Here is a 72,089-nt window from a genome sequence, read left to right as displayed (position 1 = left end):
ATAAAACAATGGTTTTTGGTTTGGGGATATTCATGAATATTATTAGAGCTGTTCAGTTTGATTTGTGGTTTGATGATTTTCGACTTGGTGAATACTGGTGGTGGAAGGAAGAACATGGTAGTGATGTAGCATGCTGACGAAGAAGATACGAGTAAAATAGTTATTTTACAATTTTTTTATCTTGTACCTAATATTATTACCAAACAAAATACACAGACAATCTTTTTTTACTGTCTCTAATTTTCTATCTCCATCCCTTTGTCTCTGTATTTCCATTGATAAAATCCAAATGGAGCCTAAAACATATACCAAATATTTCAAAATGACTAGAAATTAAACTGATGAATTTACATTCCTTAGAATTCTAAATTAAATTCCCTGAAATTTGAGAATATCTCCTTCAAATGCAATCTATAGAGGAAACTACCTTCTATTCTATCTAAGGCATGCTTATAAAATATTGTGTCCATCCTATAACTTTCAAAATAACCCATGATCTGTTAAAGAAATCAGCATGGCAAGAAGGCTGTAATAGACTCGCACAATAGGAAACACTGATCGTCAATTTACATGAACGATCCTGTATTTAGGACGTCTCCATGTCAGATAACAATACAATACCTATGGAAACATCCTACTCCCATTTCTGTTGAATTTATTTTTAAATTTATTATATTTGTAATTATATACATCAAGGATTTTTTTTTTCTTTCCTAGACACTCACAAAACATGGGTTTCTTTTTGCTTGTAAATGGTTTTGAGAAGCTTAGTGATTTATGTTTATTTAACACACTTTTTATCTCTATAATTTGTAGTAACTTGCTCTCTTGTTTTTCATGTGTTGCTTTGCTCATCTTCAAATAATATACATACCTCAAAGAACAATCTTAACATATATAATCATATTGGTATCTTGTATCTTTCAAATTATGCTTATTTCGGTATCAATATCCTATTTTTTCTTATGTGCTTTATAGTTTGCAACCTTGTGCACGGTCGGAAGTTGCATATCATTTATCACATAGAAACAATAAAAAAAAAAATTCTGAGATATGAAAAAACAAGACACATACTATATCCTTGGTATGAATGCTTACCGAGGATCAGTTCCAGACAATGAGAGATAAACCCAACCAGTAGGCTTCACAAGTTCCACAGTTTTTATCTCCTAAAATTGTTCAAAACATCATTACCAGATTAACAACAGTGACCATCAAGATGACAACAACAACCACAATAAAATTATCATAAGGCCTACAAAAATTCCGGAATTTTTTTTTATTTTTGTGTCTTCCTGAAAAGTTAATTAACTAAAAGAATCTAATGCTTAAGTTCATAGAAAGGGGGGGGGGGGGGGAATATATTAATGGCGCTAAGTCACCAAATATGTTCATACCTTTTGGAAAACATTATCTGTATCTTAGAAAACTTTTATTGCCAACACTTAAAATTCTGAGGAAGTATCAGCCCCCAACCCTCTATCTTTTATTTGTTGATAGTAGTAAAAGAAATAAAAAGCTGAATAAACGGCACTCTGAATAAAATCCAAATTGGGAAAAGTACCTTCAGGTTGTGAAAGCCATCACCAGCACGGATGGAAACCTTGCTTGGCGTGTAACTCTCATCGAGCTTGAAATCCACATAGAGAATAATTAACTAAAAACAAGCCAAAACAAATTCAGCAAAATTAGAATCTTTTAGAAGTGGCTTTTAGTTTCTTTGTTTCTAGGTTGATGTACATACTTGTAATCTAACTTTCTTTTGAAACTGAATGTTAACCAAATGGGGTTGAGCACCATCAGATCTGAAACCAAACATAGCAAACAACACCTTCATAATTTAAGAATACTAAATATGCGGTATGACAATGTTACAGTGTGACAAAGAGAGAGAGTGACTCACTGCCAATAGGTTTCCAGATTGTCATCACGGAGACATGAAACTCCATTACCAGGCTTGCAGGAGCTAACACTCCAGGCAGCCTTCTTGCCCATCTCTCTGAGGTCATCATCCACAACCAAGAGTTGATTCCCTCCAGTGAGCTTTGCTTCTTCTTCACCCTCCGATGACTCTGCTGCCATAATGAATGAAAGCTGCAAAATTGGTTTGTGGTATATGGAATGAGGAACTTGTAATAAGGAACTTCGATATTTGAAAATGAATAAGGAATTGTAAGAACCTGACATCTAGTGTAAGTAGAAGAATGAACAGTAATAGAAGGGCGAGATGCAGTGATATCAGTGAGAACCTATCCACTATCCAACAATATAAATTCACAGAATATAAAAAACAGCATAACAATATAAAAACAGCAGCTCAATTCACCATAATCATATAAAAACAGCAACAAATCAACAGATTATAATCCAATAACTGAATAACTAAAAAAATTAACAAGCTTACCTGATGATGTGAAGGCAGAATGCGGGGGGAGAAGAGGAAGACCAAGCACGACGAGGCAAAGACCGGCGAGGGGAGGCAGCAGCGACGCGAGCCCCGCCGGATGAGGATGCCACGACGACTACGAGAGACGCACAGCGGCACAAGAGCAAGGAGACGCGACGACACAATGAAGGAGAGCCACGGAAGGAGGCAACGACGCAGTGCCGGAGGTGCACAGGAGCCGGGACGAGACGCAGAGGATCCGGCGACGTGGAAGCAACCGCGTGGTGGCAGATTTGTGAGTGTGAGAGAGTGAGAGGGAGGCTCTGCCTTTGGAGTGAGCTTCAAAGAGAGTGAGCTTCAATGTATTTGGGGTTTTTTTAGTACAAAACCACGTCGTTTTAGGGTGTGGGTTTTAAAAACAATTCTTGAACCGATCTGAGTTTGTCAAACATGCCGGTTTTTACCAAAACCGGTCGGGTCAACCAACTTTTATCAATTCTTTTCCTTGTCTAATACCCTGTTTTGCCCGAACCAGTCCTATGGCCAATTCGCCCATTTTTAATCCGACCGGCTGGGTTAATCCGGTGCTGATAACTATGGCAGTCTTGCACACCCGTCCTTTCTTTTAATTTTAGATCAATTTTTGCTACATTTTCATATAGAGTTGATGATTAAAAACTATAAGATGATTTAAATAATTTGATTAAATTATTATCTAACAATTTTCAAATATCAATTTTATATTAAGATAACTGTATATAAATTTTCACTTTAAAATAAATTAGTGGTTCAACAGGTTTACCCGCTTTTATATTATTTTTAAGAGATTAATTTTTATATTTTTATTTTTAAAATTATAAATTTGATAAAATAATTTAAAACTTAAAAATAAAAAATATTTAAATATGTTATAAATTTTATAAATTATTTAACTTTTAGAACATATAAAAATTTTAAATTTAAATTAAATAAGATATTAAAAAAATATTATGTTGTTATTGGTTCCCTATGTTTGGGCATAATATTATTTTGGTCCTAAAGGTTTAAAGAGTCTTATTTAAATCTAAAAAAGTTTCATTTAGTTTCAATGTAGTCCTATCATGAGGTCAAAGTTAAATAATTAATAGAATGTCTTGCAAAACAGCAGTACAAGAATAAGGTCGATAATTTGGAAAACAAGTACAAGCTCTAGAGGCTCAAAATTAACCTTGAATGCATCAATACATTTATTTAACCTTGAATGTCTTACAATTTAAATGAAATATTTCTATAAAACTAAAGAGAATGATAAATAAATGTATTGATGCATCCACGGTTGATTTTGTGCCTCTGGAACTTGTACTTGTTCTCCAGATTATCGATCTTGTTCTTGTACTGCTGTCATGTAAGACATTCTATTAATTATTTAATTTTGACCTCATGATGGGACTACATTGAAGCTAAATAAAACTATTTTGGATTCAAATAGGACACTTTAAACCTTAAGAACCAAAACAAGATTACGCTCAAACGTAGGGGACCAATTTAGTACTTTACCCTATCTATAAAAATTATATAAGTTTATTTTTTTAACAGTATTTAATTTAAAGCAAAGATAAGAATTTATATTCAAAGCATTCTTTATACTCTCTCAGTAACGAGCACGCCTCCTCGCCAAGTATTGCTGCCTCTGTTCTTCGCTCATGTTTTGTCTTTGTTATCTGTCATAGTCTTGCCAAGTCAGTCGACGAGTTCCATGTGAATCTTTCATTGATATGTTGTCACTGTAATTAACCAAAACAACCATATAAGTGAAGTGAGAAAGATGCAAGAAAAGATGGATAAGAAAAGAAGAAAATTTTTCTATTCTGCCAGTAACAATAATGTGAGGTGAGAGATAGTAAAGTAGAAAAGAGTTAATTATAAAAATTATGTGAACGTGAATGTATGAGGTAAGAGAGAACGTGAATATATGTGATAAGAGAAGATGTGGTAGTGAAAATTTTTTAACGTGGAATAACTAACATATAGTGGGGTAAATTATTAAGAAGGAGAAATTTGGAAAAGAATTTTGGACACTTACCAAAATAGGTTTGGCCGTTATATATTGTTATAGATATTGTTTTGAGTTTAATTTTGATGCAATAATAGTGTAAAGTGTTTTACAGAGACGTGCAATTACATCCGTTTAATTTGGATGACCATTCACATGATCAATGTGAAAGGTAGTTACTTTTACTAGCGTGACATTGCGTAATTGAATGCATATGTAAAATTACTTTACACTCTAAGTGCATCAAAATTAACCCGTATTGTTTTAACCTAAATATTTTTTAACAATTAAATACATTATTTTTATATTTTACTAATTAAAATATTGTTAGATTTTTTTTGCTCCTTCCTATGTGGAGAAAAGCTCAAATGTTGACATCCAAGCCTTTAAGTAGTTGAAGTTGGTGAGGTGAGTTAGGGTTGAGTGAGAAAAGTTTCATTTGTAAGAGAACACCAAACACTAGAGAGGAGAGAAGAGAGAAAGTTATTTTTGTACATATATGAAATTGTTTCTGTAAATTGGTTGATGCAAATTTTTTAACCGTTGTATCGAGCTCAAATTTGAACGGTCTATTCTAGGCACCTGGTTCTTCATTCTTACCGTTAGGATCTTTAATTTGATATCTGTAGCTGAAGATATTGACCACACACAACAGCTCTATTTTTGTAGTATTTTCATCTTCTAGTTCTTGTTTTGTAAACTTTGAAACTTGGGTTGTTTGGCTTGTTATATGCATGTTTTGTGTAGTAATTTGTGACTCTCTTGTATTCTATTTCTCATCATAGTGAAGTTATTTCTTAATCTTGGTGACTCATGGTTTTTACTTCTCACATTGAGGAGATTTTTTACGTTAAAAATCTTGGTGTGTTAGTTTGGCTCTAATTTTTTATTTATGTGATTTTTTGCTGCTATTGGGTATTATTGTGCTGTTGTTATTACTTGTTATGAGTGGGTATTGTTGCTCCTCTTATTCTTGCATGTAGAAAATTGTGTGTTTTATTCCCATCATTTGGTATCAGAGCTCAGTTTTATGCATTTAATTATAACTTACTTGAAAGATGGAGACAAATAATTCTACTAGGATAATAAGTTTGAATGGCACTAATTATCATTTATGGAAGGGAAAAATGAAGAATTTGTTATTTTTTAAAAATCTACATTTATCCGTATCTTCTATACAGAAACCAGAGTCTAAAACAGATAACGAATGAGAGTTTGAATACCAATAATTTTGTGATTTTATTAGGCAATGGGTGGATGATAATATTTACAATCACATTGCTAATGAGGCTCATGCTAGGGCTTTATGGAATCAAATTGAATCCTTGTATGCTTCCAAATCTGGTAATAATAAATTATCCTTGTTGAATATGTTGATGAATTTGAGATACAATGAGGGATCACAAATATTAGATCACTTGAATGAATTTCAAGGGGTTCTTGATTAGTTCTCAAGCATGAGAATCAAGTTTGAAGATGAGATTCAAGAATTGTGATTGGTAAATACTCCATCGAATTCTTGGGAAATATTTCATATCTCTCTTACTAATTCTGCTTCGAATGGTATAGTGAGCATGCGACTTATTAAAGGTGAAATTTTAAATGAAGAGATGAGAAGGAAGACACATGATTTTTCGTCACAGTCTAAAATGTTACTCATTGACAGGGGCGGAGCTAGAAAAAATATTACAAGGGGGCTAAAATTATTTACACAATAAAATAATATTAAAATAAATTTTTGGGAGGGGCTAAACTGAAATTTACATATAATTTACATGTAAAAAATTAAAATTAGGGGGGCCGTTGCCCCCCTTTCCCAGTATGTAGCTCCGCCCCTGGTCATTGAAAATAGGAAGAGAAATTAGAGTAAAGGTCAAAAGGGTGGAGGTAAAAGTAAGAGCAAATCTAAGTTAAGATACAAAAAATGTTGAGAGAGGAAAAGGAAATAATAGAGAGAAAACACATGGGCAAGAAATAGAGAGAGAAAAAGAGAATAATAGGATAATTTTGTCATTTCAAGTCTTATTTATTGGTCTTTTTTAATATAATATATATTTGGTTGTTATTAATAATTTTGATATAATTGATATTTTTTGTTAATTAAAATCTCTTGACAATCCTAGGAAAATTTAGTGGCATCATGCTTTTTATGTGAGGAGTACGTACTCCTTCAACTTGCTTTGCTAGGATTTCTCCTAAAACAGAATTTTTGTGCTATCTAGGACAATGTTTGACTTTTGTCAATTCCTTTATTTATTCCTCTCGTTGTTCCCTTCTTTATTTCTTCTCTTTAATTCGCCATGAGAATTTTTTCATAGAATTGTCGCAGTTTGGAGAGATCTCTGACAATCTATAACCTTAAAGGGATGTGCCAATCCCACTCTTCCGAGATTGTATTTTTATGTGAAACAAAAAACCAATCTCGTCTGGTGAAAAATAAGTTGAGATCTTGTCATTTTACGGATACAGCGTGTGAATTGGCTTTAGCATGGAAGGAGGGCACAATGGTTGAAATTCTGGCTGAAAAAGAGTTTTTCCGTGGTTCTGAAAACCGAACCGGACCGGTCGGTTCAACCGGAAAAACCGAGAACCGGTCACCTAACCGGTCCGGGTAAGGTAAGAAACCGGCTTGCAAAAAACCGGTCGAACCGGCAGTTAACTGGTGAACCAGGAGAACCGTCCGGTTTTTTCACGGTTTATTGGCTTGAAAATTAAACTTCAAAACGGCGTCGTTTTGAAGAAAAAAAAAAAAAGAAAAGGTAGCTTCATCACCCACGAACCCTAATGGCCTAATCCTCCCTGAATCGCACAACTGCACAAGCCACAGCCTCTCACCCTCTTCAGCCTCTTCATCACCGTCTCACCCTCTCACCCTCTCACCCTCTTCAGCCACTCAGTTTCTCTCACCCTCTCACCCTCCGACAGGCCACAGCCACTCATCGCCGTCGCACCTCTCCTCCATCGCCGTCGCAGAGCTCCGGTCCTCCATCGCCGTCGCCCAGCTTCCCACCTCCACCGTCGTCGCCCAGGTCTCCACCTCCACTGTCGTCGCCGAGCCCTCTTCCATCACCGTCGCCCAGCTCCCCACCTCCACTGTCATCGCCGAGCCCTCCTCCATCACCGTCGCCCAGCTCCCCACCTCCACCGTCGTCGCCCAGCTCTCCACCTCGCCCAGCTCGCCGGTAATACTCTTCCTTCCACCTCCGTTCATGGTTCTGTTCTTGTTCCTGTTCTTCTCTATCACAGAAAACATGTTGCTCTCTGTTCATGTTCATTGGTGTATTCTGTTTATTCATGGTATTTGGTTGATCATGTTCTGATTCTGATTCTGTTCATATTCCTGTGTATTCTGTTTACTCTGTTCATGTTCTGATTCTGTTCATGGTTTATTTCTGTATGCACAAAGTGGTGTACTCTGTTTATTCATGGTATTTGGTTGATCATGTTCTGATTCTGATTCTGTTCATGTTCCTGTGAATTTTGTTTACTCTGTTCATGTTCTGATTTTGTTCATGTTCTGATTCTGTAAAGAGTTTCTGCTTGAAATTAGATCAGTGGTTTGGTTAATAGTGGAGGACATGGTCCTGGAATTAGAACTTACACTAATGCTGATTTCTCTCAAAGGCTTGATGATCACAAGAAAGCCAGGAAATAAGAGACTCAGAAGCCATACTGCAGATGTTGAGGAAAACTATTTAGTAGAATGAAAGCTCTTTAATGTGCAGACCTATTGTGAAAAGTGACCTTTCAAGACTGTTAAAGTAGAATTTAACTAAAAATTATGCAAAAAAATCCAATATAGACTTATTGTATATTAGTAGATATTGAACTTTTGATTGATTAAAGCTCCAAATCTGATTGACATGTCTCCTTAGTGGCTGTCCATTGTCCAAGAATAAATTGTCATAATTTATATAACTACACTCGCCGATGATTCATAATCCAAGTACTCTAGATTGGTAATTATGATTTTTGATGAGTTGCACCTTTGATTAGTTGAAAATTTGCTAGTAATTGTATCTTTTGAATGTAGAACATTATGGGTTTGTCATTATGTACGTTTTATTTTTTGTTTAGTTATAAACTTTGATGTTTGAAGTTGTTTGTGAACCTCTAATCTTAAGTAATGGATAATTTATTATGTGAAATATTAAATTTTATTAAGTTATAAATTATTGAATTTTATTAAGTTTAATAATTTTATTTAATATTTAATTAAACCGGTTGAACCCCGGTTCGACCCCGGTCGAACCAGTGAACCATTAAACCAGTGACCTCACCGGTTTATTGACCAGTCCGGTTCTCGCAACCTTGAGTTTTTCATAGCTGCCAAGGTAACTGATACTGCTTTGAACTGTTCTTGGGCACTGATTGGGGCACATTTAAATAGCTTGTATGGGATTCGGTCTACCCAATACACAGAACTTTCCTCTTTTGTACAATATTTCTTTGGAAAGGTTGTAATTATGGGTGATTTTAATGCTATAGTGAGCTTCGATGAGATGGAAGGAGGGGAGGTTAAAATTAGCTTCATCTATTTCTGAATTTGTAAATTTTATTGATGGTGGTGGACTGAAGGACTTGGGTATGATTAGGAGAAGGTTCACCTGGACTAATAGGCGACGAAGGTAGGATCAGATCAGAGAACGGCTTGACCGTGCACTTGCAAACGGTGAGCGAATGGATCGTTTTTCATCAGTCTCGCGGTCTCGGCTCGAAGAAAATGGTTCAGATCATGCGCCTATCATCCTTGATACAAATCCGGTCATGAAAAAATCTAAATGGAGGTTTAAGTTTCAAGAGAGATTGTGTGATTTAGAAGAAATTTAGGTAATTATCACTGAAGCTTGGAAGGAATGGGTGAATGGTTCAGCAATGTTTGTTTTCGCTCAAAGATTAAAGCATTGTAGGCACCGTATTATTCAATGGCAGCAACAGAACAGATCTAATTCTAAGAAGGACATTGGTGAACTCACATTTAAGCTTGAAATTCTCAGAGAGGAGGGTATTACAGGGGGAGAATAGGTTGAAACCTTGGAAAATAAACTTGAGAATGCTTACTTTAGGGAGGAAAGCTATTGGAGGGAGAAATCTCGTGTAAAGTGGCTTAAAGAAGGGGACAGAAATATAAGTTTTTTTCACCAATTATTCCAATCTAGAATTCGGAGAAATAAAATTTGAAAATTGAAAAAGAATGATGGTAGGTATGCTACTACTCGTGAGGAAAATGCACAAGTAGCTGAAACATACTTCAAGGATATCTTCACATCGATAAACCAAGCTAATTCGGCACATGCATTCGAAGATTTTGAAGCTAAAATTTCAGCAACCATGAACAGAAAATTAACTAGACCGGTCAGTTTTGATGAGGTAAAGCGGGCGGTCTTTAGTGTTCACCCCTAGAGTGCCCCTAGTGATGATGGATTTACGGCTAAATTCTTTCAATTCAACTGAAGTTTAGTAGGGGAGAATATTTTGAAGGTTGTCTGTAGTTTTTTTGTCAATGGTAGACTATTAAAGAGCTTCAACCATACACAAATCTGTTTCATTCCTAAGATTTCTTATCAAAGGATATGACGCAGGTTAGACCCATCAGTCTTTCCTTGGTTGTGTATAAGATTATTTCTAAAGTACTAGTCCATTGACTATAGAAATTTATGACTTCGCTGATCAACCCTAATCAGAGCACCTTCATTAAGGGTAGATTGATTTCAGACAGTGTCCTAGTCGCTCATGAATGTATGCACTATCTAAAGACAAAGAAGAGGGGCCTATCAAGTGAAATGACTGTTAAATTGGATATTAACAAAGCCTATGATTATGTTGAGTGGCATTTTCTTTGGTTCATTTTGGAGAAACTGGGATCTGAATCTAGGTGGATTGGTTGGATACAGGATGTGGTGACTACGGTTTCTTATTCTGTCATTGTTGAAGGTCAACCTTTTGTTTTTTTAAACCAAATAGATGTATCTGTCAAGGAGACCCTCTATCTCCCTACTTTTTTCTTTTTTTATGCAGAATGATTATCTTTTTTGCTAAACAAGGCAGAGCAAAATGGTCTTATTGAAGGTATTCAGATCAATCGAAGATGTCCTACTATTAATTATTTATTGTTTGTGGATGACTCAATCTTTTTTTGCAAAGTGTCAGAAAATAGTTGTGAAAATATTCTCATTATTCTCCAGTCATACGAGGGGTTCAGTGGAAAAAAAATTAATTTGCATAAATCAGCTCTATTTTTTAGTAATAATACTCCTCCCACTGTTCGATTACTACATGCTCGAAAATTGGAAATTATTCATATTGGTGCATAGGATAAATATTTGGGTCTTCTATCTACAGTTCAAAAATAAAAAAAAGGCCACCTTCGGAGAAATCAAGGACAAGGTGAGGAAGCAAGTTCAAGGGTGGAAAAGAAAACTTCTCTCCTCTGCAGGCAGACATGTTTTAATCAAAGTTGTTGGGGAGGCTATCCCAGTTTATTCATTATCATGTTTTCGCCTTCCTGAAACTTTAATTAGGGAGATTCACAACATACTCTCCCAATTTTGGTGGGGTAAAAAAGTACAGAGCAAAAAATGGCATGGGTTAGTTGGGATGCTATGACAAGACCGAAATTAGATGATAGACTAGGTTTTAAGGACCTAGGAGCTCCGAATTTGGCGCTACTAGCAAAACAATGTTGAAAAGTTGTCTCTCAGCCACAATCACTCATATCTAAACTCCTCACAGGTAAATATTTTTGATACAGTTTTATAATGAATGTAGAAATCGAAATAATACCTTCGTGGGGTTGGCGTAGCATATTGAAAGGGCTTAAGGTTGTTGAAAAAGGGCTGGTTTGACGAGTTGGTGATGGGTCTAGTATCCGAATATTCAGCGATCCTTGGCTTGCTCCTCCACATCCTTGTGTTATTCCTTCATCTGAAGCTTCCAATCTGCAAAATCAACCACTATTGATGGTCAAAGACTTAATACTTTCTAATGGTCAGTGGAATCAGACTTTAGTTGGAAGTATTTTTTCTGAGGGCACTAGTCAGCGTGTGCTAGCAACAACGATTGGGGGTGGAGAAGATAAAATTTATTGGGCCCTTAATAAAAGTGGTTTGTATGAAGTGAGTACTAGATACTGTATGGCTTGTGGGTTCTCGCATCCTCCCATTGAATTTTGCCCAGAGATTATGAGATAACGAAATTTGTGACGAGAATTGTGGAAGATGAAAATCCCAACAAAAATTAAGATTTTTCTCTGGAGGGACTTCCAAGAAAAGCTTCCAGTGTTGCAAAAGCTTCATCATCGCATCCCATCGATTCAACTCACCTGCCGAAAATACCTACAATTTCCAGAAACAATCAATCATTGCCTCTTCTATTGTGAGAAATCAAAGGAAATTTGGTCAAAAATGGGCTTACTAGCTACTAGAAAGGGCACCGAAGACTTTGATTTCTATGTTGAGTGGAACTTGAGAATGGGGTCTTGCGTACCCAATTTAATAGCTCCTCTCAAAGGATGATGATGGTGATTTTAAGCTGGTCCTTATGGAAGGTTAGGAACAGATTCATCTTTGATAATGTATCAACTAGTATGGAAGAGATAATGGCGTCGATTTTGAAGATGCAGAAGGAACTTCAACATCACTAACCGACCTTGATTAATATACATAATTTTAAATTGTGTGATACTTAAATATCTATTCAAATCAATTAGTTGATATAATTAATTCATCATAATGAATTGACTTTAATGAGTTAAACAAAATAATACAGAAGCATGCTACGTTGATTCTATCATTAAAGGTAAAAATTCAATTTTTATATGATGATAGGATAGATAATATAGTAGACGGCGAGAAAGAGAAAGATAAATATTTTAGATCCTAAGTTGTTTCATTTGAATGTTACAATGTGGGTATCACATTATTTTACTTATTCTACCTTATGGACTCTTTTGTAACTTTATTTCAGTATCAATAGAATTTCACTACCTTTGAGTACTAAATTAAAATTCAAAATGAAACTAAAAAAAAAAAGTAAAGAGTATAAAATTATTGATTGAAAAATACTCTAAATAATAAAAAGCCAAATTAACTTTAATATTAAATTCATTAATATGATTTTAATTTTATATAATAGTTAGAAAATATATTAGTAAAAGCAAATGGAAGAATAACTTTAATTAGTATTTGATAAAATATTCATTTAGAATAATTAAAAAATATAAAATTATGATATTATTAAAAATAATACATTTTAATGTTAAAAAAATTATATTTAAATAAAATATTTATAAAATATAAAATTTAGAGTAACATAGCTTTATAAACATTAGTCATTAATCAATTATGAACTAACATAAAATTATAATATAATTTATTTATGAAAAAATAATTAATAATTAATATTAATAAATATAAAAATCATCCAAACACTTTAATTAAAAGTATGAATGGTTAATTATTATTCATTATTAATAATATTTTGTTAATAAAAAAACTGAAAATATAATTATTCAGATTTAGATTTTAGAAAAATAAACGTATAAGTAACAAATGATCTATTTTATCATATATATTATAAATTAATGAATTAAACTAACTGATATAATGAATTATAATAAATTAATTGGTATAAATTATATGATATTTAAAAAAATAAATAAAAGAATAAAAAAAATAGAAGAATAGAAGACTACAATAAAATAAATTGAATGTAAGTTTTTTTTCTTTTTACAAATTTTATATCACATCTGCTTCAATAATAATAAATAAAAATACATCAACTTAATATCTAAGAAAAAAGGATGAGATAAAATCATAACACAATTCTAAAATAAAAGCTTAAATTAAACCATAATATCATTGCACAACACAAATTAAAAGTAATTTCACACTACAATATACCACACAAATAGATAAATGACTTAAGCTTAATTATGAATTTTTTATTTATTTATGTAAACATGATAACACCATGGTCTATAAATGCTTAATGGATAACATATCATATATTGCTCTAAATGATGAGCACGGGAGTTGAAGAGTGTGTGCTGATTTGTGTTCATGATAGTTGCCTTCTTGTGACGGCGCCTCATAGGAAGAAAAAGAATTGTTATAAAAGCTACCCAATGAAAGAGTAATTGGTAAATAAATGATATTTTCTTCTAGCATATATGGTCTTTTATAGTGGTAAAATAAAAATAGAATGAATAAAATTTTGTATTTTTATATTAGAAATAGAATTTGATATTTATCTTAATAAAATTAAATAATTAATTAGTTATATTTAAATAAATAAAATAAATTAAATAAAAATATTTTTAAGAATTAATCAAATCAATTAGTCAATACAAATAATTAGTATAATTAATTTTATTTGATTTATTGAATTCAAAAAATAAATTAAAAAATCATTGATTGAATTAATTAGTTACTATAATTAATTTATTATAATTGATTGGATTTAATGAATTAAAAAAAATAAATAAAAAAACATAGGAGACAGTGATTTTTTTAACTAAATTAATATGTATTTGTTGTATTTAATCAATATAAGTAACAAATCATCTATGTTATTATATATCTTATTTAATCTTGCATTGGCATGGGTAATTATAAGTTATATTTTGATTTCTAATTATTTACGTACATAAATGATTAAAATATATAACATAAATATCGTAATTATTATAATTCTATGATATAATTATAATTAACATATTTTATCATAATTAAATATTGATTTGATATAATTATAATGAAAATACTTTCCCAAAATAATATAATCTACTATTATTCATCCACTAATTATTTGGCAATAAACCTTAATATGATTTTTTACATCTCCGCTATGAAAAATAACTACTTAGATATACCAAATAATATGTAACATATTACTACCTGTATAAGTTAAGGCACAAACACATAATTTAATTAAGGTGATTGAAACTTTCACCAAACAGAATATGACATCAATCAAATAAAAAAAAGTACTCGATTTTGCATTAATTAGCTAGTCGAAGAAATAACATACTCATTCATTATTCATGTTTTATTATATTTTTTAAATAATATATAGAAAATATATATCCTGTGTTGTGACTATTAGTAATTTTATTAATAAACCTTTTTTTAAACTATTACTAATTTCAATTTTAATAGAAAATCTGAGGAAATAATTTCGCTTGCCATAAATAATATACTAAAACTGTTAGTATATTATTTTCTATATGATTAATTGAATTTATCAATGAATTTTCCGTGTAAATCGTTATTACCCAGTTTTTAATAACTACTTAATATACAAAATTTGAAATTGAAAATTGTTATTACTAATTCAATTAACTGGTTAATTGAGTAATAATTGTCAAATTATTAAGGTGCAAAATCATTTATTTACTCAATAGATTTCCATGTATTATTTATATTTCAAGTAATAATTTGAAATTATATTATTTACCCAATTAATAATATTATTATTAATAATTATTTTTTGCATTGATTTTTAAATCAATTATTAAATAATTATTTTTGTTAAGATAATTGTTTATAAATTATTTCAAATTATATTTTGTTAAGATATAATTATTTAGATTATTACTCATGGCACGGATATAATTTCATTTTATACCAATTAATCAATTATAATTATATGACATGGGTGTAATTTCAATTTTATCCACCGATTATTGGCAAATAAATTTTATTCTAATTATAAATAAAATTTGTTTTTATTGGCAAATAAATTGTCTTTAGGTCAACAATTTAATATATGTGTAGGTTCATTTTTTGTCAAATATAATAAAAATATAAATAAAGAAATAAAAGATAAAAATAAACTTAATAATATCTGACACTACTTCATTTTATTAAATTATTTAAAAATAGCAAATTCACAAAAAATAATCGTAATATATAAATTGAGGCAATAATTTAAAATTTTATAATTATAATTTAATCAAATACTAATAGAAAAACCAAATTACCTAAACAATATTGAACCTATTCTAGTCCTTAGTCACGTATAGTATAGAATCATTCTTGTAATGACAACCAACTGAAATAACATCGTAAGTTTTAATATTTAGAATTCGTGCAAAATCAGATCATCCTCTTGTTAGATAAGCTTCATCATCCGCTATCCATGCAATGCGGTAAGATATAGAATTGTCACATCGAGAAACCAAACTAACTTTTATTCCCCTCAATGGCATTGCATGCATGCCAAAGAAAGCTGATAATTTCTGAAAAAAATCAAAATATGTTAAAAAAATTATTCTAATAATGAACAACTTAAACTAAGAAAATTTAAATATATTACCAATCGTTGAAATTGCATATCCGAATTTGTCACGAATTTAGCAAAACTGAACTGAAACTGAGGGAACTCAATTTCATTATGTGCTCCACTTCGAAAATTTTCGGACAGACGTAAAAAACATGGAGGGGATGAAACTTGAACTTGCCCTATAAAGTTCCGTGGATGCAATTCCTCAATAAAAACTCGAGCTCCTCCTAAGAAATCCAACTTTAACCACATTCCATTGGGTTGGTCATAATAGGTGAGTAGATCCAACAATCCTTTGGTAAAGTAGAGACTATTGCCTCTTCTTTGAACGCTTACATCCATGTAGTTGGAACCCGAATCAGTGAAGACAACTCGATGAGGTATTTCATGGATGTGATGCATTGTAAATGATTGTGGCAAAAGACAATCGAACTGGAACATTAGACGATAAGAATAACTTAGAGTAACAACAAATAAAAAATCATCAAAAGAATAATATAATAGAATGGGTATATAAAAAATATTAGAAAAATTTATAAATTGTACCTTAAAAGGATCAACTTCAATAAAAAACAAAGAATACATTTTTATTCTATGAAGTAGTAAAAAAAATACTAAATATAAAATTATGAATTGACTCTCAAATTTAGATTAATGTACCACAGAAAAACACTATATATAGACTTTAGTAAAACAAAAATAAATATGTAAATTACCTACTATTAAGGTAATTTTTTAATAATGTATTAAATTTTGATTTGATACAATTATAATGAAGATATGTTTCTAAATTAGTATAATTATATATTATTCATTAAATATTAATTACAATATAATTATATTAAAGATATTTTTATAAAATAATTTAGAAAAATTATTTGATATACGTGAATCGAGTAACAAAGATTTTTTTTATTATTATTACTATTATTGATATTATTATTATCATTAAAATTATTAAAAATATTTTTAATTGATAATTGATAAGTAGTTTAATAATGCATTAAATATTGATTTGATATAATTATAATGAAGATATGTTGCTAAATTAGTATAATTATATATTATTCATTTAGTATTAATTATAATATAATTACAACAAAATAATTCAAAATAGAAAAAAAAAATTATTCGTTTTAAAGGGAAAACGGAGACATGAGAGATCGACACGTCACCTTTAGTAGCCGGGAGAAAACCCTGTTTTAGTATATTAAGTAGATATGTTTAACTTAATATCTAATTTTAAATTGGTTGGATGAGATAGATTGAAATCCAACCCGTTAAAGTGATTTCTTTGTGTCAGCCCAAAATTCTTCAAGTTTCTTTATATAAACTTTGAAAAAAAAAAAGGTTAAATTCTATTAGAAAAAAGGCACTATCTTGATATTAGATTGGCTATGCACACTACCCAAACCACTTTTCCGTTGGAGTGGTTTATTGTGGAAATTGTTAATTGCTTTGAACATTTAATGTATTTTAGCGACAATAAATATTTTTTTATTATTTTAAGTTGAACATCATAAGAACTTAGACATAGAGACAAGACATTGAGATAGGAACATTGAGACACAAAATTATATTTGGCAGAAGAAATATAGACAGAGACAATGTATCCAGAGACATTGAATTAGTGTATTTTGTGTCCATTCTAATAGAAAAGACACAAAAATACTAACAAGGGACACAACTTATTTTTTATTTTTTCTTTTATTATTCTTGTTAATTTTTCATAATTATATTTTTTATTATTATATTTTTCATCTCAAATTTTTTGAATGAAAAAAATAAGAATAAATTAAATTTTTATAATTTATTCTAGTTTATCGCCAAATAGAATAGAAGAATACAAAATTTTATGTCTCTCTCCATCAATATCTTGTCATGTTCTATTCTTAATGTGTAGTCCTGTTCTTAGAAATAAACGCACCCTCAGAAATTAGAATCTAATCAATCTATATGACATAGAAAATCTTGAATCATTATATTGTATATATTAATTTGTTTAACTTTGACCCAAAATTACTTTCATGATGCGATTTTATCAAATAAATTTTTTTGAAACAGATTTTATCAAATAAAATTAAAACATTAGTATATTTATTTTGGGAGTCACTTAAATAAAGATGTTAACAATATTTTTTAATAATATTTTTTAATAATTAAAATTTAATCGATTAAATTATATTCTTTTTATTAAAATTAAATTGAATAAATCAGTTTAATTAAAAAATAAATAAATTAAATTTTGAACTAGTCTAAATTAATTTTATAATTTTTTTATAAAGAATAATTATATATATTATGACGGCAAAGAAAAAAAAAACTAAAATTTAAAATTTTTGAAATTAATATATATAATAAGAATATTTTAGTTATTTTTTATAATAAAAAGATTGTAGTTATTTTTTATAAAAAATAATATTAATTTAGATAAATTCAAGATTTAATTTATTATTTTTTGATTAAATTAATTTATTTGATTTTATTTTAATAAAAATAATACAATTTAATTAATTGTATGTGTTAAATTTTAATTATTAAAATATCTTAAAAAGACGTTTTAAATCTCTTTACGAAATGACTCTGATTTATTCTATTGCATGCTGCTCTTAGGAGTGACTCGCGAGGAACGAGGTAGCTTTCTTTATTAAGAATGGTGGCTTTTCCACATTGTTTTGTGATATATAAAACTAATTATAAAATTGATTATCCAATTATTGTTCTTTATGTTTTTGTTAGTAGCTTGCCAACTTGTTTGACACAAACACTGCGGCAGGTATACCTTTCATTCTTTTATATTATTTATGAGACTAACAATAGAAATGACGAAGAAATCGAAGAAGGGAATCAAGAACACACAGAATGCAGAGTTTTCTGCATTCTTCTTTGTCATAGCGGCAGAGGCAACAGAGAACTATATATAGCTCTGAAAACATAAATAAGACAGATAACAATAATATCCTTGTAACAGAAGCATAGTTATCAAATCCGGACCGGACCGGTCGGTTCGACCGAAAAACTGGTGAACCGGATCTTTAACCGATCCGGATTAACAATCAAACTGTATAAGCAGACGAACCGGTCAAATTCGGAAGATTCGGTGAAAACCGAACTGAACCGTGGATCGAACCGGACCGATCAGACCGCAAATGACGTCAGCACGTGCGTTTTAAAAAATGTAAAACAGTGTCACCTGCTGGGTTCGAACCTGGCACTCCTAGAGAAGAAAAAAATTTGTAACCACCAGGCCACTATGCATTTTAAAATTATTGATACCTTTTTATAAATATATTATAACTTATAAGACATATCCTAATTAATAACTTTATCTTATTAACTCTTTTACTCATGTAAAATTTAAAATCTCCTTACACTTTTATCTTTTATTCTAATGAGTAATTTTATATTTAATTTAATTAATTTTTTATTTTATATTTACTAACTTAAATTAATTATTTTTTAATTTTACATAGTTATTAAAAATATTAAATGTTGTTAAATATTCTTTAAATTAAAAGATAAACAAAAATAGTTTTATTAATCATACCATATCTTTGTTATTGATAATTATATAATATTTATTAATATTAACTCTTTTTCAACATATATTTGATTAATATAATTAATTAATAAATTATTGAAATATTAAAATAATTTAATTTTATATAAAAAAAATCTTATTATAAAAAAAATAAATTTTATATAATTATTTAATTATAACCGAATCAACCGGTTGAACTAGTGACCCAACGGTTGAACCAGTAACCCAGTGACCCAATAGTCTCACCGGATTGATTACCGGTTCGGTTCTGATAACTATGAACAGAAGTAACTAATAAACAGCCATAACTGATTCTAGCTCAAACCGGCAACTAATCAATTCATCCATTTTCTGTACTAATTAATTGTTGTTGCTGATTTTCTACATAATCTGAATCGTGATTTTGATTGCTTGACTACAAAATTACTTTATGTTTGGCATGTTACAAAGGTAACCAACAACATTAATAAACAATATGAACAATGAATTTATTCAGGGGCGGAGCTAGAAAAAATATTACAAGGGGGTTAAAATTATTTACACAATAAAATAATATTAAAATAAATTTTTGGAAGGGGCTAAACTGAAATTTACATATAATTTACATGTAAAAAATTAAAATTAGGGGGGCCGTTGCCCTCCTTTCCCAGTATGTAGCTCCGCCCCTGAATTTATCAGATGCTTATTTTATTAGATATATAATTATTTTAGTATTAAAATTTAAATAAATAATTTAAAAATACAGTATATTTTTATTTTATTAATAATTATTCATATTGTTAAAAAAATCATTAATTATCTAACATGACCCTATTACAAAATATACGGACATGATATCATAAGTTATGAATGCTGGGACCATAAATTAATGGTTAATGATCACCGTCTTTTACTTTAATCCAACATGAATATAGTTTTATGATCACAATTTTTTAATAAAAAATTAGAATTTTTTTCTATTAGTCATCAGTTTTTTCACTTTTTCTATTGAATATTTTAGGTGACGGTTATAAACCGTAACCATAGTCTAAAGACCTCTTATTTTTCATTATTACATTAAAAAAAAGTTAAATAGTTTTTTTAAATAAAATATTACATAAAATAACAAAGTTACATCATGCTAGAAAATTTGATAAAAGAATAATGAAAAAGTCCAGAAGATCAACTAGTGATCAGTCATCTATAGTCAACTAGGAAAAAAAATTTAATTTAAAATAAAAAAATTTAAAATTTTAAACAACACTAAAAAAAGATAAGTACTTTTTTCGTCTCTAAAGTTTGAAGTTAAAATCAAAATCATTCTCGATCTTTTTTTTTATTAAAATCATCCTCAACATTACAAAACGTTATAAAATCGTCCTTTTCTACTTCAATTCTATTTTTTTACCAAATTACCCTTATTAAATAATAAAAATAATTAAAAAATTAAAAAATTAAAACAAAACCTAACCCCCGCCCCCACCTCTCACCATACTCCCGTAACTGCCCACCCCTCACCCCACTCCCTCACCCCCTCACCGTAACCCCCTACCCCGCATTCACTTTTTCTCCCACTCATTCACAGTTAAAAAACAACTTCACAAATTCTTGTCACTCTTCCTTGCAATATAGTTGCAATCGTCAAGCCGCCGAAGACGTGCCATCTACGTCGTTGCACTGGCCGCCAGCCAACCTTCCACCACCAACCACCAAGACTCTCCTACCCGCTGAGCCGCAACGCGTATCGCGAAAAAAGATGCAGCCGCGAAGACACGCCACCGCGGCGATGCTGCCGCCCATCGTGCGCTCCGACACACCGTCCTCTGCGCCACCAACCGCCGTAGATCATCCACCGTGAAGACGAGATGTGACACTGTAGTCATGCATCACACTGACGAGGTTGTGCACCACGCCATGGAGACCCTGTCTTATACAAGCGTCAGAGACCACCATGCCTCGTCTGCGACATGCATACTGTGTCATTTTGGATGATTATTTTTACTAGTTTTGGATGTTTCTGTCACTTAAGTTTCGGATGTTTCTTTTTCTTATATTTTGGATGCTTTATTTTAACAATAACACTTAAATAATACCCAAATTTTTTAATAATAACACATAAATTTCTTAGTTTTTACACCGAAATTATTTAACTACAGAATCATAAACTACTAACGAACCACATTAACTAGATTCGAACCACATTTCAGCCATTTGATTCGATTCAAAATAATAATCCAATTTGCTCTGGTTTAATTGACAGTCTGAACTTAAATTACTCATTGTTTTCGAAAACGAAATACCTGTTTAAAGCTGATTTCACTGTTTGATTTCAAAAAATTTGATCCAAATCTTCAAATCAGATAAAAGAGCATTGATTTGAACGAAGAGAACGTAGGAAATGAAGAGAACACAGAGAAAGAAGAGAACATAGAAAATGCAGAAAATATAAAAAAATTAGAAAAAGAAAACGAAATTCGAATAAAAAATAATTATATATATATATATTTACATGTTAAATTAAAAATTTGTTAGAAATAGTGGCCGGTTAAAATTATTTGGTTGGATTTAGTCATAAAATAATTTAGATGTAGAGATTAATTATTTTATTAAATACTTTTTAAAAATGACAAGTGCGGGGACTAGTAATGTTTGTTTCCGACGCTACTTTTTGTTAGGTATATGAGTCTGACAAGAGATTAAGGAATAGGAGCACGTGAAAAATGGAATGATCGCGGAAGAACCATAAGTCACATGGAACTGGCTCAATCAACTATTTCTCATGTCACCATGACACCATCGCCTGTGTTTACTTTTCCAATTAATTTATCCAAATAAATAACTTTAATTTGTTTCCGTACTAATAATAACTAATAAGATCTCTATACTATATTTCGCGCTAACATGGTTGAAGAAACATTTTGTTTATTAAATTAGTAATTATAAGTAACAAATTGATTATACTATTATGTTATATATACAAGTGTCTTTAATTTGTCAATCAAATTTAAAAAAATTGATTTAAATTCAACAAAAATTATTCACGTAACGTTCATATAAATTATGTACTTATTTTTTTTTATGTTCATTCTTCTTTCTTGCATGTTTCTTTCATATCGCCGTCTCTTTATTGTTACTGTGGTTTTTTTATTTCTCCTCCTTCTTTTCTTTTTCCTTATTGTAGTAGTTTTTATTTTTTTATTTGATTTTATTTTTGTTTTTATTCTTATTAAGAAAGTGAAATAAGAAGAATTATGAGAATGTGAAATAAAAAAAGAAAAAAAGAAGAAAATAATAATGAATTGAAGAAGAAAAAAAATAGGAGTTTCATTACAAGAAATTCGTCGAACACCGTCGGATTTACCGACGGATTTAGCGTTGAACATTACCGTCGAATTTATGGACGGTTGTAACGCAGAAGTCATTGCATCAAAGTTTTACCGGTGAATTAGATTTTTCGATGGTAAATTCGTGAGTAATAATTGGAAGAAAAAAGTGTGAAATAGGCGCGAATATTTGCATGGGTTTTACCGTCGGATTTATCTGACGGTAAACCAGTTTAGTTAAATGCCACGTTTTGGTGACACGATATGATGTGCCGTTGGATTTATCCCACGGTAAATCCGACGATAATGTGCCCTAAAATTGAAAGCACAAACCCTCTCCCCCTTCAATTCAAAAATACCTTCTCTCTCTAAACTCTTTTCTTCCTTTCTCTTTCTAGCCTCCACCACCAGCCCCGCTGCCCCAACCCGGCCGCCGCTGGCCCTAGTCAGTTGCCGTCGCGTCTCCCTCTCCCAGTGCCATCCCCAACGTCCTCCCCCCGCGTTGTACCAGCCGCGGCACTGATAAGCATTCGCCGCCCGCTGCCGCCATTGCCCAAGCGCATCGCACCGCCGCCGTCACCAGCCAAGCACCGCCACTGCTTCTCTGTTTTGCACTCCCTTCCCCACTAAGTTACAGGTTCGATTTTAATTTTCTTTTAATTTTTCTAGGTTTTAATTAAGTTAGGTTAGTTATATGTTAATGTTTTGTTAGTAAATGGATTAGTTTGTATTATATGGCTGAAAGTGTTGGAAATTGAACTGGATTGCTAGAAATTACTGTTAAGATTGGTTGAAACTTGTTTGATTATGAGGAGATTCATTGTTTCACTGCTGATTTTGATGAATTGTGATGCTGGAATTGTCTGGATGATGTTTAATTCTTACCTGTTTAATTGTTGGAAGTGTTTTGATTATTTGGATAATTGTGAACTCATTAAATGTGTTCTATGAAAATCCATATAAATGGTCCTTTCCTCTAAGGTAGAACACTCCCCTACCAATTCATTTTTACATTTCACAGCTTCAATAGATCGCTTAGTCCTATTCATCTTTGGCGCAAGAGCGCTCGATTAGTGAGCTATTATGCACTCTTTCAAGGGTGGCTGCTTCTAGGTAAACCTCCTGGCTGTTTCTGCACCCCTACCTTCTTTATCACTGAGCGGTCATTTAGGGGGCCTTAGTTGGTGATCCGGGCTATTTTTCTTTCGACGATGAAACTTATCCCCAATCGTCTCACTGGCCGACCTTGACCCTTGTTATTTTGAAGCCATATCTAGTATTCAGAATTTGCCTCGATTTGGTATCGCTCTCGCGGCCCGCACTGAAACAGTACTTTACCCCTAGATGTCCAGTCAACTGCTGCACCTCAACGCATTTCGGGGAGAACCAGCTAGCTCTGGGTTCAAGTGGCATTTCTTCCCTAACTACAACTCATCCACTGATTCTTTAACATCAGTCGGTTCGGACCTTCAATTAGTTTCACCCACGCTTCATTCTGGTCATAGATAGATCACCCATATTTGGGTCCATAAGTAGTGACAATTGCCCTATGAAGACTCGCTTTCGCTACGACTCTTGTGGTTTTCCTTAACCAGGCCACTGCTTATGAGTCACCAACTCAATCTTCAATAGGCACGCGGTTAGAGCCCTGAGCTGGGCTCCTCCCACTTCTTGGGAGCTTATGGTTTCATGTTCTATTTCACTCCTTGGTGGAGGTTCTTTTCATCCTTCCCTCACGGTACTACTTCACTATCAGTCACCCAAGAGTATTTAGCCTTGCAAGGTGGTTTATGCTGATTCACACGGGATTCCACGTGCCCCATGCTACTTGGGTCAGAGCATAGGCTAGTGATGCTTTCGACTACTGGACTTTCGCCATCTAGGGTGCAACACTCCACTGCTTCGCCTAGTAGCACAACGCTTATATAGCTCTCCCACAACTCCATTTTCACGGTTTAGGCTGGTCCCATTTCACTCGCCGCTACTATGGGAATCGCTTTTGCTTTCTTTTCTCTGACTACTAAGATGTTTCAGTCGGCAAAGTTATCTCTTGCCTGCCCATGGATTTAGTAGCAGTTCGTAAGATTGACCTATTCGGAAATCTCTGGATCTACGCTTATTTTTACCTCCCCAAAGTAGTCGTCGCTTACTACACCCTTCCTCATCTCTGGGTGCCTAAGTATCCACCATAAGCCTTTCCTCGTTTGAACCTCCCCCTTAACTTGAAGGCTATGCCATCCTAAGGTGCTGCTAGATAGAACGATATGATCAACGTCCATGAATAATAAATCATAGCATAGATCAAACTATCGAATTGAAAAATTTGGGTGCTATCATGTAGCATAGCTTTGTATCGACTAAGTTCAGGAGTTGGAGATAAGCGGACTCGAACTGCTGACATCCTCCATGGGGTAAACCACTGCCTCTTAGGCCCCAACTGATTCTACCATAGATGTCAACGATAGACAACAACTCCCCCTGAGCACAACTTACAACTTTCATCGTACTATGCTCTCCAAAGAGCAACTCTTCTCAAAATCTCAAAAGGTGCTGAGTTGGAGTCCCATTCTAACTAAGAATTCTTATGGTTCCGAAGGATCTAGCTACAGAAGAACTGGGAACAGAGAGCCCCCATTTCTGCCTGACTCTTTGGTCTTAAGAATGCTTGTTTTGAGAATGAGTGATTGTCCTTCTCCAACCCTTACTGCCCTTCTCCGAACCTTAAGAATGCTGGCTTTAAGAATCCAGCTAATGTGTTCTGCTTTTTGAACAAGGTTCTATGGTCGGTCCTCGACCCCTGGATGCCGAAGAAGTCCTTGGGGTGATCTCGTAGTTCCTACGGGATGGAGACGATGGGGTCAGTCCATGGATTTTCTTTCCTTTTGCTGCATTTCATTCAAATGGTTGAAAGGCGATAGTACATTAAGCTGTTCGCAAAGGGCAACTTGATCCTCTTCCCCAGGATCCCAAGTAAGGAAACCCTAGGAGAGCCGCCGACTCCAACTACCGTCCATGTAAGATTCCTACTAAATCTGATCAACTATCCATCCTACCTCCTCTACGTTCTTGACAGCCCATCTTTATCTCAGTAGAGTCTTTCAGTGTCATGTTTCTCTTTCCTATTACTTAGAAAAAGTGAGTCACCAGTTCAAGTAGAAGAAACTATCATTACTGCTTGGACAATTAGACATCCAACCCGTAATCACAACGACCCAATTGCAAGAACGGAGTTCTACCAACTGAGCTACAATTGGTCACTAGTTAATAAGTTCCATCAAAATCCATATAAATAATTTGTGAAATTGTGAATCAAAATTAGACAATTAGTTAACAATTGTCCATGAATCTCAAAATTGATTGCTTTTTTATACAAAAAATTACAATATCATAATTAGTTATTAACTTATTATTGAGTCTCTATAGTAAGTTTCTAGATTGAAATTATTTTTATTTAACTTGTCATTTTTGTATAGCAATTAGTTTTAAACTATTTTTCAAATAAGTATTTAACCTCACCTTTTTATAGACCAACATACAACTATACATTGATATTAGATTAGTGATGGGATTAATATTCTGTGCACAAAATACTTATATAAATGTATGTTCTTAGGGTAATGAAACCCAACTTTTTGAAGTTAACGCTAATTACTTTACAATTAAACATTAAGTTTCACATAATCATTTTTTTAGGGTAATGCATTATTTAGTTAAGCAAAAGTTTTGATACAAGAAGATAAAACAAGATTAACTTCATACACAACAAATGTTGGAACGATGAAAGTTTGTTAGCTAGTTGATGTGCTGCTAAATTTTTGATGTTCTTGCTGAAATTACTGTATTGATGTGAAATGTTGCTGATTTTATGTTGAATATACTGAATTTGTAGAAATTGATATCAAAAGAATGCTTTTTTTTGTTGCAAGTTTGCTAAAAATTGAATTAAATGGCGTTGATTTGAAAACTAATTTTTTATTTTACAAAGTTAGAATGCTTTTAAAGTTTAGTAAATGTGTGCATTTGAGTTGATTAGTAAAAATAATTGAAGCCTCTTGGTGGATAGATTAGGATTTCAACCATTGTATATTGCCTTAATAAGATTTTGGATGGAACCCTTGTAGGGTAGAGAAATCCGAATTTTAGGAGAGATTTTGTCGAATTTTTTATAAGTTTTTGAGTGAAATTGAGCCATTAAACTTAAATATGTTTAGTAGAGTTGGTGAAATTAATTGTGTTTTTGTCAGTTTTAGTAATATATTCTTTTTGCAGACATGGCGATAGGTAGCAGAAGTCGATCGAGTGGATTACGTGGGCGTGGTTGGGGTGGGTTCCACCGAATTCCCGATGACTGCCCAGTCATCGTCCTCTATCCCGACCACTCTGTCGACCCCTGTGACATCACAGGCGGCACCATTGGACCTGCAGTAGTTCATGATGGCCCCAAACCTTAATTATGTATCTCTCATAAACCCATATTTTATGATAATTTTTGGATAGAAAACGTGGAGTTTATCAACCTATTCGTATTTATTCACCAAAAATGCATGCTTTTATTATTTTTTTCTAAATTATGCTTAAGAGTTAAAATATGCTTTTTGGATAATTAAATTGACAATTTTAACTCAATGATATTCCATTTGATGCCGTGATGTGTTTGTTGAGTTATCTCAGGTTAATAGGACAAGAGTGGCTTGGAAGATGGAGCAAAAGCATGCAAGAGTAAAGAAATCATGAAGAATTGGAGATTTGAAGATCTAACTGTCGTGTGTATGTATGACCCATGCGTACGCATCTTCTGCAGCTATCTCAACTTGCGCGTATACATGACACATGTGTACGCACGACCTGTAGCGCATGCATCATTAATGGAAGCACGTGACCGCGATTTGGGGCTGATTTTTAGGCCTAAATCATCTTTATTCTGAAGGAAGAAAAGGCCAAGGGAATGGGAAGCAAAGGGGAAAACACTTAGTCATAGTTTAGGAAGCTTTTGTTCATAGTTTTTAGAGAGAGAAGCTCCTTCTTCTCTCTAAGTTTATGGTTCTTGAATTATTTTTTGTTCTAGTTTTTGAATTGGATCTTGGTTATAGTTAGTTTTGTTAATTGAATGTTTGTGTTTCCATTTTATTTTTGCTTAGAATTCACTAGCTAGTCTATTTCCTTTATCTTGTTACTTTGTGGATTTTGTCAATTTTAAATTTTCATTAATGCATTGGTGTTTTCATATTTTATTTACGTTAATTGAGTTACTATTTTTGATATTTGGTAGTGATTAGATTCAATTTTGGCTAATTTCTACAATTCTATGATGTTTTCTCTTATTGCCTACCAAGTGTTTGATGAAATATTTACTTTAGTTATGGAGTAGATTTTTGAATTCTTGGCTTGAGGTTGAGTAATTAGGCATCCTTGAGTTATAAATGTCCGATATTGATTGGTAATTTAGGGTTGTTAGTTGATTTAGTTTCCACTAACAGTAGTATTTCACTAAGTTTAATTAGTGAGTTAGCTAGAATTTGTAGATAGAAATCAATTATGCCTACTTGACTTTTTCTCCCGTGTTTCGGGGAGAACGAAGTGGGAATACTCTTCATAATTACCATGTTTGTAGTAAGTGACAAGGATAGGAAGCCTAGTTTCCCACCCCTAGCCAATGCCATTTTAAACATTAAATTACTATCTCGTTTATTGACTTAATTCTCTTAGTCTTTTTAGTCTAGTTCCGTTACTTTCTACTATAGTTATCTTTTAATTGTTGGCATTTCAATTGCATGCTTACTAGATAGTTGTTTACTTGCTCATTGATTTTACTTCTTGCAATTTTATTGTTAGTTGCTCCTTAATTTCTAGTTGTTTTACCTTTTCGCATTCATAATTAAAAACCTCATTCTATAACCAATGATGTACATTCTATTGCAAGTCCAATGGAGAACAACCCGGAATTGATTTGATTTGTGACAACTTTTTAAACTCTGATTGAGAGTTATTTGTTAGTTTGGACTATACTGACGACGAACTTATTGTGAATTTTTTAAGCCGACATTTAGCTCTCGTCAGCCTCCTACTGCTACGCTCCCCTACAGGTCCATCAGCGACGACAGATGCTGCGGTGGGTGATTCCTCTGGTGCCCCCCAAGAGGATGCCCTGCTACCACCACCCACGCACCGAATGAGGATTTTGCCCAATATTATGTAGGCATGAGTACTCGTTTATTTTAATTGTTTTAATTTGTAATCTATTTTGAAATTGTTAAGGTTGTATGTATTTGCGAATTTAAGGGTTTTAACTGATAGGTTTACCCCGAACAAGAATGCCTACATGCAGGAGATCACGGAGGTCATCAAGTCTATGTACGATGACATGTGGCCGAGCTACACTCAAGTCCCTACAGACGTCATAGACCACTGGTTCTAGAAGTGGGGGGTATTATTTTGAATTTTTCAATTAATTAACTGTATGTAAACTGTATTTTAATTTGATTATGTAATGTTACATTAAATCACTATGTGCAGTTGAAATTTGTTTGGGATCAAAAGCACTCTATCTTGATCCGCAAGATTTTCGACCACCAGGCAGCCAAGCGCCTTCAGCAGATGATGAACAACCTTTATCACTGGCGCATGCACCTAGTGATCTAGATTTGTGTAGACATCAAGAGGAAGCTGGACAACCATTTTACTAGAAATGAGAGCATTGCCGTCTAACAAACATCGCCAACCGGACTTCACCGAGGTCGTCCAGGTATCCAATGGGTCGGCGACCTTCATGAAATGAAGACCAGACTTGTAAGTAGTTTAAGTTAATAATACTTGTCTGTTATTATTAATTTGGATGAATAATATTTGCTGATTAGTTGTTTGATTGCTTGAATTGAATTGGTGCAGTCTAAATCCTTGAATCGTGAGGCCACACTTGCAGAGACCTTCAAGTATACACATACCTTGAAGGCGAACAAGGAGAGATTCGTTGACAAATAGTATATGACCAATTATTTGAGTATCAATTAATTTGAAATTAATTTGTTTTGCTTTAAAGTCAATTACGCGTTATTCTAATCACAACGTGTGCGACGACACAGGAACAATACACGCAAGCTTTGGAGGCCGCAACATAGCAATCTTAGTAGGCTACTGGGGATGACAGAGCCGGCTCAGAGACCTCAACAGTTTATCCATAACTTGGTCAGAGGCTGGAGTAGGTAGAGAGATTGCGGGGGGAGATGGAGGTGTATGCTGCTCAGATGCGACCTGGAGGTAGCGCCGCTGGAGGTAGCGGCACTGGAGGCAGCGGCGCTGGTGAGGCCGGTGGCCATGCTGCTGGTAAGGAACTGATTTCAGCACTCACTCTGCCGCCCCAACAATGGGAGCGGGACGACGACGTCTACCGGTAGTCTGTAGGGTGCAGGGATGTTGTTTATTTTTTTCAGTTCTAATTTTCTATTTTTTTTAGTTTTGTGACATTTTTGTGGATTCATTCATGCTGTTTTTTTAAATAAATAAATTATTTATTTCTAGTAATTAATTTTAAAATTTTATATATTAATATGGTTAACTAGAGTCTTATAACAAAATAAGTTGTTCATTTTTATTAGGTGTGGCTTCATTGAGAAAAAATTAAATTAAAAAAAAAGACCGTCGAATTTATCAATGAAAATTTCTGACAATAAATTGACGTCAAAAACCATTAAAGGGTGCCAAAGTTACCGTCGAATTAATACAACGGTAATAACGTTCTCAAATTAGACGGCTACATGGAATACACCAACGATAAGTCTGACACTAAGTTACCGTTGGACGAAATAATCTGCCGATAAATGGTTTTAAGCACCATTTATACCGTCAGATATTATCCGATGAAAACATTATTACCCACGGATTTAACAACCATATCCGACAGTAAATTCGACGGTAATCAGTGATTTTTTTATAGTGTTTTGAATTGTGTAAAATTTTAACCATGATAATATGACATAGAAAGTTTCTTAATTTTGACATAGTAAATTCGACGGTAATCAGTGATTTTTTTTTATAGTGTTTTAAATTGTGTAAAGTTTTAACCATGATAATATTACATAGAAAGTTTTTTAATTTTGACACAAAAATTTTTTAGCCGTGATACTGGTTCTTATTAAGAGGGTGAGACAAGAAGAATGATAAGAAAGTGAAATAAGAAGGAGAAAATGAAGAAGAAGAAGATCAGAAGATGATGATGATAAAAAGGAGGAGCATGAAATTTTTGAATTGTGTAAAATTTATTAGAAAAATAAAACTAAAATTGTTTAACCGTAATACATGAGATTTCTTAATTTTGACACAGAAATTTATTAACTGTGATACGAGTTCTTTAAAATTTTTTGTATCATTTATAAAAAATTCATGTTATTTACAACTAAAAAAAGATATACTTTTATTATCGTTAAACTAATAATTATGCGACATTGAACTAATTAAGAAAAAGATAATGATGATATTGAAGGAGAAAGAAAAAAAAAAAATCAAACGAGAGAAGAAGGAAAATGACTAATGCAAGAAGAAATGATGATGATGATAATGGTGAAAGAAGACATACGAAGGCATTGAAGAAGCACGAGTACGTAAATTTGACTTGGTTAAAAAAAATTAATTCTTTAACATTTCTTTTGTCAATAAAGATTAAAATTAAATATTATAATTTTCATTTTTTGACCAAAATAAAAATAAGAAACTACGAGGACTAAAATAAAATATTAAAAAATTTTAGGACCACAATTTTTCTAACCTTTAATCAATGACTTACATTGAATGGCTTCAAAGTACAATTCATGTTGCATGTTTAAAATAGGGACCGATATTTTTAACGATGAAAAATGAAAAGTTGGTTAGTATTCATACAAAGAAAAAAAATATTGATTACCTATTATTTCTAAAAAAAAATCAACCTTTATATACTCAAATTGTTTTTATATTTATAATCAATTTTTTATATATAGTATAATTAAAGTAGGTTTACATTTATAATAAAATACAAGAACACAATTATATTGTGGTTACATTTTTTATTCATAGAAAATTTTAATTATTTTTGTTGTGAAAATGTTTAATAATTATGGTACACGAATAATTTAATTATTTTATGATGATTGATTACTATGTTAAAAAGAGAACATATATATATATATATATATATATATATATATATATATATATATATATATATATATATATATATATATATATATATATATATATATATATATATATATATATATATATATATGATACGTACGTGGTTATAGGTTTTCATGTTTATAATATTTTTATTGAAAATAATAGATAATCTAATAACTTTTAACGTATAACAATACATAATATAACTAAGGGAAAGTATAGATTAAATATAAACTAATATTCTTTTCTACTATTCTTAATATATTCCGTACATGAGACACTTTCAAAAGGTTTTTTTATTCTAAGTTGATTCAATAATGTTAGAGAATTAATATAATTTATTATTTTTAATTAATAGTTAATAAATAATGTTTAAAATATTAACTAAAAATATAATGTTAGACTGTTAGATTTTTTTTGGTGACTTAAAAAAAATAAACAACAAAAAAAATTGTTAACTAAAAGTATTAGTCCATATAAATATAGGGAGCCAATGACCTAAGCGTACAATGTGTACAATGAAGGTTTAGAAAGTATTAGAGATATGATTATTAGTGTTACATTGTTTTATCAAGTTACATTTTTGGGATGAGTGGTTTCAGGACATAGTATTAGAGTTTTAGATCCGGAAGGTCAAGAATTCGAACTTTGGTGAATCTAAAATGGTTATTCTGGATAGTATAGGTGATGTTCATTTTATTCATAAATTGTTAACTCTTATGTCTATCATACAACAGCTTTCAAATATCAATTTCAGGTGAAGTCGACCTGAGTTTCCACCGTAATAAAACTTCCTTCTTCCACTTTGGACCACGGCTTAAATGCTCCTATAAATAATTGCAGTAGTGTTCTAAATTCACATGCATATATCATGTCAATAACTACAAGGCTAAACCATATCTAGTTATCTACCATTATATTCTTTCCAATTTTCACTCAGCATCAACACTAACTATGTCTATGGAGGATGAGGAAGCCATTGAGGGTGAGCATTTGCTAAGCCAAGAGTGCAAGAACATGATTATCTCCCTGCCAAGAGAGAGAGGATGGAGAACACGTTATCTCTATTTTTTCCAAGATTTTTGGTGCCAATCAGCAGAAATCCAATCCATAACCAAATTCCAGAACCATTTTCAAGCAAAGGACACTGATATCATTATTGCTACCATTCCGAAATCAGGGACAACGTGGTTGAAAGCCCTAGCCTTCGCCATCGCCAACCGCGGCCGATTCGCCCCCTCGGAGAAGAATCATCCTTTGCTCACTTCCAATTCTCATGCCCTTGTGCCATTCCTTGAGTACACAGTTTATGGTGGTAGATTTGACCACGTTCCTGACTTATCCAACATGGTTGAGCCAAGACTATTTGGTACTTAATTTATTTTTGTTCATGGTTGCTATATATATTATATGCTTAGTTATTATGTCAAATAATGCTACCCTAAACTTAGGCTTGTGTGAAGTGTGACCACTGTTTATCTGTAGGTTGTGGTTGCAATGTGTTAATGTTGTGATTGTGGCCTTTGCAACGGGTATTATAGCTGTTGGTATATGATTCTTGTCTTTCTATATTTACCATTATTTGAATTTGAGTATGTGGGCATTGCAATCCAGTTTCAATGTGATTATTTTATGTTCACATTATGTGTGTCAGTATATCATACTCAATTATAATTTAATATAATTGTAATAGTGAATGGACTAATAATATTAGGTAGTGTTTGGTAAAGGTATTGGGATTTCGAGCATTGTGTTTGGTAGTTAGAGACTAAAACTAAAATCTCAGTTTTCTCCTCTAAAATTTCAGTTTTTTTAGAATTATAGGAGATTGAAATTTTTGAAAATGAGGATTAAAATTTAAATAATTTCTAACAAAAATACCACTCATCCAACCTTAGTTTCCGTCTTTAAAGCTCTACTCTCTCTTATTATCGTTTCCTGTCCCTGCACTGTTTGAAGAAGAAAAGGGAGAAAGAAAAAGAGAGAATGAGAAAATGAATATTCAAGTAATTTTGTTTGTTTCAGTGTCTGTCTATTAATTTTTGTTTTTCGATCTCTATCTTTTAATTTTAGTCTCTCTTTCACACGCTGCTTAAGACTGTTTTTGAGATAGAGACTGAGACTAAAAAACAGAGACGACTGAAAGATTGAAATTAAAATTGAGACTGAATTAAATATCTGTATTATATTTGATGTAAAATGTATTGGACTGAATTATGACTTAGTATTATATTTAATTTAAAATAAATATAGAAATTGGGAAATAGATTTAAAATTTGAAATTTGAAATTAAGATATTTTTAAGAAAAAATATTATTAAAGTTTTCGTCTTCATCTATAAAATTTCAGTTCCTTATGTCTCAATTTTCTAAAGATATTGAAGAGATTAAAATTTTGAAAACAAAGACTAAAATTTTAATTTTAATCTTTGATTATCACACACAATACTAAATTTCAATTCTTTTGAGCAAACGCTACCTCAGTATCTAAGAAAATTAGTCTGGCTCAAAGTAAAAATATATAGAAAATATAACAAAGAGTAGAAGTGATAAATCTATCATGACACATGTGGTGGATTTCATGATATAAAGGTATTTAAATAAAAGAGTATTATAGGTCTAATATGTATTTTTTTTATATTGTTATTTTGTATCCAAATTTTCACTATAATATAAAAGTGATAAGATACTAATGCTACTATTTTTCTTTACACTTTTTTATAGTATAAAAGATATTTTTGTTTTTTATAAACTAATTTTTAACATTATAAATAAAAGACATATAATGGATGTGCATAAAAGTGGTAGATATAACAGTTCTGATAATGCGATCACAATAGTGATCTTAGAGTATAATTTAAAACACCCATTTTTGTTAAGCATGTATTTTGTTATATTTAATAGTCTTATTTGCATTTTGGAAACATAGTTACTCATATTCCATACCATTCATTGGCCAAGTCAATTAAGGACTCCAATTGCAAGATAATCTACATTTGCAGGAACCCTTTGGACACAGTTGTCTCAACTTGGATTTTCATCAACAAAATCAAGCCGGAATATTTGCCTACATTGACGTTAGAGGAAGCTTTTGAAATGTATTGTGAAGGAAAAATTGGGTATGGTCCTTCTTGGAACCATATGTTAGGTTATTGGAATGAGAGCACAGCTAGGCCAGAAAAGATACTCTTCTTGAAGTATGAAGATCTCAAAAAAGATACAATTTTTCATGCCAAAAAATTGGGGGAGTTTTTGGGGTGCCCTTTCACAATTGAGGAGGAGAATAATGGTTTGATTGAGAGTATAATCAAGCTGTGTAGCTTTGAAAATATGAGGGAATTGGAAGTGAATAAGTCTGGAACATTTGCAAGTAACTTTGAGAATAAGTACTTGTTTAGGAAGGCTCAAATTGGGGATTGGATTAACTATTTTTCCCCATCAATGGTTGAGAAATTGTCCAAGATTCTACAAGAAAAGTTGAATGGATCTGGCCTCTCATTTGAAGTATTGCACTCTTAATTATATATATGTACAAGTTGGCTATATTATTGGTAACACAAGAACTATATGTTGAAATATTGTACTCTTAATTATATATGTACAAGTTGGCTATATTATTGGTAACACAAGAACTATATGTTTAAAGTATTGCACTCTTAATTAATATGTACAAGTTGGCTATATTATTGGTAGCATAAGAACTATATGTTTATATAGTTTGCTTGCTCATCTATCCGGTATTAATTAATTTTTTACCTTAAAAATTAAGTATATTAAAAAACTAGTATATTAAGTAATTTAATACAATTTTATTATGAAACTAATTTTTTTAATTATTAATCAATAAAAAATAATAAATGAATAAAAGTATGAAATAAAAATATTGACTGATTATTGATTAAAAAAATATTTCAATCTTTTTTCTTTCTCATATGTCAAATTTTTAAAATGATTAATTAACTGATACCGAAAGAACATAATGTGGTACAAATAATGTTGTCTGCCTTAGTTTTTCTACTTGACTGGATAATTAATTTATTCGTCTTATTTTTTAGTTATAAAATGAACATTTTCATACGGGTTCACCAAGAATCAAACTCTTAATCTTTCAGATTTAGTGTTCTAATACCATGTCATATCATTCATCCCAAAATTTTCAACTGATAGAAAATTTAGAATCACATGTCTATTTTAGTCATTTTGCATAATATCTTAATTTTGTCTATATCTATCCAAACATAACATAAGACATTATATTAGTATCTTGTCTATCGTATTCAAACACAATATACAAAAATTAATTTTTAGTGTCTCCTTTCTATTGTTTTTGTCTTAGTGTCATATACTGCCCTGTTTCCAAAAACAAAGGCAACCTTAAAGCTTCCATCCGGTGCATACCATCTCTCTCAAACAAAGTACATCAGTGATTTGTTACAACGCACTGGCATGCATGAATCCAAAGGTGTCCCTGCTCCAATGGTTACAAATTTAAAACTGTCCAAGCATGGCACTGACTTATTTGATAGTTCTACTTTGTACAAGTCTATAGTGGGCTCCTTGCAATATGCAACTCTTACAAGACCTCCTATAGTGTTAATAAAGTCAGCCAATATCTTCACCAACCTCTGATCACTTATTGGAATTGTGTTGAATGAATACTCAGAGATATCTCCGGTACCATCGATCAGGGGCTTGTTTTTCAATCCAGCACTGATCTTCGATTATATTGTTTGCTTTTGTAGATTCTGAATGGGTTATGATCTTGATGATCGAAGGAGCACATCTAGTTATGGCGTTTATTTTGGAGGCAACATTGTCTCATGGTCCAGCCACAAGCAATCTTTTGTTAGTCGTTCGAGTACAGAAGCAGAATACCGTGCCTTGGCCGCTGCTGCTACTAAACTTGTGTGGATCCAGAACCTCCTTAGTGAGCTACAAGTCCGAATTCATGGTGTTCCAACTCTTTACGGTGACAATGTTAGCGCGGTTCTCTTTGTTGCCAATCCTATACTCCACAGTAGCACTAAGCATTTTGAGTTTGACCTTCATTTTGTTCGAAAACATGTCACTCAAAATCAGCTTCATGTTATTCACATATGGTCTGAAGAACAAGTTGCTAATATGTTTACCAAAGCGCTCTCCTTTGATCCCTTCTCTTGGTTCCGTGTCAAACTTAAAGTTACTCGTGTAAAGTTACTCGCAAGAGTAACGTTAAGTTTGAGGGGGCTAATATAGTAGTGTTACTCATATGACAGTTATGATAGTTGCAAAAATCAGATTCTGTTATACTATGTCAGTCTTAATTTCTTGGGTTCTTGGACAGCAAGACATTACTGATTCATTGCTATATATATCCCTTGTTTGCTACTATAATGTAACAACACTTCATTCAGATTACAATTCAATAATTCTCTGTTTTGGTCCTTTACTTTCTCTAGCTTTCTCTACCTATTTCATTTTTGTATTTTTCTGCAAATCTATTACCATATAACAATTAAGGGAATACTCACATGACATTTTTATATTAAGATGACATTGTAAACCCTTAGATGATTAATCAAAAAAAAAGTTTAAAGGTGACCAGCACTTAACCATTAAAAGAAAAGTGAGTGATTACTTATTATTAGATGTAATCTCACATAATTAAAAATACTATTAATAATCAATTAATAATTACAAAATACAAAAATTATTGGCTCCTAATACTCCTATTAATCAAATATATTTAGTCAAACTAAATCAACTAATCCACAATACTATGAAGATGTCATCATGGGAATATTACCTAATAATTAAACCCATACTTATAAAAATTGGCTCGACCTGCTTGGATTAAAAAATCGGTTACCCAGTCAAAATCGGGCCGAGTCACCAATCAGATCGAAGGTGCATCAGAAAACGAATGTAAAACCACTTTCAGTGTTATGGATTTGATCAAAACCAGTGAACAGACCAGTTTTGGAAACCGGACCGAGTCAATGTTTTTTTTTTTGAAAACCGCTAAAATGGCGCCGTTTTGAATTTCTGGAAGAGGATAAAACAAAACCCCGAAATCCGATATTACCCGAACCCAAAACCAGAGCCCGGCCCAGCCCAGGTCCCCAGCCAGAAACGGCGCCCCCTCCCCATCCCCAAGACCCCAACTCACTCTCCAGTCTCCATCTCCCCGCTCGGCTCTCACCTCCCTACCTCACTCACCGGACACCGCCGAACATAACGGCAGCCAACGGAGGTCAGTCCCCGCGCCTCGCCGTCACCGTAGGCTCCTCTGCTGGTGCCTCCTCCGTGACTGTGCTCTGCTCGTTGAGTTTACTGGTGGAAGTGAGAGGTTACTGCTGGTTATTGCGTAAACCCAAAACCCGCCACACTTCACCTCTATCTCTTCTCTGTTAGCGTTCGTCATCTGCATCTCTCTGCCGCTGCTTCTTCTCTTGCCACCGCTCTGCTATTCTTCGCTGCCAGGTGCAATGCTTTTTCTATTCTCCGCTGCAATTCTTCTCTTTTTTTTTTGTTTCTTTTTATTTTTATTATTTTAAAATTTGATAGTTAGCTTTCTAACTTATGTGTCTAGTACCCTTACTTCCTGGTAAATTTTATTATTTAATTCCATTATAGCTTTTTAGTTTTTATTGATGTCAAATGTGTTGCTGCTGCTTAAGTTTGAGTTTGCTGCTCAAATTTTGTTACTTTATCAGAATGATGTTAGGTGAATTTCATGTTACTCAGTTTGGAAATGAAAGCTTAACTTAGATTGGTGCCGATGAGTTTTTGCAAATCAAGGAAAAAGGCTCACATATGAATTGAATTCATTTCCATGTGCCGATGAGTTTTGAATGGATGGCAATTTCTTAGTATACTTCTCCGGCGAAGAAATGAAATACGGAAGAATTGCATAAACAAAATGAAAAGTAGTATTATCTTTTAATTTCCATTTGTTGTGATTGATTATCGGTTTACTAATAGGATTTAATTTTATGTGAAGTGTTAAAACTTGAATATAGATATCACATTATATATTGTTACATCAGTATTAGTTTTCATACCCACTACATGAATGCTCATCTTTGTGAGTCAATTATTTTGATTGCATGAACTTTTTACGTTGTCTATGCATAAGATATCACATTATATATTGTCTGTGCATTAGAATCAACCTCATATTTTTTTTTTAAATGTCCATTAATGAATTGCTAATTGATTGAATTCTAACTTGGTGATATAGAAGCGTGGTTGTTTGGACCACAAGGAGTAGTGTGTTAAATCCTGGGCCAACATGGCTACCCAGACAATGTCTGAAACTGCCCAGAAAATTGTCACTCCTGAAACCCTCCGCTATGCGGCCAAACAATCTGAACGTTGCCTTGTTGTCCCTCTTCGTCTTCGCCGTGCCATTAAGAAATACCTTCGAGGTCCTTTCTTTTCTCTATGCATACCTTCTTCCACTTTATTATATGTAACACAATATTTTATGAATTCATGTGTGTTATTGCAATTGTTCATGGCGGGCTTATGATTATAGAGCAGGAGGATCCACATATGAAGAGGAAAGTGTTGAGATTATCTCAATCTTTCAATACTATCAAGAATGTTAACCTGCAGCTGACCACCACTACATCAAAGGAGATAGTTGAAGACCCTTTAAAGTCTTTCGAACACTCAAAGCGTTGGAAGATCAAGAGTTCTTATGGCGACATCGGTCTGTCATACAGGGATGATGAGACAGTTGCATATGTTGCTTCTCGCATGCCTGCTGTTTATTCAGCTTGTTACAGAGTACTTAAGGAGGTAAGTGGATAAGTTTATCCAAAAACGAGAATTTTAGTCATATGTTTTATGTTAGTCCTTTCCTATACTATCATAATAGAGATAAAGGTTGAAATATGATATAATGAGGAAAATGGGACGAAATTGTATGTCTGCTTGAAAAGATGAAACAAGAAACTCTAGGATTGTACTGAAAGGTATTTATTTTCCGGCTGGGCTTTATAAGGGTTACTGAGTAATACTGATACATGGGTGCTCTTAAGAGAAGCAATTATGCAACCAAGAATTAACTGAAATAAAAAAGAATGAAATGGATATGAACTGATTTGCATAAAACAAGATTTATAGTTGTATATTTTTGGACTAAATTTAATCAAACTCAGAAGCTGGATTATATTGAATACAACAACAACAAAGCCTTGTCCCACTAGGTGGGGTCGGTTACATGGATTAAATGACGCCATTGAGCTCTATTATGTACCGTTTACATGTAAATCTCGTTTGACCATCTCATGGATGGTCTTCTTAGGTCTTCCTCTACCTTTCACCCTTGTCCATCTTCCATTTCATCCACCCTTTTGACTGGGTGCTCTGTCAGTCTTCTTCTCATATGTCCAAACCGCCTAAGACGCGATTTTACCATCTTTTTCACAATAGGTACTACTCCAACTCTCTCTCTTATATCTTCGTTCCTTATTCTATCCAATTGCGTATGGTCACTCATCCATCTCAACATCTTCATCTCTGCCACACTTAACTTATGTTCGTGCTTCCCCTCGGCCGCCCAACCCTCTGTACCATAAAACATAGTCGGTCTGATAACAGTGCGATAGAATTTACCTTTTAAGTTTTAAAGACTTTTTTGTCACATAAAAAACCAGACGCACTCAGCCATTTTGATCAACCTGCTTGGATCCTATGATTTACATCCTGTTCAATCTCTTCATTATCTTATAGGATGCATCCAAGATACTTAAAACTTTTAACTTTTCGTAGGATGTTTTCTCCAATATTCACCTCCGTATTAGGGTTTTTCCTTCGGCGGCCGAACTTACATTCCATATATTCCATCTTGCTACGGCTTATGCACAGACCATACACTTTTAGAGCTTCTCCTCAAATCCAACTTCTTATTTAGGTCTTCCCATGACTCTCCTATAAGGACGATATTATCGGCAAAAAACATGCATCATGGCACAGGCTCTTAGATATGTTCTGTGAGTACTTTTGTGGGATTGGAATCTGTTAATCTCTAGTATCTGGAATTGGAAACTGTTAATCTCTCTCTTACACTTATGTGGGATTCGAGCATCCTTAAGGTTCAAATGTTTTACTTCTTTTATTTATGTTCACTATAATAACCTAATATAACTAACTTTTGAATAAAATGTTGCTGAATTTGAAATTAATCTCAAATTGCTTAATGTTTTTTTAGGTTCGTAAAAGGCTTCCTGGTTTCTCCCCAGCCAAGGTATTAGATTTTGGTGCTGGGACAGGTTCAGCTTTCTGGTAAAAGATTCTTGAACTTTACTTTGGTGAATGGTTAACTTTGATATCATAAGTTTTAGTTATTTTGGACTAATTTATTATTCACTTTTGAATCTGATGCAGGGCACTGCAAGAAGTCTGGCCAAAATCTATGCAAAAAGTTAATCTAATAGAACCATCGCAGTCAATGCAGCGTGCAGGTCGAAGTCTTATACAAGGTAATTTATGATCCGTTTTATCAAAATATGATAGGTTTCTTGAGGTTTTTAATTATTGTAAGGGATGATACAGAAATATAAGTTTTAGGAAAAGGCTAGAGGGGAAACAAACCAACATTGTGTGTAAATTTGCGGCAAGAGAAGATGGTGCGCTAAAATGCATATAATGATTGTGTTGATGTCATTCTTGAGCAGATCAGAATAATATTAGCTATGCATAGGGTTTATTAATCAATAATAACTGTCACATTCTACTGCAAATATAACCATCAGAATGGGGGATGCCATCATATGTTTTATGGACAAGGGTGTTGCATTGTGCTAGGCTTGCCTAGAAAAGCATAAGTTTAAAAATAGAAAGATTATATATGCTTCCTATAAAGTTTGGAATCATTAAAAGAAAAGTACATGCTTTATTCCAGTTGTTGAGCAAAGTTACTGAAAATAGTGAAGGATTTGCAAACATTTTATAAAGACTTTAAATTTTTTCCAGTCTTTTTATATACCTATGATACACTATCAGTAATCAACAGGATTTGGGTTGGAATTTTTGGTGATCTCGGTCATGTATCCCAAAGGATCTATGGGATGTATCATCAATGTCATGTTTTGGAAGCTAAAACAAAATAGATCAAGCAGCACTGGCATAAAATTTGAACTACCTCAGATTAACAGAGTACCTACAGAACTTTCCAAAATTTGAATATGTAACCTTCTCTGTCTCAGGTGGATCAGAGATAAATAACATACTCATGATTGTCTGCATGAGACTGATATCTGGAATCAATTTTTGGTTCATGGATATAGCCCTATTTACTTAAATCTTTTGGATGTTTGTATGTTATACAGTTGGGATTGTTGATTTGATTCCTTCTCTTGCATTATTGACAAAAGCCAAAGGTGATTAAATCACATAAATCAGTTTTTTTGTTAGAGGTGTTTGGTGACCTAACAGTTTGAAGAGAAGCAAACTTGGATTTGAAGATGGTCGCCACAAACTTAACACTCTAAGATTATTGATTGGCTGCATATGATAGAAAGAACTGTCAGAGGCTATACTTAATTATTACCTATCATATCATTCCAATTTAAGCAATTGGATAGAGTAGTAATAGTCTTGCTAAGAATGAGTGTTTTCTCATGTTGAGGTGAAAGTATGTTGCCAGGAGAAAAACAGCGAGCCGTTGGTTTACCTGTTATAAGAGAAAATAGTGTCAGCTAAAGGCCTTGAAGGCACAAGGAGATTTTAAAGTGCGAGATATATCTGATTGATTTCACTCAGTGTGGTTATTCATTTCTACATTAAAATACTTCTCTTTCAAGTGACGATGCTTACAACGATCTGAATAATCAACTGTATCCTAAGACTTTTTCCCTTATAAAATGTTGTGGAGTTTACATGAATTATGAAGTGGATTTTCTTGTGGGATTGAATATATTGAATTCTTTCATGTCTGATATTTCTTAGGAAATTCCAGAGAAAATTATTTGATAGTTGATAAAGTGTGGTTTTTGTTCTGCTATAGGTCTCAAGAATTTGCCACTTATTCATAGTTATGATAGCATTCAAGCACTTTCCAAAAGTATTGGGAAATCAGAGAGAGGGCATGACCTTGTGATTGCTGTAAGTTTATTCCTTTGGATTATTTACCTATATTAGTATCAAGTTATTTGTTCTTTAGTTTATGCAAACTATATCTGATTCTGAAATCAGTATGAAATTTTTGTTCTTAAGTAATAATATCAAATATTGATTATTGTTTTGGCATGTATGCTAAAGTAATAATAACAATGTTCATATACAAAAGAATTGGATGAGTGCTATATAAAATAAATCTCTAGCAGCATCATCTTCAACAAAACGAGTAATTAATTTAAAAATTAGATAAACAATCTATACTTCATGAATATTCAAAAAATGCTATGTGCACACAAAAATCAGCCACTATGTATTTGTATATAAATACATACATTGTTTTACTCATTTTCTAGGTGTATTTTGTATTTTAACATATTTTATACGGGTGGATGATTTTTTATGTACACTTAGCATGGTTGTTCTTTTACTGCTGGTACAATATATTTAAAATTCACTGGTACAATATATTTAAAATTAGAGAAAACCAATGCTTAACTATATATAAAATTTTATTTCTGCATATTGCTTTTCATATATCAAAATCTATTTTTCAGGTCTGATAGATTTGCAGATATATTTCTTTTTCACTACTCATCTGTCCTATTACATTGAAATATATATATATATATATATATATATAATCACAATTTTTTTCATTGTTTGATAGTTGATATAGAGTTTTAATAAGTTGCACATCTAGTTTAATTGCTCCAATTTTTAAATTTTGGCTGAAGCAAATTAAGTATTTAAGCTGGTTATTTCTGTTTGTTGGGTTTTCATTGTTTTGTTGTAGAACTCTATGTGGCTTCTCTGTCATGCTGCAAGGCGCATAATTTTGTTTGGCATTTCTCATAAGCATTAGCTGTGAAAACTGTAAATTATCTTTCTCGTTTCTTAAATGAATGCTTATTTCTTTCAATCTGTTTCATGATTGAAGTCTTATGTGCTTGGAGAGATCCCATCACTACAAGATCGAATTACCATAGTTCGCCAGCTTTGGGATCTAACACGGGATGTTCTGGTATGATTCTAAGCATATAGTTTCTTGTACTATGCGAGATAGGATTTCTGGAACTTATTTAGATGTTACCATAGGAGCTTTAGGAGCAAAGTAACTGGGAAAGAAAAGGAGCTTTAGGAGCAAAGAAAAATGTTTATAAATCATAGAAAATAATTTCTATTGGAAGAAGTTAACGAAAGCAGTTGTAAATTTCATAAAGTTATATTTTCGTTTATTCTTTTCCTTTGAATATTACTTTATAAAGTAACAATTTTATGTGATTTCGAACTTGATAAATTTATCTTTCTGTTTGATCTATTTCTATCATTTATTTCTATTTATTTTGCAGGTTTTGATTGAACCTGGAACACCTCATGGATCCAATATTATTGCTCAAATGAGATCTCACATATTATGGATGGAAGAAAGAGTATATTTACTGTATTTATATTGTTCTGTTAGGAAAATCTTGAACAATGATAAACAATCTCTGAATGGCCTTTTGCTGAATTTGTAGAGACACCGTAAATCGAGTCTTAAAAATGAAGCTTGTAAAGATTTGATGACTCAGAAAGCTGGGGCTTTTGTGGTTGCTCCTGTAAGTATTTTAGGGCTTTATTGATTTTTTTTTATAATTTATTCTTTCAAGATTTCGTAAAAAAGTTAAAAATAGATAATACAATAAAATTGTGTTTCCTATTGTTTCTTATTTTCTATATTTCCTTTACAAAATCAACAACAAATGGAATTGAAACCAAACCAGCCCATTTTCACTCTGCATTTTTCCTATTATGCAGTCTAATTTTGTGTGTCCATTCTATCTTTTTCATTTAGTAAATTCCCTTTGTGCAGTGTCCTCATGATGGGACTTGTCCTCTGGTAAAATCTGGAAAATATTGTCATTTTGTTCAGCGGATGGAAAGGACGTCCTCACAGCGTGCTTACAAGGTTTCTACTAAATCCATAGTTTGCTTAATGCATTGGGGAGATTCATGTGGTCCTCAATTTCTGTTTTCCTCTTCTGTTGATATCAAAGTGATTAACATTTCTTTCTTGTCTATAATCTATATTGTATCACTTTGCAGCGTTCAAAGGGTGAGCCTTTACGCGGCTTTGAAGATGAAAAATTTTCCTTTGTTGCTTTCAGACGAGGACAAAGACCAAGGCAAGTGTTTGTCTTCCATGTTTGAACCTAAGAATTAGCTACAGTAAGAGAGTAATTTTAATAATTGTCAATGTTGACTATTTTTCATAATATCTAACCTAATATGGACATGTCATCACTTAATGAATTGAACTATGCTTACAATTATATGCAATGTTAACTTGATTAAATTCTTAAAGGTGTAAATCTGTTGACAGCTTTATAACTAAATTCTAAGTAGAAATGGTGAGAGCTCTTTTCATGACTTTAAAACAAGCCTATGGTCATGTTTTGTGGCATATATGCTTTCATGATATGAACTTCTGAAAACTTTTCACTCTTGCATTGGACTAGGGAACCTTGGCCCCTCGATGATATAAAACTCGAGACTCTCAAGGAGCAGCATGATAAAAGAAATCCAGAGGACCTTGAGATTGATTATGGTACTTGTTTACGCTTGTGCGTATTTGTTTCCTGTTGAAATACTTTTTGAACAAAATATATGGTCTGAACTCTGAAATTTCTTCCCCTCATTGTTTTAGAGGATTGGTTGAAAATGCAAGAAGCTGATGATACCCCTCATGAAGTAGTGAATGCGATAACTTGTGATTCTGATGCTGCGGAAACTGACAAGGATGATGGTGATGAAGACGAAGAGTACAAGGAAGCAGAGGAAGAAACAGATAGTGCTGATCTTGGAGGCGGTTGGGGCAGAATTATATTTATGCCTGTGAGGAGGGGTAGACAAGTGACAATGAATGTGTGTAGATCCACCAACAGGAATGCCTCAGAGGGTTCTTATGATCGCATTGTTGTTACAAAGAGCAAGAATCCTACATTACATCATCAGGCCAAAAGATCTATTTGGGGTGACCTATGGCCATTTTGAAGCAAGCATTATGTGTGCTGTGTTCAATTCTCTTTGGTTCATTTCTTGGAGTTTTGGCCTTTCAATTGGAATATAGATTAAATTATAGCATTTTACAAAGCAAAAGATTCAAATCAACCTTCTTCCTTGTAATAAACCAGTTAATGCATGTTAACAATTTTGATACTTGTAAAAGAGAAATGCTGGCTGTATTCATGGGTCAATATGTTAGGCTCATACATTATCTACTATTGGGTTAAGCTCACATAACTCTCCTTTAGCATGAGTGGTATATTTCTTAATTGTTATATATATTGTTCAAAGCTATGATTTTTTTCCAATAGTTACCAAATATAATGACTCTATTCAAGGTGTAGTTGTTGAGTTGATTATAAAACGAAAGTTAATGAATCAACTACTTAGTGTGTGTTTGGATTTCAGTTTGTAAACGGGAGTTTGCAATAGAGTGATTTTGCAAACTTGTTTTTGATGAAAAGTAAGTTTGTGTTAAAGTAATTTATGTTTGGCAATCTTTATATTAAAATTGATTATAGTAAAATGAATGTTGTTTGGATTATACTATTCAAAATTACTTTTAGGTGAAAAATGACTAAAATAGACATCAATTAAAATATTATTTTTTATATTATTCTATTATTTTACTTTAAATATTTGAATAGATCTTATTATTAATTCATTTTATAATAAAGTTAATATTTATTTACTAAATTAAAATAACATATAAAAATTGACAAAATATATTTTAATACATAAAAACACTAATAAATATTAAGTTAAAAGATAAAACACTAATGAAATACATAAAAAAATATCTTATACAAAATTAGTACATAAGAATACTATTATTTCTACTGCATGTGATTAATAATTTGATCCCTAATCGAGTCTCGAACACGATTCATTTCTGCAGAAGAGCTAATGGTTAGAGTTTGATATGAGCTTTCACCAACATAACTATTATCTTCTCCATCAAGAATGTTTGCATGTTCATATTGATTAAACTCGGTATCTGTTTTAGAATGTCTTCTAATAAAATTATGAATAACCATTGTTGCACACCTAAAATTTCTTGCCCCCATAAATAACCTGTTTGTTCACTAGTTCTGTATGGTTTTTTGCACAAATAATTGACTGCATATTAACCAATTAATGCAGAAATATTTTCAATTTCATCTATTTCTTCTTCTATAATGGAAAGTAATTTTGATTTTTCATGTTGTTCTTTTTCATATTCTTTAAGCAAATACTCCATGTTCATTCCAAATTAATTAACAAAAAATAAGTCCTACATAAAAATATAAATAAATTCTTATCAATACCAAGCTAAGAAATAAATTATAATGTCAAACAAAAAGAAAAGATTTTATAATGTCGAACAAAAAAAAAGATTTTATAATTTATTTTAGTTTCGTGAGTACTCTTTAATTTAGTATATTTTAGATTATAAATTTTTATTATTTATGATTCTTTTGTTACTTATAGTTACTATATAATAAAAACAAATAAAGTACAATAAAAATAAAAAACAAAAACAAAAAAATCATACAAACATAATATATAATAATTACAACCAACAATATATATCATATGAACAAAAAAATTATAATAAAAAGTAAATAAAATTTATATGAATATAATCAAATAAAAAAATAAAAAATTTATACATAACAAAAATATAGTACAATAAAGGATAGAAAAATAATTTATATAAACAAAAAATAATAAAAAATAATAAAAATAAAATTTATATCAACAATAGTTGTCATATAAATAAAAAAATACAATAAAAATATAACAATAGAAAATTAAAAAAATAACATCAGAACACTAAAAAAATAATATGAAAAATATTTATCATATAAATAAAAAATACAATAAAAATATAAAAATTAAAATATGAAAGAAAGAACTAAAAAATATTAAAAAGAAAATTAAAATCTTTACCTTGGCAGTGATGAAAACAAATCTAAAAGAGTTTGATAAAAAAAAAATCTGTAACGAAGAATATAGAGAGAATTACTGTGTGAAATTATATGTAATGGGCATCCTTTTTATAGAAGAGATGAAGGGTACAATTGGTAGATATGAAATAAATTTTTCATCTAACTCCTCCAACGGTCATTAATCTTCCCAACGTGAACGCAGAAGCTTGAATTTTTAGCTTCACGTGAACGTACGTTCAGAGGTGAAAGCACTTCTAGGTTAGAGATTTTAAAAAATTGCCAAACAAAATAATGTGGCGTTCAAGACGTTCAAACGAGCTTTTTTATTTTCCAACGTGAATCCCAAACACACCCTTAGTCAGTTGTTTATGAATAATAAAGCTGATTTGGCAGCAATTCAATGAGCTATTTGTGATGTAGAAATACACTTGCATAATTTATCTCACCATTTAAATTATATTTAGTACAATTTGGTTCCCCTTTTTCGGGGTTTTTTTTTTTTTATCAGTCAAATTGTCTAACCGGAAAAGAAAAAATGCTTTTAATATAAGCAATGGAAAAGTTTATGGGTGCTATTGTGCTAGCGTAGAGTAGCAGTAGGGTTTCGTGAGAGTTCAAACTATGTGAATTTAATGAAAATGCAAGATAAACAATTATTTTGAACTTTGAAGCAATATACCAAGCCAAAAATTGTTGTTTTGATTATATTCTTTAAAACAAATAATTGAATCCTTGAAATGCAACTCTTATGCATTAGAGCTCCACGCAATAGGGCATATTGGATGCGTATTAAATGGCCTCCACAAGAGGCAAAGGAAATAGAAAATGAACCTTCAATAATGAGTCAACGCCAAGATAATTAAGTAAGGTTGCGTTTGTTTACGAGAACAGGACCAGATAAGATACTGAAAATAAGTCACAAAAGATAAAGACACAATTTTGTGTTCTTATATTTTGTTTGGTGATAAATTAAAATATATTATGAAATTTTAATTTATTTTTATTTTTTTATCCAACCAATTTGAGAAAAAATATAATAATAAAAAATATAATTATAAAAAATTAACAAGAATAATAAAAAAGAAAATAAAAAATAAGTTGCGTTCTTGTATTTTTGTTGTCAAGACGAACACAAAATATACTAATTCAATGTCTCTAGATATAATGTCTCTGTCCATGTCTTATCTGGCAAAATTTGATTTTGGATTATCGTCTTGTATGTGTGCTTGTAAAAATTTCTATTATTTGGAAAATATATTGAACAAGCAGATGAGGTGGTTGTGAAATGCTAAAACGATCAATCAAGGTGAGATCAATTTTGTTTTCAACACCGTGTGTTAATTTTTAAAATGTATGGATAATTTGAAGCAGATTGGTTCTTATGGGTAAACTATTTTATTCACTCATACTATGTTCAACATTGACATAAACCAGGTGAGCACTTCATTATTCAAACGTTCTCCAAAATTTTTAAATTGTTGTAACCAACAAAATTATAAGTTTTATCATTAGTTATTAGTGTGAGTGTGTACCAGTTTTGCCTTTGGATTTGTGATGATACAATAATTAGTTGTTTATGAAGAATAGTAACATGCTGTTATTGATTTAGCAAAGGTAAGATGGCAGTGCAATTTAAGTGTTTATTATGTTTATGTTTCGTTAAGAATTAGGTCGCACTAGCTACCGAATTATAATTTGTAAATCAAATCACATCAAAATCAATGTGGTTAGAGTCTAACTCAGGTCATCGTCTTTCAAAGAAGGGTATATCATAATTGATTTGATTTTAAGGGGTTTTTATTTAATGAAAGCAAAGAAAATTCTATTTAAGCAAGATAATAGTAATTAAAGTAACGAAAATATTTGGTGATAAACCTAATTTAGCAATTATTAGTTATCGTAATAATTAATGAATCTTAAATAAACAAATTCTAGTAATAATGAATGAATATTGAATAAAGTAAGTTTTTTTTTTTGTTTTTCTAGCCGTACGGTTAAAATAAAACAAGAGTAATTAAAGTTGTATTTATTTTGAGAAGTACTACACATACAAGTGATTTTGGTTTATAAATCTTATAAGTTGGGCCAAACTCAACAAAAAGAACGCTCATCCATACGAGTGTGTTAATGCGCATTTTGGTTTCCATAGCGCACTTCGCGTTGCTCCTCCTCCTCTTCATTCTTCTCTCCTTTTTCTTTGTGTTTTTTTTTTTCATTTTTTTCGCGTGTTTCATCTTCATCGTCGTCGTTTTTTTATTACTGTTGTTATTGCTGCATTTTTTCCCTCATTTTTTATTGATTTTGCAACATTATGTATTTTTTCTTCTTTGTTTGATTTTTTTCTTTCAAGAAGAATTATTAAAATATGAAATAAGAAGATGAAGAAGAAGAAGCAGCAGCAGCAGAAGATAAAGAAGAGGAAGAGGAAGAGTTTTGAATTACGCAGAAATTATCAGCACACATACACCGAAAATTCTTAAACAATACACCTAAATATCTTCGTGTTACACCTAAATTTGCTGCAAATACAGAAAAGTTTTTCCTTGAATGTTGCATTTTTTTCTTCTTCTTTTTTTCCTTATTTGTTTCTTTCTTTTAGTTGAACGAATATAAGTTCATCCTCTTTCAAGTAATTTTGTACCATTATGTGTTTCTTCTTCTTCTTTGTTTGATTTTTTTATTTTTATTCTTGTTAAAAGAGTAAAACAAGAAGATATTTGAGAAGATAAAACAAAAAAAAGGATGAATAAAAAAAAGATGATGATGATGATGATGAAAAAGAAGAAAAAGTAGGAGAAGACGAGGAAGAGGGAGAAGAAGATTTTTGAATTATGCAGAACTTATTAGCACACATACACCAAAAATTCTTAAAGAATACATCCAAATATCTTCGTTTTACACCCAAATACAGAAAAATATTTTTTTATTACAGAACTTTTACATTACATTCAATTCAAACCATCAACAACGAACAATAATTTTCACAAACAAAAAATATTATTTACCTAATAGAATCATAAACTATTAACGAAAACATTAACTAGAATCAAAGCACACCCCAACCACTTGATTAGATTCAAAATAATCAATTTCGTTCTAGTTCAATTGACAATTTGAACTTGAATTATTCATTATCTTCAACAACGAGATAACTGATGTTTGATGATGGAGGAGAAGGACGAAAAGAAAGGAAGAAAAGAAATTCTAATGAAAAAAGGAGGAATAAGAGGAGGAGGTAATGTTGGTGAGAGAGTAAAATAAGAAGAAACATGAGAAGGTAAAACAAAAAGAAAAAGATGAATAAAAAAAAGAAGATGGTGATGATGAAAAAAAGAAACAGCAGCAGAAGATGAGGAGGAGGAAGAGGAAAAGTTTTGAATTATGCAGAACTTATCAGCATATATACACTAAAAATTATTAAACAATACACCCAAATATCTTCGTATTACACCAAATATTTTCGTGTTACACCCAAATTTACTGCAAATACAGAAAAGTATTTCCTCTAATGCTGTATTTTTTTTCTTTTTTTCTTTATTTCTTTCTTTCTTTTAGTTGAATGAATGTAAGTTTATCCTTTTCCAAGTAATTTTGTACCATTATGTGTTTCTTATTCTTCTTTATTTGATTTTTTTTATTCTTGTTAAAAGAGTAAAACAAGAAGAAACTTGAGAAGATAAAACAAGAAAAAAAAAGATGAATAAGAAAAAAAAAGATGAATAAGAAAAAAAAAAGATGATGATGATGATGAAAAAGAAGAAGAAGAAGCAGCAGAAGATGAGGAAGAGGGAGAAGAAGAATTTTGAATTATGCAGAATTTATCAGCAAACATACACCAAAAATTCTTAAAGAATACACCCAAATATCTTCGTGTTACACCCAAATTTGCTGCAAATATAGAAAAATATTTTCTTTAATGCAGAACTTTCACATTACATTCAATTCAAACCATCAATGATTAAACATTATTTACCTACAAAATCATAAACTACTAACGAAAAAATTAATTAGAATCGAACCACACCTCAGCTACTTGATTAGATTCAAAACAATAATCAATTTCATTTTGGTTCAATTGATAATCTGAACTTGAATTATTCATTATCTTTAACAACAAGATAATAAGGAGGAGAAGGAGGAGAAGAAATTCCAATGAAAAAATAAAGAGAAAGAAGAGGAGGAGGAGGTGGTGGTGGTGTTGGTGACGACGATAACAAAGAGAAGAAGAAGCACGTGCAGTGACGGCACGAAGAAGAATGTGCGTGTTGATTGATATCTGTTAAATTAAGAGGCACGTGAAATGTGCTTGTGTAAGACGTGCACATGAGAGTAATTTAAAAAAAATGACTTGTATGGTAAAATAACTTGTATGTGAAGAATAATTGATTTATTTTTGTGAAACAGGATATCATATAATATTGGGACAGATAAAATAAAGACACTAAAAAATAATATTTATGTCACTAAAATAAACTCTAATATTATATTTGGATAGAGATGAACAAAACTAAAATATAATGCGAAAGGATTAAAATAAGTATGTCTTTTTAAACTCTCATATCCACCTCTCACTCTCTTATGATCGGTGTTCTCTCCTTCTCGACTTGGGTCTTCTGTGTAAGCATTTTGAAGAAACTCCTCTTGTTTTCATTTTAATGCGATTGAATACTTCTCTGAATCTTTTCTATAAGCACTAATTATCGTATTTTTGTTGATGATGATGATAATAATATTAATGATTTTCCTTTATTTGAATTTATTAGAGCGTTACTTTAATAGTTGATCTTAAAAACAAAATATTTTTGCATTTTATACGATAGTTTTCTACATTTTTGTGGCTTATTCCTATTGCATGAACATATTTTTTCTCATTTTGTTTCTATTAGAGATGTCATTAATATTATCTTTTTCTATCAACTTAAACTTTTGGAATGAATAATTTTATAACATGATATCAGAGTTCTATATCCAAAAAGACTAAAATTCGATTTTCGATAAACTCCAAAATAAAATATTACATGAAACAAATAAAAAAAATATCTTATGCAAAAATTAAACAATGTTATTCTTTTGGGAAAGTATGAGGAGCCAATGAGATATTTATACAATGTGTACAATGGAGATTTATAGAGTATTAGAGATATAATTATTAGTGTTACATTTTTCCCTTGTACTCGGATGGTTATTCTAAATAGTATAGGGGATGTTCATTTCATAACTCAATAGCCATTGTACAAATAGTCCATTATCTCCCTAGCGAATCCCTATTCTTTTATATATTATTGTACGATATTTTGTCTTACGATTTTATGAATTACATACAATAATTTTCTGAGTCAAGATAGAAACTAGAAGTTCACTATCTTAGTAAGTTGAAATAAGTGATTTAAAATCAAATGATAATAATAATCATAACAAACTTATGATTTTTTTAGTAACATTGTTTTAATGTCTTGAGCATACCTTGAATAAACAAATCAGAAGTTCAATGTCTTTTTGTTTGAAGCTTGTTTCTGTGATGATGAATTGTGGTAAGCGCAAGTGATCTCTAAATTTTGAGACGACCATTGTGCAAATGAAGAACTCAGACGATAATTTAAAATCGAGTTCTCTTGGATAGTCTTATGAAAGTGCACTTTGTCCTATGCCATTCATCTTGATCTTTGTCTTTGCACTTCTTTTCAGTTGCACCTTTATCATTTTTTGTTCAATATCTTCGATTTATTTTTTTCAAGAACAGTCACATTTATATACTCTGTCTAATATTCCTATACAACTTTAAATCAAAGAAATTGAAATGTCAAGTCTAATTTTATACAAAATTATAAATAATACAAAATTACTATCTGAATTATTTCTTAAATTTACCTTCAACTATTTCCATCTAAAATCTATATAGTCATTTGAAAAAGGAACAACCTTTGCAAACAATAAATTTTTAACAATTATGACCAAAGATAATACCGTATTAAACTATTTATTATTTTAGCTAACCTTAAAGTGTGCCATTTTTTTACAATGAACTACTATTATTAAAAATATAACCATTTGTTCAGTATACTTGCACGACATTCTTATTGAAGTTATTCCTTCACTCTTGCAATTTCCATGCAATATTTGACCTCTTTCTAGTGATTCAGCACCAATGATCTTCATAATAGTTATATATAATTTTCTTAGCTTTTCTACAAACCAAAAAAAATTGGGATCCAAACACAAAAGCGTAGAAAATTGAACAATTACACGGGCACAAATTTTCACTAAAGCTCAAATTGATGTCCAATCTGATTAGTTGTGATGTAAATAACATATAATCAAGCATAAAAATGTTAATTAGAAGTACAAAATATATTAATATATATATTTTCCAACACATCAACGTTGGTTGCTGGATATGAAATCAGTAATGTAAAATCTTTCTTTCACCTCGTTCTTTTTGTTTTCTCTTCTTTCCTACATGAAGCTTATGTTAAATATTGTTGTGAGTATAATCTTGTTTATGATAGTGCATGATAATTTTGCCCGATGTGGGTCGGTGGTTCACATGGATCCAGATCTTGAATATCATGTTTAATTTTCTGAGTAACTGGTTCACATGAATAATTGACTACATTATAGGTATATGGTGAGTTCTGTGTGAAGCTGAAGAAATTTTTTTATTTACTTTTTGATCTGCAGATTAATATATGATTAAATGGTCCAATTTTAGTACTTTGAATAATAGAGTTGTAAACTATAATAATGTCTACTAATAGTTGTTATTATTGTTGTTGTGCAACTATTAAGATTATTAAAATCAACAATAATTTAGAGTTAGTTTGGATTAGTTTTTGAAAAAAATACTTTTTTTATTTTCTTAAAAAAAAAATAATAGGCAAAAGTTATTTTATATTTGAATAAATTTTTTTAAAAAAAATTTAAATATTAAAAGTGTATTTTATTTCTGTTTTTTTTTAAATAGAATATTAGGGATAGATTTTGTGACCAATTTATATTTTAAAAACTAATTTAGTAACATCTGCATGACCTTTAAACAAGGTTCAGAGAACCGGACCGATCATCGAACCGCTCTAGTCACTGGTTCACTGGTTCATTGGTCCAACCGATCTAACCGATGGTTCAACTAGAAAAACCGTTTTAGAATAAAATAATAAATAAATTATAATTAAACACCATAAAATATAATTATAGTCTAATATAAATCTTAAAAGATCAAAAAATACATCAGCAACCCTAAAACAACAACACCAGTATATTATCAAATAGCAACAATGAAATAGCAACACATTATAAAACACTAAAACAGCAACACCAGTACATTAGCAACATCATTCAGTAAGGCAGTGATGACACTAAACTAAAAACTAAAAACAGCAAAAATCAGTACATTATACTACATATCAAAAGTTCAAAATAGAGCATTTAGTAACCAAGCATTAGCATTAGCAAAGAAGTGATGACACTAAATTAAATAGAGCATTACCAAGGCAGTGATGAGTGATGACACTAAATTAAACACTAAAAACAGCAAAATTAGTACATTATACAACATATCAAAGGTTCAAAACAGAGCATTCAGTAACCAAGCATTAGCAATAGCAAGGCAGTGATGACACTAAATTAAACAGACCATTAGCAAAAAAGTGATCACACTAAATTAAACACTAAAAACAACAAAATTAGTACATTATACAACATATCAAAAGTTCAAAACAGAGCATTCAGTAACAAAGCATTAGCATTAGCATTAGCAAGGCAGTGATGACACTAAATTAAATAAACATTGTTTTCTCGCACCAAGTCAGATATGACCATTAGCATCTGAGCTACCAATTGTTTGAACTCATTTCTTGAACACGAGGTATTTTGAACAAGACCCAAGCACAAAGTAAATGTGCAACCAGAGACAGATACTTCATGTAAGCAATCAACAGATTGAAATAACAATTTTTAAGGGTACAATATGATTATTGTTGTTTCCAATAGAGTTCTGGTATGTGAAAAGAAAAGATATGATTTCTGCTAAATCAGAAATATCCATAGACTCAAATCTGCAGGTTCTATTAATAAAAATTGAACAGATATTATTTGTTGGTAAAGCTCCTTCTATGGTTGGCTCATAACTATCGGGTTCTGGAAACATTACTTCTTGCTTCAAGATTTCAGGATTCCAGCAATCAACATCTTCAGAGATACCAGAAATCAAATAGTCATTAAAAAATAACATGAAAAATAGCAACTCGGAAAACAAATAGCAGAAGAAGCATTGTTATCAGCAGTTGCTTCTTGATTAATACTATCTTCCATAACTAAAATTAATAAAACATATATGAAATTAAAAACAGCCACAGCAATAAACATTAATAATTCTATCTACACAATGAACATTAATAATAATGCAGAACAAATTTGAGAAACTCAGCCAGTCAACAAATATGCAAAATCAAGTAAGTTTCCAGCATTGACAAAGTACAAAATAGTAACAAATTTGAGCTACAAAACAGAAATTTGAGCAACACACAGAAATTGAACTACAAACAGATATTGAGCAACACACAGAAATTGAGCTGCAAACCAAGTTACCAACAAACAGAAATTGAGCTGCAAACCAAGTTACTAACAAAGAAGTTCACAGAGGCAAAGAATAAAGATGAGCAGAGGAAGTCAGTTCAGAGAGGCAAGTCGAAGTTCACAGAGGCAGAGAACAAAGATGAGCAGGCTACGAGTCACTCACCGCGCGACGATGAAGACAATGGGACGGGCAGGGAACCAGGCGAAGAAGGAGGGTTACTTGGGCAGGGAACCAGGCGAAGAAGGAGGGTTACTTGGGCTGACGACCAGGCTGGCGGTTGCGCTGTTAACTGGTGACCGCGGCGACGAAGGAGGGCGCGGTGGCATGCTAGGGTTCGGCGGCTAGGGTTCAGTCTTCTCTGTTCTCTTCTCTCACTCAGATGAATATGATTCAGCAGTGAATGGGTTCGGGGAAAGAAAGCGGGGTGCAGGGTGCTCCACGGGTCGGGTCGGGTTAAGGGTTTCTTTTTTTTATAACAAAACGGCGTCGTTTATGCAGAACCGGCCGGTCACCGGTTCGACGGTTCTTTTCCGGTTCTTTTCAAGACGGTTTCTGTAGGAGGACCGGACCGTTTGTATCGCTGGTTCGCAGTTAAACCGGTCAAACCGGCCGGTCCAATCCGATTTTCAGAACCTTGCCTTTAAAAGGTGACCAAGTTATTTTGGTACATTTTAAATATAGTCTGTGATTGAAATTAAAATATAGTCGCTAATTAGCACCAATATATCAGTTACATATTAGTAATTGATTCTTTAGTTACCAAAATTGATGGCATATTAGGGATATTGAGTTTGCTATTAGATTAGTTGCTAATATAACGATCGAAATTAGTTGCTAACAATCATATTATATGTATACTAAAATAATTATGCTTCATATTTAAGTTTTTTTTTTTTTAACTAAATTTAATTAAGTTCGTTTAAATCTAATAAAATCCACTCAAACAAAGTAGGCATGAAATCACCAACAGATTTTTTTCTTTTTATTAGTGTATGTTTCTTTTTTTCTTTTTTTTCTGCGTTGTTCCTGCTTTCTCTTTTTTTTCTATTAGTACTATTATTGTGGCATTACTACACACATCCAAATCTTTTTGACAACCAAGTCTAATTGAGTTATTTCAAATATAACAAAACTCACTTACACAATTTTTTTTTCTTTTTTTTTTTTGGTCGTTGTTTCCGCCTTCTTCTCCTTCTATTGGTATTGTTATTGCTGCGCTTTATTTTTATTTCTTCATCTCCTTCTTTTCTTCATGTGTTATTACAGTTATTTCTTCTTCTTTGACACAAAAATCTCTTTTTTAATGTTGTATTTTTTCTTCTTATTTATTATTCTTCTTTCCTTTTTTTTTCATTGCTCTTATTTCTTTTTTTAGGAGCATTACTTTTCATATTAGACTTGAATGAACATATTTGTATTGTATTGCAATCTTATTTAGTTGAATGGATATAAGTTCATACTTATTGGATTAAATTCTTGGCAGAAATAAAAATAGTACCAAAATTTATCTAAAGTGACACCGAAATTTAAACACAATGACATAAAATGTAAAAAATAAATTACATATTAAGAGATCACATTGAGTTTATAAAATAAAACAAGATATATAACACCAAAATTACTTAAAATTGACATGAAAATTCAGTAACATGACACAAAATATTGAATCTTTTTAAAAAATATCACATTTAATGAACTGAATGCTTATCTCATATAAAACAATACATAAAAATTTAGAACATAACACCGAAATGTCTTCATTCTAATATTGAAATTTTCAACAAAATAATGTGATAGAACTAAGAACTTATTTCATGAAGATTTGAGTTGTAAATTTACAAATTTTAATAAAAAAGAAAATAAGTGAACAAATCTATAGATAATACAGCGGAATTAGATAAAACAAATGCAAAAGTTTAAAAGAGAATCAACAGTGATATTTACGTATAAGAAGAAGACGACATATCTGATATATAAAATAACACATAAATTTATAAAGAATAACATCGAAATGTATTCACTCTAATATAAAAAATTTTAACTAAATGATGTGACAGAATTAAGAATTGATTTCACGAAGACTTAAGTTATTTACAAATTTTGATTGAAAACAAAATAAATGATAAAAAAAATCAATAGATAACGCAGCGAAATTAAGTAAAACAAGTACAAAAATTTGAAAAAAAATTAACAGTGTTATTTACATATGGATTGGTCAATAATATGGTGAGAATTGGATTGGTCAATAAATTGATGAAGTCATTGATTTATGGGTTTAATGGTTTGATTGAAATTTAATCGAAGTTCAACCGGTTAAATTAAATATTAAATAAAATTATTAAAAAATTAATATATAATTTTAAATTCAATAATTTTTAACTTAATAAAATTTAAAATTTCACAATTTTACATAATAAATTATCCACAATTTAACATTAAAAGTTCATAAATAACTTCAAACATCAAAATTCATAACTAAAAATAAATCAAAACACACGTAATGGCAAACACATAATGTTCTACTATCAAAAGAAACATTAACAAACAAGTTTTCAACTTATCAAAGGCGCAACTCGTACCATTGATCACATTGTAATTGTTCCATCTTTAACATACAACAAAAACAACTATGAACGAAATTAACTTCAGCAAAAACTATTTGACAAAATCATTCAGCAATTCAGACATTCAGCATAAAAACCCGATATTATTAACAAAACTACAAAAGTATTATAAAAAAAATTCTAAAAATTAGCAACTCAATATTATTAAAAACAATACAAATTAGAGGACATAGCTTACGGCGGCGAGGGATGAAGGGGAGTGATGGCGGACGACAGAGGAGTAAAAACTACCGGCAAAGACAGAGACAGAGAGCTCGAACAGAAAAGATAGACGACGACAGCAATAGAACTTCCAAACGACGGTAACACAACTTTCTACGATGGCGACACAGCTTTTTAGGACGGCGACAGTGCCTCCACACGCAACAGAGCTTCCAACGATAACAACAGATTTTCCACACGCAACGCGGTTCTCGTCGGAGAAGACTTTGGCGATGACTACGAAGACAGACGGTGGCTGGGGGCTGCGGGGCACGGAGCTGCCGACTGTGTTTGGGAACTAAAGTTCTAAGTTCTCCAAATGAATGTTCAATTTTCATTTTTCAGAAAAAAAGAGTGGAATAAGGCTGGCAACTGCGTCTTTTTTTTTTAAAAAAGATTAAATGGCGCCATTTTAAGAAGTTGATACCGAACCAGAAATTTTTAAATGAATTGGCCAATTCCAATAATTTGCCAATTAATTATCAGTTCGGCCAATTCTTTAACTAATTTTTTGTCAAGTAATTTTTGAGGTCAATTAAATTAGTCAAATAATTGATTTTCGATTAACCCAATTGAATTGGTGGGTTCGATTTGGTTTAAGAACTATGCTTTGTACTATATTTCTCGTTCATATTTAACATTTCAGCCACGCTTTGTATGGAAATGGTAGCAAAATTGGGAAAAAACATTGCCCCACAAAAGCTGAGGTGTAATTTTTCTTTTGTTATCAAAAGAATAAAATTTACTCCTCCATTTGAATAAGTGATAAAATTTTAAATTTTATTTTATATATACAATAATTTATTGATGATCAGTAAATTTTTAAACAAAACTAAAATTTCTAATGAAATAATCTTTAGCCTGTGGAACCGAAAGATCCTATGGACAACAAAAACAATCAAACTTTTCTCTCCAATCAAACCCTCACGAAGAACACAGTAAGTTCAAGTCCATTGTTCCCATGAGGCATCGTCATGTAATAAGTCTCAGAGTCCTTGGACCCAACCACGCGCTCGAAATGCGCTCTCATGTACGAGAACTCGCCGTCGTGAGGGTCCGACATCTCCTCCGGCAGCACGCCGACCGCCATGGACACCGCATGCAGAAGCTGCATCACGCTCAGGTCCTCATCCGTGGGTTCCCTCTTCACCCCATAACCCATTTTCTTTCCATTGCAAAACATCGTCCAACATGGTTCGTCAACAAGTTCAACCTTATCGTTCCGTGGCTGCTTTTCGCACTCCATGGCGATTCTATTCATCCCAGTTCCCATGTCTTGGAGCAGCTTTCCCGTCGGGATAGCCAGCTCCAAGAGAAGGAACGGGAGAGTATTAGGTGTTTCTTGGAATGCAAGGTTAACCCTAGATTTTCTGTGGCCGAATAGCGTACCGGTTATTCTCTTGCCGCCGTGTATCTGCAGGTCTCCAGGACGGGTCCTGGGGACTGTTGGCATATTACACGGCGGCACCACGATGGGTAATGATCGGAACGTCGACTTGAACTTTCGAAAGAATCTTTCGGATCTTGAAGGAGTTCTTCTCTTGCTGTATGCTGGTTGTAGGGAGATCGGCATGTTGAGAGCCGAGCTCTTCTTTGCCGTGGCGCCTGAATCTTCTCTTTGTACTGGTGGTTTTGGAGGCGGAGGCGGCGGCGGCTGGGGCTGCGGCAGTTGTGGTGCCATTACTTAAGTCGAGATAATGGAAATAATGAGGAATAAAGGAAAGTTTTGTGGTTAATTAGGTTTATATTTAATTTCTAGGGGGAAATTCCGGTTGAATTAATGGTTTCGTGGTTTGTTGAATTTGGAAGGAGTTTATAGAAGGTGTGAAGAAAACTTCTTTAAGTTGTGGATTCCACGTTGAGGGGGTTTTAATTATGATTTTGATATATGGTTGATTTAGTAATTTTAATCCTTTTTTCTTTTCATGTTTTCGTTTTCATGGTACTGACTTCTGGTTAGGTATTTAAAGTATTAGTTGAATTAGATTGCTTCTCTATTATTTCTTATCAAGAGATTTGTGAGAAGTGGTTAACTTGTTTGTTTTTTTGTTTTGGTTCTGTTTCAAATAAGATGAGCCAAACAAAGATAGCCAGATAGGTGACTATTACTGTAAATATATAAATCAGTTCTCTATTGTTCTATAAGCTTCTTAGTTTCAATTCTTTTGTGGTAATTCTATTTTAAGAGGTGGTAATAATAATAGAAGAATGTAAGAAGGTTATTAAAATTTATTGTTTTTTATTTTATTTTTTATTTTTGATCAGATAGAATAGACAACTCTCAAGTTCTAAGTATTACAATACATTTACACTATACACTCATCCACACAACACTAAATGATTCCTTTTCAATACTCTCTGTATTCACCAAGGTTCCAATCTGGGTGCAGCGTATTAAGAAAAACATGATTGTAGTTAAATAACAATTTTGATTAATTCATATAAAAAACAACATAATTAGTAATGGCTTAGAGCTGTACTTTTTTCCGTTGGAAACCATATGTACGTAAGCAAAGCAGCAGTATGTCATTGCTGTTGTCTGGCGAGGAATAAATATGATCAACAAGAAGAAAAAAAATAGGAATAATTAGAAACATAAATTTTGAATCTGTAACAATTTAGATTTTAACTGTCTAATTTTAAAGTTTTGTTGGTTAATTTTTATTGTCCCTTAAAAAAAAAGTAAAGAAATTAAAACATAGAACATACACCGTCATCACAATCTAACCTTTAGATTACATTATATGGTACACAATATGATTTGATTACTCTAAATTGTATAAATTAGTAAAATTTACAAATAAAAAGTTTAAATATTATTAGGTCAATAATTTTAATGTGCCACTACATAATCTAATAGTAACATCTTACTTTTGCTTTTCGGTAACATTTACACTTTAGGTGAGCAAAATAAGTACAGGTCAATTTTTTTCCTTAATATATTAATAAATTAATTACTTAATCACTCTTTATAATTATTATTTAGAATTTCAAAAGAGTTTTACAAAACAATATTTTATAACAAACTTGTGTTGTATTTACCCAAAAAAAAAGCTATTAATTATTAAATTAGATGAAGAATAACGAAAATAAAAATATAAAAATAAATAAAAGTTGGAACTTGGAAGCGTTTAACTTCCAAGGTCTCCAGAAAGATAGTTTTGGCAATATTCTATTAGGAGTTGACACTTTGGCAATATTCTATTTCATTCCCTTCTTTGCCCCCTTTTTAATTGTAAAGAAATGGCAGCGTTTACTTAAAAATAGCAAGATATTTATCCTGAAAAGGGATTATTTTAAATTGTTTTCAGTTAATGGACACCCACAAATATGTGTCAGTTCTAACTTAAACAAAGTTATCACAGTATACTTCTTGCATTTACTCTCTTGGTAAAAACATAGTTATCTTTTTATCCAAGACAATTTTATTCTAAAATTTAAGATTGTGTTAAAGTCAAATTCAGGTATTTATGATGGAGTAAGCACAATATTCTTCTGAGGTAGTAAAGAACATATTTTATTTTAAAAAAGATAAAGTATATTTTTTTTCCTAAAATTCAATAAAAGTTTTAAAAATATTTCTAAGTTTTATTTTGTTTCAATTTTATTCTAAAAGTTTTCGATTTGTATTAAATATACCATTGACGGCTAATTTTTTAAAAAATTTAAAACCGATTCAACAACAATTTCACAAAAACAACCCTTCAATACAAGCATAATTTCATGCATTATTGTTAGATTGATTTTAATTTTTTTTAAAATTTAGCCGTCGAAAATATATTTGATGCAAATAAAAAATTTTTAGAACAAAATTAAAATAAAATAAAACTTTAGAATATTTTTTAAACTTTTACCAAACTTCAAGGACAAAAAGTATACTTTACCCTTTTAAAAAAAATTGGGAGAAAATATTTATTATATTAGTGCTACTAATGAAGTACTCACATGAATTAACCTAGATTTGCATCTTACTCTTACATAAAGATTACTCTTCTCACTAATCTATATCATAAACAATACATTTAATAGGAAAAATGAAGAAGGAACAATATTCAACATGGAGAATAGTAGAATAATACACAAGGTTTTAATCTGAGAATCATGACCCTATGTTGCTATAGCTAGTTAATCAATAATCAATTCACTCAATACATCCCATTCCCAAGCAGAAAATTGAGCTATTGATACAGCTACTACTGGGAATCTCGAATTAACACTATAAAGGATTCAGAATTTAGAATTTTAGAATTTCTTTTTTCTTGTTTATTCAGCTACTACTAGGAAGCTCACAATAACAATACCTAATCAAACCTTTAGCATGAATGACATTTATTTACAAGATAGGCGCATATTCAATGTGATTTCATTGCTTGGAACCTTGGCATCATACCCCTGTAACATCTGCGGCTCGGGATGGCGAAATTTGTGCCCCGGATTCGAGTTTCTTTATTAGCAACTTCCCCCAAAGACCTTTATTTCCAGCTATTTCTCGTCTCTATTAGACTGTTGTAAGAGAACATGTTGTAAATTAAGGTCCATCTTGTTGAACAAGAGATTTGCAACTGCTCTATCAACAATGTTTGTCTCTGATTCCATTGGTTCCTTTTCCTCAGACCTAAACATAATGTTGTAACCACTTGAAATTTGCTTGGACAGAGATAAAACATTGTTCAATGTGGAGACTACCATTATCCAGAATAGTTTTTATTGTTTATCACCACTACTTTACTCTGATCATTGTTTTAAATTGCAGCTACGGTTGCTGGGGCACTGTGGACAAAAAATTGTGGCAGAACATGATAGTGCTGCAATTGCTGCTGCAATGCCGATGCAGTGAACACCACAACAGCAATTTTTCAGCCACAATTGCGCCTATGCACAGCAATTTAAAACCATGGTTCTGACTTTACAATTAAACCAAACTGCCATCATATCAGGGTTTTTTTTTATCAACTATTAAATAGAATAATAATTCGAAGGTAAAAAAAGAATGAAAAAGATAAATCTCAATCATAGTTCATGCTGAACACTTAAGTACCTTATCAAGTGTCTTTTTAACGAGTTTCACTTACGTCTTTTATTCAAATAAAAAACAAAAATGTAAAAGTAAATCTCTCTATGTTTTGGATATACCTTAAATGGTTGGCAGATGATAACATCATGAATTTAAGGCGTATAAGAACATAACAGAAAGGCAGAACAACCAAATCAAATACCTCTCGGTTAAACCGTGAACTGCCTGTGGTATTGCCTTTACCATGTAGAGATCTTGATTCTGATTCTCTCCTGCAGCCTGTTGTTTTGTATTTCGGGCAAGACGGTTCAAAGCATCTCGGAAACAAATCCGTGCCTTCTCATTGAACTGGTCATAGCAAAAGGAAAACAAAACAAATCAGCAACATACATTATTCATTATTTCATCCGATCAGACGCCATTGATTTCGGTTTACCTGCACAATAACTGTCTCAAGATTCTGAAGTATAGATTCCTCAAGAGAGAACTGCTCATCCATGGTCTCATCTCTACTGCACCACTCGAAAGCATCCAACTCCTCGAACATAGGTTCCTTGAAGAGAAAGAGATACAATTAGTTGCTTAAAGCCTTAAAGTGAAATTATGTAAATATGATAAACCATACATATATTCTCTTTTCTCTTCTGTCTATACCAAGAAGGATGGAACATTCATTTAAGTACTCGCAAGTGGCAAGGGATAGGTCAGACGGTGCAAGAATATTTGTATTCTCAGCAAAAATCAAAGATCGAAAGGATGTCTTGAAAAGAGAATAATCTTAACTCTGTCTCAAATCATAGCTTCTCCAAGCATGAAAATATGAATGTGATATTCAACATTGGAAAACACAATGCCTTTTAATTTTCAAGTCCATAGATGCAGTCATCGAATCTTGGTTGAACATATATGAATATATAAAATACAAAAAGTACTAGAGTGGCATGTATTTAACCCAAACTACTGCAAAACAATTAATAAACAAGTGAGGTACCCAAATTACCAAATGAAACATCATTTTGCTAACAAAATTACCATGGAAACATAAAAATTCAAATCCTTAATAGAAACTTTCCCCTCTTTAGGTCAATTTGTCAAATAAGTATAAGCCATTTGGGTATACTAGGAAAATATTTGCTCTTCCATTCGAGTCAATAATTTCTATCTTATCAAGCAAAGTGTTACAACACTTTTCAACTACTAGTCAAGAGGTGATTATCACCTCTACATCGAGACAATCCTTAGATTCTGAGTCACATGGAACAAACGTTGAAGCCTCAAAATCTTTCTGCAATTGATCTGTCGAAAAGAAGCATATTTTTTCAGGTATTTTGTTCAAGTGTTCATCCAAATATAATAGATAACTTTCAAAGTTACTTGATACATTAAATTAATATCTAGTATAGAATCATCACCAGGTATATTGCAGCAACATTTTTCAGGGCACAAGAAAAAGGACCTCTGTGAGTTTTCTACACAGGGAGGACCTTCAAATAGAGAATCCCTGCAATATGCAAAATAAGAGATGATGCTGTAAGAAAACAAATAATCATTTCGAACTGAAAATTTCTGTCCTATCATAATCAAGTGAACATTGAACGTCTCTGCGAGTTACATGTGATAATGCAATGAGAAGTGAAAAATTAAAGCCTTTCCACAACAGAATGATCAAGGAAAATGGGAGCTCTTACCATGCCATAACAGGTTCATGCTTATACAGTTCTGGGAACCATAAGTATGATTGTGTTAGTCCACATTGGCTCCCAGGATAAAGATAAATTTGGCGAAATTTGGAATGCAACAAAAACACCACAGAGCAATTCAATTTGAACTAGTTAAAGCATGTCACAGAATCTAGATGATTAGTCCCAGAGGTTACGCTTATACACAAAAATGTCATCAATCTGTTCAAAACTTGATAGGTCCTGAAGCTCATAATTAGGCTCATTGTGCGAAAATGCCATTTGTTGAGAAGCTTGTGGTCCACATACACTTGAACTATCCTGCTGAGAAGCTCCGAGATCAATCTTTTCAATGAAACATTTATCAATGTAACTGAGTTCCACCTCTCTTGCATTAGGGGCAGTTAATTCCCATCTCGACCAATTCTCTGGTGAACATGCATTGAATAAATCTTCATATTTGGGAAGAATAAAATCATGAATGCCATGACCATCGTAGCAATCCATAACAAATACTCTGTAGAGTGTTCATAAGTGCAAAGATTAGCCAGTTAAAAAATTGTCTTTATAAATGGAATCATGAAAAATATGGACTTCTAGTCTCCAAAAACTTGTGGCACTGACAATCAATACCATAAAAGGAAGGTTTTAATTACTCTGTTAGTCCCTATAATTTCACTGAATTTTCAATTAGATCCCTATACTTTTTTTTCTTTTCGATTGAGTCCCTATACCATATCAGATTTTGAAATTAAGTCCCTACTGTGATAAAAACACTGGAATTAACGGAATATTCCATTAAGCAAAACGAATATGCATAACACTTGACTGAATATTCTATATAGTTTAACATAATATTCTATATAGTTTAACATAATATTTCGTTAATTTCAACGTTTTTGTCACGGTAGAAAATTAGTTACAATATCTGATATGGTATAAGGACCTAATTGAAAAGAAAAAAAGTATAAAGACCTAATTGAAAATTCGATGAAACTAGAGAGACCAACAGAGTAATTAAACCTAAAAGAAATTAATGCGCAAGCAGCTCCTACTAAAAGGGGATTTTTGGGGCATTTTGTCAAATGTTCATATTTGGAGGATCACAGGTGTATTTCTTTCTTTGGTGTACTAAATTATCAACACCATAAATCCTATGTTCCTTCTACATGCTAAATATACAAATTTCATTATCATACCTACAAGATTTCATCTCTAGTGTCATAGGAAAAGGTAACAGACCCCACCTTTTAGAACCCAAAAGTCATGAATGTAAACTTAATTGGATATACTTGATAATTTTGGATTAAGCTAGCTATATAACATTCTTATAAAAAAATTATATTTTTATGATAGATCCATCACTCTATTCTTTTTTATGTTGAAAATTATTGAATTAAAAATATGTTTCATGAAAAGCTTACACTCCAAAACATAGCACGATACTCCATTCATGATAGTAAAACTGAGAGCATCAAGGTTTAAAAACTAAAAATCTTTGAACCGAATTCAAAAGCAAACAACAAAAGGAAACGAATGGAAATAAAAAATGACAGAATAGATCAAGGGAGAGAAAAAAAATAAATTAAGAGAAAATCGATGAAACAAAAAAAACCTAAAAACCACATAACTCTCCTATCGTCATAATTTCCAAAGAATCCTCTTTGAACAGAAAACATATTTTAAATATAAGATTGATTCCAAAGACTTACCCGCAGAGAATGATAGAAAATAAAGAGAACTATAGTTGATGAAAGTTGAAAGGTAATAGAGACAGCTGAAGAAAAGTGTAGTGTCAGCAATGAACTTCAGAGTGTTTTCAGTACGCAAAACAGAGGCGGCTCTGGTTTTATGGACTAGCTACGGTAACTTGTAAGAATTTTTTAGGCACATATATATCAAAAGTCGAAGGTTGAATTAGGAAATGTTCAATTCTTTTTTTTATTATTATTAATAGCATATGACACAATATAGGACACGTGAATTTAAAATATATATAAAGTATTTTTTAAATAAATTATAATAATATTTTAATATTAAAATATAAATTAATTTTTTATTTTTGTAATTATATAAAATATTTAAAATATTTTTTATTTTAATAATTAATAATATATTATTTTTAAATTTATTTTAAAAATATATGTTAAAAATAAAATTAGACATATTGATATGTGATAGTATTTAAATATATGTCTAAATATATCCAAAAAATTTTATTTTTTATTAAAATATAATTAAACACAGCTAGCGTTCAAAATGTTTTCAACATATAAAAATGATAACATAGTAAAGTGTCCTGCTTCGTAATCAAATCCATTCCTAAAATTTTTTAATGGAATACTTTAATTTTTATTAAATTTTGATCATTAAATTAATTTTTAAATTTTTATTACGTTAAATAAATAAATTCTCATAACAGATTATTTACTAAAGAAAAAAAATTTATATTAAAATTTAAAAAAATTTTAGCAACTGATATCTTTTTATCAAATAAATTATGTGAGTCAATGTCTAATATTTTATTAAAATTTGACATAAAAATTGATATAACTAATAAAATAAAATATTAAAAATTAATTTAGTAATTGAAAATTGTAAAGGTTTAAACTGTCCCACACAAACTTTTTCGAAAACTACTTTGGTATATTGATTTTTTTAAGAAAAGAATATAGTCTTCTTTCTCTACCTTTTTTTATTATTATATTTTTACATAAATATATTTTAAAGAATTACTGAACATGTGTTTTATTGTCAAATCAGTATATTTTGTTTAAAATTTTCATTATCAATTTAAGTTATGATAACAATCTTAAATATTAAAAATTGTGTTATTTATATTACTTTCAGCACACTTTTTACATTTATAATAAACATGAATTATTTCTAGAATTTTTTTATTTTAAAACGATTTAAAATATTATAGAAGTATAGTTTTTTATATATTTTTAAATAAATAATGTTATATATCCAAAACTTTTTATAAATTAAGTTTAATCAAGATAAGACTTAGAACAATGCTATTGATAACTAATTTTTATTGATATTAAACTAATTTAATTGAATTTGATTAATAAAAAAATTTAGATATATAATATTATTTTTTAATTATATTTTATTTGTATATATTTGTACTGTAAGAATATTTGAGGCCAATCAATTTTTATTTATAAAATAAAAATAACAAAATGAGAAGTACATCATATTTAAGAAGCACATGGTAACTGGTAGTGCCGTAGTGCTAAGATATGCAAAGTATTGATTTTCTATTTCCATCTCTATCCCTATTCCCTCTAAGGAGTTAAAAAGCAGGAAACACTTGTAAGAAAAGCAAAAGGCGAAAGATAGGGACTTGTTATATAGTTTGTGGCGGAGAATGCTTTGGTTCTGAGACTTGTGGCCTCAAAGCGCTCTACCTAAATCTGTAATCTCAGTGGCACACGTTGCAATACTTCGTCACTGTCTCATTGACTCATTCATTGCTACGTAGGTTGTTTTCATCGCAATCGCTTATATTCAAAATTCAAATTGGAATAGTTTTTTTCCTCTTTTGGGAAATACGGCTTCTATTAAGACAAAAGAAATTTAGGGATAAAGTTTAAGGATGAGATATTAAATGCTTAACTATTCATTAATTTTCATGGTATTTATCTTGCATAATAATAATAATAATAATGGAATGTAATTTTTTTTCTTTTAATAGTTTGGTCCATTGTAGTTTGATTCTTCTTGTAACCATAATTTCAGTTTGATTTTAAGGGTTTTTTTATTAATAAATTATATATCATATATTAATGATTTTTGGTTAAAATCAGAGTGAGACTTTGATATTTAATTTGAACATTAAATTTATTTATTTATTTTTATTGGAAAGAGACTTTTTATTTTTTTTCTTTCATAACTGGGTAAAATATTAATAATAGTATCCAGAATTTTTTATTATTGAAAAAATAATTTTAAAATATATAATCAACAAATAAGGACTCTAAAAATTAAAAAAACGTGACAAAAATAACAAGATATTAAATATATATTTTCAAAAATAAATTGAATATTATTTTAATAATTTATCTTTTACAAATTTAAACATAAATTATCTTTTAAAAAATATACAAATGTCTTTATAAGTAATTATAAACAAATTTTACAATCTTTTACTAATGATCAATCTCTTAAAGACACTAAATAAAATATAAAATGTATTCATATTTAATCCTTTTGTTTCATTATAAAAATCTTAATCAAGACTCAAATTTAGTTATACTCCAATACTTCAGAGCACATGTTGAGTTGTAAAAGTTATGACTTTAGCAATAATGCTTTTCGTATTGAGGAAAGGAAAGTGACACTTACCCATTTACGCTGTCATCCGCACGAGGGCTTTACCAATAAAGACTAAACCCTCGTTGTACCCTTCCTCGTATATTATCGGATTACATGAAAAATAGTTTCTTTTCTAAGAAACTACATATAATAAGCTCAAGGAGTAGAGAAGCTGCCTATGATCAGGCTCAGTTTCTTTTCTTGGATTCCTTTTCAATGGAGTTAAGACTCAAAGTAGTCTTCTAAAAAACAATTAAGCCACGTCATAGGGAGAAGAAGCAAAAAGAGAGGGATTATTATAGAAAATGATAATTAAATTTGGAGATTAGAATTTTTAACTTTGATTTAGGAACTAAATTGTACTATAAAAATTTATTAATCCACGTCAACTAGCCATTACCTGATTAGCGTGTTACGGAAGAGTCCAAATCAACTTTCTAATCGCGCTAGATAAATAGAATGTGTAGGAAAAACTAATTTGAGTCTCGGAATACAATTTTAAAAACGAATATAAATAACTATTAATTTCAGAAACTATTATAAATCTCAAATGTAATTTCAAGGATTATTTTAAGACTTAACTCTTAAACAATAACCTTGATTGTCCGCCAGATATTCACACAATATTCGAACATGCCAAGGCTTTCCATGAAGCTGACCAATTGCAAAATAGTACATCAAGTCTGTGTGAATTATTATCAATATTTACAGTTATTGTTTTTCATATATAAATTTTAATTTGTTATTTTTTCCATCAACTTTTGTAACCCAATAGTGGCATAAGAGTTTTGGGATCTTAATCTTCTGTTGCAAATGGATAAACTAGTGCTAAGACCATTGCAACAAAATTTAATATAAAAAATTTAGTGAAAATAATTTTTCTCTTTGAAAACTAAAAATTAAGACAATTTGAAAGAGGAAAAATGCTTAGAATCCATAAAATGTAGACTCACAAAAATTCTGTTATCAATTTATATGTGGTTATAGCAGATTTTATATCATTGAGCATTTCAGAGAAAAAGACAATAACAAAGGAGATTTGTGATGTATTCACTCTATGAAACACAGACACTACGACACGCGAATTCTAAAATGTTGGTGGACACAGGACACGCATATATTATTAATATAATATATTCATTAATATTAAATCAAAAAGTATTTTCAAAAACAACCATATAATATGCATTTCTTTTTAAAGTATATAGATATTCAAAAGATAAAATCTTAAACTCTTATGTTTTAATAGAGTTAGCAAAAATTTTGTACATCACATGTATATAAAAAAAGTTATCTAAAGTCATACTATTTCTTCATCATATATGGTTGATATCTTCATCATTAGAAAAAATCACTCTTTCTAACTCCGGTTCATCAAGAGAAAGGTGAACAACTTCAAGAACACCATTTTTCTTCATCAATTGGTGAAAAAGCAGCTCCAACAATATCCCATATCATAGTTTCTCCTTTATTGTACTGTGGAGTTTTCTTAAAATAAGACGAAGATTGGTATGGACAAATATTAAATTTTTTGCACGTTGAGACTTCAACTTGTTTTTTTTTAAGGGAATGGAGAAAAGAATAAGTGCTCCGATTCCTTTCACAACAAGAAGATGAAGATGATTGTCCTAGTAGCCTAAGAGTAATTGGTTGAAGAAATTTTATTTTAACACCATGAATTAGCCACCAAGATTTTGCATTGGTTATGCCTCTATCATTCAATGAGTCATAATCATCAAAGACACCTCTACCATCAGAAAAATTTGCAAATCCAAAGTTTACGTTTTACTTCTCTTCTTCATCAAGAAAATACCTCTTCAAATATTTAACTCTCTAGTTAGTGATCTCAATATCTTGAAGAGGAGAAACTCGTGTAAGATCTTCTCTCAACCATTGGTGGC

General features: G+C 31.3%; 5 protein-coding genes and 2 long non-coding RNA genes across 10 annotated transcripts in view; 3 read left to right on the top strand and 4 right to left on the bottom strand.

Moving 5' to 3' along the window:
* The window catches only part of LOC112707641 (anaphase-promoting complex subunit 10), a 3,352-nt gene extending 576 nt beyond the window's left edge, over positions 1–2,776 (bottom strand). The window contains exons 1-6 of one of the 2 annotated variants that reach the window (XM_025759471.3): positions 2,405–2,776; positions 2,181–2,256; positions 1,904–2,094; positions 1,745–1,805; positions 1,565–1,657; positions 1,099–1,169 (exon numbers count right to left, since the gene is read on the bottom strand). In XM_025759471.3, the coding sequence (XP_025615256.1) occupies positions 1,099–1,169; positions 1,565–1,657; positions 1,745–1,805; positions 1,904–2,082 (404 nt within the window). In that variant the 5' untranslated portion in view covers positions 2,083–2,094; positions 2,181–2,256; positions 2,405–2,776. The remainder of the gene's footprint in view (positions 1–1,098; positions 1,170–1,564; positions 1,658–1,744; positions 1,806–1,903; positions 2,095–2,180; positions 2,257–2,404) is intronic. The other variant, XM_025759470.3, reaches the window with a different exon arrangement.
* Positions 2,777–7,164: 4,388 nt separating this feature from the next.
* LOC140174863 (uncharacterized) lies at positions 7,165–8,516 on the top strand. Its single transcript, XR_011864876.1, has 2 exons — positions 7,165–7,600; positions 8,043–8,516. It is a non-coding gene; the product is annotated as an uncharacterized lncRNA (long non-coding RNA).
* A 24,049-nt stretch (positions 8,517–32,565) lies between these two features.
* LOC112707640 (cytosolic sulfotransferase 15) lies at positions 32,566–35,335 on the top strand. Its single transcript, XM_025759469.2, has 2 exons — positions 32,566–33,060; positions 34,620–35,335. The coding sequence occupies exons 1-2, from the start codon at positions 32,646–32,648 to the stop codon at positions 35,207–35,209; spliced, it is 1,005 nt and encodes a 334-aa protein (XP_025615254.1). The 5' UTR covers positions 32,566–32,645; the 3' UTR covers positions 35,210–35,335.
* Positions 35,336–37,720: 2,385 nt separating this feature from the next.
* On the top strand, positions 37,721–46,138 carry LOC112707639 (uncharacterized). 2 transcript variants are annotated; one of them, XM_025759466.3, is made up of 13 exons: positions 37,721–38,152; positions 38,913–39,099; positions 39,210–39,475; positions 40,890–40,963; positions 41,066–41,160; positions 42,687–42,784; positions 43,737–43,820; positions 44,149–44,229; positions 44,317–44,397; positions 44,652–44,747; positions 44,885–44,964; positions 45,298–45,386; positions 45,486–46,138. In XM_025759466.3, exons 2-13 carry the CDS (start codon positions 38,964–38,966, stop codon positions 45,830–45,832), a joined length of 1,527 nt encoding a protein of 508 aa, XP_025615251.1. In that variant the 5' UTR covers positions 37,721–38,152; positions 38,913–38,963; the 3' UTR covers positions 45,833–46,138. The 2 variants fall into 2 exon arrangements, with proteins under 2 accessions (XP_025615251.1, XP_029144417.1); XM_029288584.2 differs by having other exon boundaries at positions 37,757–38,152; positions 39,215–39,475.
* Positions 46,139–55,639: 9,501 nt separating this feature from the next.
* On the bottom strand, positions 55,640–56,775 carry LOC112707638 (uncharacterized). Its single transcript, XR_003156114.2, has 2 exons — positions 56,510–56,775; positions 55,640–55,959 (listed from the first exon to the last, which is right to left on the bottom strand). It is a non-coding gene; the product is annotated as an uncharacterized lncRNA (long non-coding RNA).
* Positions 56,776–59,994: 3,219 nt separating this feature from the next.
* Positions 59,995–61,475, bottom strand: LOC112708458 (protein MIZU-KUSSEI 1). Its single transcript, XM_025760608.3, has one exon. The coding sequence runs from the start codon at positions 60,851–60,853 to the stop codon at positions 60,089–60,091; it is 765 nt and encodes a 254-aa protein (XP_025616393.1). The 5' UTR covers positions 60,854–61,475; the 3' UTR covers positions 59,995–60,088.
* Positions 61,476–63,257: 1,782 nt separating this feature from the next.
* Positions 63,258–67,832, bottom strand: LOC112707636 (protein LNK3). Of its 2 annotated transcripts, none has more exons than XM_025759464.3 (7): positions 67,578–67,832; positions 66,071–66,382; positions 65,599–65,687; positions 65,406–65,482; positions 64,623–64,739; positions 64,389–64,534; positions 63,258–63,787 (listed from the first exon to the last, which is right to left on the bottom strand). In XM_025759464.3, the coding sequence occupies exons 2-7, from the start codon at positions 66,370–66,372 to the stop codon at positions 63,655–63,657; spliced, it is 864 nt and encodes a 287-aa protein (XP_025615249.1). In that variant the 5' UTR covers positions 66,373–66,382; positions 67,578–67,832; the 3' UTR covers positions 63,258–63,654. The 2 variants fall into 2 exon arrangements, with proteins under 2 accessions (XP_025615249.1, XP_025615250.1); XM_025759465.3 differs by having other exon boundaries at positions 65,875–66,382; positions 67,578–67,754.
* Positions 67,833–72,089: the final 4,257 nt, after the last annotated feature.

This window comes from Arachis hypogaea, chromosome 8 (assembly GCF_003086295.3).
Source record: "Arachis hypogaea cultivar Tifrunner chromosome 8, arahy.Tifrunner.gnm2.J5K5, whole genome shotgun sequence".
NCBI lineage: Eukaryota > Viridiplantae > Streptophyta > Magnoliopsida > Fabales > Fabaceae > Arachis > Arachis hypogaea.
Note: the sequence above shows the minus strand (reverse complement) of the source record. Positions and strands in the feature narration are given on the sequence as shown.

What these genes read in the sequence shown, in the direction of transcription:
- LOC112708458 (XM_025760608.3), bottom strand. Translation starts at nt 60,853, where the DNA reads ATGGCACCACAACTGCCGCAGCCCCAGCCGCCGCCGCCTCCGCCTCCA.
- LOC112707640 (XM_025759469.2), top strand. Translation starts at nt 32,646, where the DNA reads ATGTCTATGGAGGATGAGGAAGCCATTGAGGGTGAGCATTTGCTAAGC. An exon ending in GGTTGAGCCAAGACTATTTG is followed by an intron (nt 33,061 to 34,619) that starts GTACTTAATTTA and finishes TTGGAAACATAG; the next exon opens with TTACTCATATTCCATACCAT.
- LOC112707636 (XM_025759464.3), bottom strand. Translation starts at nt 66,372, where the DNA reads ATGGATTGCTACGATGGTCATGGCATTCATGATTTTATTCTTCCCAAA. An exon ending in CAGATTGATGACATTTTTGT is followed by an intron (nt 65,688 to 66,070) that starts GTATAAGCGTAA and finishes TGCATATTGCAG; the next exon opens with GGATTCTCTATTTGAAGGTC. An exon ending in GTTCACGGTTTAACCGAGAG is followed by an intron (nt 63,788 to 64,388) that starts GTATTTGATTTG and finishes CATTATGTTTAG; the next exon opens with GTCTGAGGAAAAGGAACCAA.
- LOC112707639 (XM_025759466.3), top strand. Translation starts at nt 38,964, where the DNA reads ATGGCTACCCAGACAATGTCTGAAACTGCCCAGAAAATTGTCACTCCT. An exon ending in AGGTCGAAGTCTTATACAAG is followed by an intron (nt 41,161 to 42,686) that starts GTAATTTATGAT and finishes GTTCTGCTATAG; the next exon opens with GTCTCAAGAATTTGCCACTT. An exon ending in TATTATGGATGGAAGAAAGA is followed by an intron (nt 44,230 to 44,316) that starts GTATATTTACTG and finishes CTGAATTTGTAG; the next exon opens with AGACACCGTAAATCGAGTCT.